Raw genomic sequence first — 72089 nt, 5'->3', positions numbered from 1 at the left:
CATGTGGGGTCTTGTTTGATTTGTCTCAATGAGTACTTTATTAATATTCAATTATTATAATTTTTACTAATATGTAATGAAAGATATAATGATTTTTAAATATAAGCATGATCTGAACTGATCTGAACTTATTTTTTCTGATCTGATCTGATCTGATTAGATCTGAAATAAGCAAAAATAAGGTGAACTGAACATAGCCTTATAATGTTAATTTATAATGTAGTACTTTATCTCCTCTTTCTTTAATGTGGGACAACTTACATGTACACAATATGAAATTCAACATCTTGATTGAATCATAACACTAATTAAGAAAAATTGAATTATCTATGCAAATATATTAAAAGGCGTGCATAGGCAAGAAACGGTGACACGTTGCACTCTCCCTAGGGAGTTTTAGTTCATCTGATCCATGTACAATAAAAAAAATTAGAAATTGTGTAGTATGGGGTTTGATCCCAAGACCTCAAGTACATGTACTAAATTCTTAATCACTAGACTAAATTGTATTTAGTATTGTTATCATAAAGTATTATATTAATAAATGAAATTTTTTCTTACCCGGGCCATAGCCCGGGCCTAATAACTAGTTTGATTATAAAATGGTGGGTAGCATTTAGTGGTTAAAATAGTGTTTCAGTAGTGGTGTTTAAAAGCTAAAATTCGTAAATTTTGGGATAGTAGTTATTGGTGTATAAATTTAATTCTAAAGTTTTGTTTGAGTTATTGATTAATTATTTATAAACAACTACTTTAACAGTTTCTTTCATCGAAAGTCAATATTTTATATTGTTATGTTGACTGCTAACAGCTACACATCAACCATCAATACAACTAACAATTACTCTCTCATGTAAAAGCTATAACCACAACTATCATTGTCTAACACACCCTTACTACCTTATGTATTTAATGTAAAGTGCTTAATTAATCATATCAAGTAGCGTAAGAAATCATTTTAGATTTTATCCTAAAATAGTTGACATTTGAAATATTATAATATATATAATGATTAAAAATTTATCGAGCAACTCACGGGCTTATCGAGTCGAGTGTAGGCTAACTCAATTCGACTCGTTAGTTAGTGTATCAATGTGAGTTTAAGATCTAGACGAGCAGCTTGAGTCGAGCATTGTGACCGAGTCGATGAGTTCGAGTTACTCACAAGTTGCTTAACTCAATTAGCACCCATCTACATCTCTGCTTCACAATAGATGTTTCTATTGCTCAACTCAATTAGCACTCGTAGAAGGCACTCATCAACAAAAGAAAAATTGGGGCTTACATGATCAACAAAATTGTTAAGGGTACAACAATAAAAAAAATAAGGGTTTGTTTACCAAAAGAAAAGGGATAGAAGAGGTTGCATCTTCTGTTGCTCTTAGTTATGCCCCTCTATTTTACAATGTTCTATGTGGTTTCTTTTTGCACCAATCTTCAACATACAATTTGATCATTAATATCTTAATTTATATAAGTGTAACTTATGAAAAAATTGATTTTTGAAATTAAAAAAATGCAAACAAATTTCGTAAAATCATATCTCATAAATGATAATATTTTTCCATACTAGCTACTTCCTCAATTTTTGTTATTGGATGACCCATTTCTTTAGGCACACATCGCGATGTAGTAATTTGAATCTTAATATTTCTAATTATAAACAAGAAAAAAGTACAAAAAGTTGATATTATGAAAATTACATTGACACAAATCTAGCAAGATCCCACATAACTAAATGTATATTTCCTTATATTATGTACAAATCACAAGAAATAGTCAAAATCATGTATGCGAATCGTGTCATAGTCAAAGTGAATAATCTAATATAAAAAAATGGAGGAAATATATATATTTGTGAGAATTTAATTCAAAATTTCTGCTCGACAAACAAAACATTCCGAATTGCATAAATAAAAAGAAACATAAGGCGTATTTAATGTTGCATTGATACTGTAAAATGCAAAATGTCCTATAATATGAAACAAAATTTTTGTTGGGATTATCTTATAATTTGAAAAAACTTTTTAAGTCTTGACTATTTGCTTTATAATTTTAAAACAGAGGAGTGTTGAGAAACAGTGGAATGAACAATTCCACTGTTTACATGTGTGAAGTCCACTGTTCACATATGTGCGAAGTCCATTTTTCCTGCGTGCATTTAATGCATGTCAGGTAATTTTCTCCCGTGTTGAAAATTTTGCAATTGTGCACAGTAGAAACTTTGCCTATATATACCAGTGTAAGAAATCAGTTTTACACATCAATGCAATACAATACTCTCTGATATATTTGCATAACTTTTCTCTCTATTTCTCACAACACGTTATCAGCACGAGTGTTCTACCGGAAATTTTTTTTGAGATATGAATTCATCAGAAGTTGGAACTAAAGAACAATGTCTCCTGGACAGTGGGACAACACACACCATATTGAAAAATAAAGAGTATTTTTCAAAACTTACAATATTCCAAGCAAATGTTAGTACAATTTCTGGGACAGCCAAGCTAATTGAAGGCTCTGGAAAAGCTTGCATTATATTTCCAAATGGGACAAAATTGATAATTAATGACGCATTATATTCGAGTAAATCTCGAAGGAACCTCATAAGTTTCAAAGATGTACGTCAGAATGGTTACCATTTGGAAACAATGACAGTGAACAAAGAGGAATTCATATGCCTAACGGCAGAGAAAAACGGCAAGAAATACATCTATGAAAAATTGCCAGCAATTTCCTCGGGACTATATCGCATAGATATACGTCCGATTGAAATTAATATGATATCTAACCAGAAGTTAGATAATAGAAAATCATTTACTCTATGGCATGACCGATTAGGCCATCCTGGCACAGGAATGATGCATAGAATCATTGAAAACTACAATGGACACTCTATAAAGAATGTCAAAATTCCTCGGTCAAATGAATTAACATGCTCTGCATGCTCACTTGGCAAATTGATAATCAGACCATCTATAAATAAGATTGCCACTGAATCTCCAATGTTTTTAGAAAGAATTCAAGGAGATATTTGTGGGCCTATTCATCCTGCATGTGGACCATTTCGTTATTTCATGGTATTAATTGATGCCTCTACTCGATGGTCACATGTGAGCCTTCTGTCAAGCAGAAATGTTGCATTTGCAAAACTTTTGGCTCAAATAATTCGATTAAGAACTCAATTCCCAGATCATACAATAAAGAAAATAAGATTAGACAATGCTGGGGAATTTACATCCCAAACATTTAATGACTATTGCATGTCTATTGGGATTATTGTTGAGCACCCTGTACCTCATGTACATACACAAAATGGTCTTGCTGAATCATTAATCAAAAGACTACAATTAATTGCAAGACCATTAATAATGAGGTCAAAATTGCCATCTACTACTTGGGGTCATGCTATATTACATGCGGCAACATTGATAAGATTAAGGCCGACAGCCTATCACAAATTCTCACCATTACAATTAGTATCTGGTCGAGAACCGAATATCTCACATTTGAGAATTTTTGGGTGCGCTGTACATGTACCTATTGCTCCTCCCCAACGTACTAAAATGGGTCCACAAAGAAGGATGGGAATATATGTTGGATTTGAATCTCCATCAATTATCAAATATTTAGAGCCAACAACTGGTGATCTATTTACGGCTCGATTTGCCGACTGTCATTTTAATGAGTCGGTATTCCCATCCTTAGGGGGAGAGAAAGTGGACCCACAAAATATAAAATCGGAAATTACATGGAACGCATCGCAAATGTCGTTTCTGGACCCGAGAACAAATTCATGTGAACAAGAAGTCAAGAAAATTGTTCATCTGCAAAGTATTGCAAACCAATTGCCAGATGCATTCACAGATTCTAAGAAAGTGACAAAGTCACATGTACCTGCTGCGAATGCTCCGGAACGGATTGAAATTCCTAATGACAATAAGGCAATTGAAAATGAGTCAATAGCACGTCGAAAACGTGGCAGACCACCCGGTTCTAAAGATTTAAAACCAGAAAAATGAAAAGGCAAGGGGAGACAACGAACGAAATTAATATAAATCTCCCAACAGAGCATGATGAAAACAAAAATGAAGAGAAACGTGTTCCAGAAGAAAAGGAACATGAAAGCGTAGACAACAATGAAACTTCAATTAATTATGTTTCTACAAAGAGACAATGGAATCGAAAAGATGTTGTCTTGAATGAAATTTTTGCTTACTCGATAGCGGTTGAAATGACATACGATGAAAATGATGTAGAGCCAAATACAGTTGATGAATGTCGCCGTAGAAAAGATTGGCCAAAATGGAAAGAGGCAATTCAAGCAGAATTGAGATCACTTGAAAAACGTGAAGTATTCGGTCAAATAACCCAAATACCAAAAGGTGTAAAACCAGTTGGGTACAAATGGGTATTCGTGAGAAAACGAAATGAGAAAAATGAGGTTACTAGATATAAGGCAAGATTAGTAGCCCAAGGCTTCTCGCAAATGCCAGGGATTGATTATGATGAGACATATTCTCCAGTAGTCGATGCAACTACACTAAGATTTCTGGTAAGTTTATCAGTTTCGAAAGGATTGCAAATGAGATTGATGGATGTAGTGACCGCATATTTGTATGGCTCACTTGACACAGATATTTATATGAAAGTTCCTGAAGGACTAAAACTACCAGAAAATTGCATGCCCAAAGAGATGTTCTCAATAAAATTGAGAAAATCACTCTATGGGTTAAAACAATCTGGAAGAATGTGGTATAATCGTCTTAGTGAATACCTATTGAAAGAAGGATTCAAAAATAATCAAATCAGTCCCTGTGTTTTCATTAAGCGATCTAAATCAGGATTCGCGATCATTGCTGTATATGTCGATGATTTGAACATTATCGGAACTCCTAGAGAACTTGAAGCACTGCAAAATACTTGATGAAAGAATTTGAGATGAAAGATCTCGGGAAGACAAAATTTTGCCTTGGCCTGCAAATGGAACATCTAAGAAATGGGATTTTTGTCCATCAATCAAACTATACAGAAAAAATCCTGAAACGTTTTTTCATGGACAAAGCCCACCCAATAAGTTCTCCAATGGTAGTGCGTTCCCTGAATGAGAAAGATGATCCATTCAGACCACGAGAAAGAACGAGGAGATTCTTGGTCCTGAAGTACCATATCTAAGTGCAATTGGGCTTTAATGTACTTGGCTAACAATACTCGACCTGACATAGCTTTTTCAGTAAACTTGTTAGCTAGATACAGCAATGCACCAACCAAGAGACATTGGAATGGAGTCAGACACTTATTACGTTATCTTCGAGGAACACAAGATCTCGGATTATTCTATCAGTCAAGACCCAATGCGTCACTCATTGGATATGCAGATGCTGGCTACCTCTCAGACCCACAAAAGGCTAAGTCTCAATCCGGATATGTTTCACTTATGGAGGTACTGCAATATCTTGGAAATCTACAAAGCAGACTTTGACGGCCACATCATCAAATCATGCGAATTAATTGCTCTTTATGAAGCTGGAAGGGAATGTGTATGGCTAAGGTCAATGATCAAGAATATCCAAGAAGAATGCGGGATGGAAACAATAACAACAAATCCAACTATCATCTACGAAGACAATATTGCATGCATCAGTAAGCATGCATCACCAAGTAACGAAGGGTACATCAAAGGAGACAGAACTAAACATTTATCACCAAAGCTCTTCTTCACTCATGACCTCCAAAAGGAAGGGACGATCAACATTCGACAAATCCAATCCATGTGAGAATCTTGCAGATTTATTCACCAAATCCCTTCCGGCGAAGAAATTTGAAGAATTAGTCCGAAAAATTGGAATGCGTCATCTTCATGATATATGCTAGATTCAGGGGGAGTACTATATGCGCTGCACTCTTTTTCCCTTCGATCAGGTTTTTATCCCACTGGGTTTTTCCTGACAAGGTTTTTAATGAGGCAGTTGATTTTAAGCATATAAGGATACATAATAGTTGTACTCTTTCCCTAGTTATGGATTTTTCCCCACGGGATTTTTCCTAACAAAGATTCTTAATGAGACAACGTCTATTATGACTTATAAGTGGACATTCAAGGGGGAGTGTTGAGAAACAGTGGAATGAACAATTCCACTGTTTACATGTGTGAAGTCCACTGTTCACATATGTGCGAAGTCCATTTTTCCTGCGTGCATTTAATGCATGTCAGGTAATTTTCTCCCGTGTTGAAAATTTTGCAATTGTGCACAGTAGAAACTTTGCCTATATATACCAGTGTAAGAAATCAGTTTTACACATCAATGCAATACAATACTCTCTGATATATTTGCATAACTTTTCTCTCTATTTCTCACAACAAGGAGAAATATATTACATAGAATACTATAAGCATTAAACTTAAAATTTAAATAGTAAGTTTAGAAAAAAAATTGTCCTACAAGAATTGGACACGTGCACAAGTGAAGCTGACGCAACTTAATTGATAGGTCTTATGGAAAAAGGTTGGAAGGGGAATATTTGTCCCAAGGTACCCCTAATATCATTGGATAAATTACTTTTTGGATAAGGATAGAAGTTAGCTCAAGTGGGTAGAGTGCTCCTCTTTGGCTCTCGAAGTCAGGGGTTCAATTTTTACCCCCAACATTATGCTAGCCTTGCAGGGTTAGCTCTTGGGTTGACTTAATTTTCTAATAAAAAAAAAATTATTTTTTTAGTGTCTCCTTTCGGGAACCCTGTGATAAGATAAACTGCTCTGCATAGGGTCACTCACTTATAGGTCCAACAAGCCTCAACTCCCCCTCACGTCGCACAACAATATTAAAATTTTTACTTCCACCAAGATTTAAATATTGGTCTTCTCATATGAAGTCATATATACCATTGGATCCGAAGTTCCTTGGTATACCATGGGATAGAATGTTTGTTAGGAATGTTACACTTATTGTCATCCTTTCTTTCAAATACGTGTACTTTAGTTCTATCATGATGTCCATGACTAGATGATGAGTAGGATTTTCCATTTCTTCAATGGATAAAAAAGATGAATTGTCAATGGAAAAGACTAGTTTGGTTTAATTAGTAGGAGTACTTAATAAATAAATACTCCACCGCCAAATTTTGAAAAGTTCCAAGGATTTTAGATGATGGAAAATCTGTTCTTATATGGGCTTATTCTCTAGGTTGAATCTCTTTATCCATTATCGTGGAGTGCTCTAATCAACATAACATGGAATGCTTGTTTTTTCCTCAAAATTAAATATATGAATTATGGGATGTTGAATTGATCCACGAGTTTAAATTTCCAAGTTTAATTTACATCAATTCTCAACTTTAATTTTGAAAGCTATAACCAAGTTATTACTATTTCTCTCTATCCTTTTTTTTAATCTTTGAAATTCACAAGCAAGAAACAAGAAAATATTTCAAGAATAAAAAAAAGTAGAATGTTTTGCTAATCAATCAAAAGAAATTTCAAGTTTAATTATGAGTTTCTCAACTGGAACTTAAGTTGTAATCATAAAATTTTGAGTTGAGCTAAGAGAATTCATACTCCACTTTTCACCAAATACAAAGGCTAACTATCTAATGCTATATATCCAAGTACACTAATAGAGAAGTGAATGGATCCCACTCAAAATGGAATTATATATGTACTCCAAGACTCAAATTCCAAAATTTTGATTTCTAATAATTATTTTAGTTAATTAGCCACTCCTTTTTGCAAAATTACATAAACAAAACCTGGAAAGTTTGAAAGAAAATATAGTTTTATATCTGTTTCATATTAATTGCGGTAGTTTGACATTTGCACTATTTATATTATGCCTTATACTTTTTTTTCTAAAGAGAAATTTCATTAATTGAAGGACAAACATCATCTACAGTAAATATTAGTGAAAGCAAGATACAGTTAAACAAGGTTAAATTAAATTCGTCTTCGAAGAAACTACAATGAACCAGATCGAGCAATACAACGTAACCCCCTTATATTTTCTAAATCAAACAGCTATTGATAGAAAGTCTATCATTATGACATAGTTTGGGGAGAGCATTCTTGATCTAGCCATGTTAACCGCATTCGAGATTCCAATATCTTCATGTTGAGTCTCGAACTTCAACTAATAAGAACAATTTCTCATACCCGAAAAAAAAAACACTCACAACTCTCATATGGGAGAAGCAGATCTCTACAACAGAGACTAAAAATCCCATAACAGGGTTTGAAAAAATCTCATAAAGAGATACTAATTTATTCAACAAAACAAGAGAATAAACTAAGGACTGAAAATAAAAAGAGAAAGGGGTTTACCATGGATGAAATCATCCATGACAACCCCTAACTGACGAAGAAGAGATAGGGGAGGTTAGGGTTTTAGAGAGAGAGGAACGACCATTCTCTTTTCCGAGTCTATTCATATGCCTTACTTTAACCATAAACTCTAACCAGTACTCTTTATTTTCCTATTTGTTTTTTCCTACGTTAACCATTAATTTTTAGAATATTATTTATCTTGGTCAGTACACAAAAGTAAAAAAGTAAGGGAGAAGCTCAAAAGAGTAAGAAATTTGTGCAAAAAGTGCATCTATCTTGGTTTCTTACCATATGTAATACTACCTCCGTCTCCCCAATAGAATTTCCGTTTCTAATTTTAGCACTATATATAAGGAAAAAAGAGATTTCAATTCTATTTATAATATATAAGAAAAATCATAGTCGTGCGGGGTTTTGTTTGATTCGCCTCGCTGTGTACATTACGAAAATCTTTTATATTTTATTTACTAATATATAATTAAATATATTAATGATAGAAAACGTATATTGACAAACATGCAAAGGAGATATGTGAAGTCTATCGAGGGACACAATCAAGGAGTATAAGAAGAACAAATACAAATCTATGGGGGTATATAAAGACTAATGTTCTTCTAAAATTTATCTCAAGGTCCGTTTGATTCAACTTATTTTGTCTTATGTTATGTTATCTGAACCTATCTTATCTTATCTTATCTTATCTTATCTTATCTTATCTTGTCTTATCTTATATTATCTTATCTGATCTTATCTTATTTGATCTTATCTTATCTGATCTTATCTGATATTATCTTATAAGATCTTAAACAAGTTAAAATTAATTGAACTGAACAAGGCCTTAGTAATATTATTAAGGTTGATTCTATGGCTGTATTTACGGAAACATTTTAGATATTATAATTGATAAGGAGCTAGAATATTTTAGGTGCTAAAATAATAAGTATTGTTTAGGAAGCAGGTAAAAAAACTTTAGTTAATTAAAATGACTAAAATTGATAAATTAAAACTTTTAACTTATCAAAATAGATGATTCAAATTTTGGAAAACCATTTTGCAAATTTTGATAACAACTCATTTTAACAAAATAGTTTATCAATCTAAGCAATTAATTTTGAAAAAAAAGTTAAGCTAATTAGATACTTCATCAATTTTAACACTTTATCAGTTTCAACCGTTACCGAACCAATCTTCATTAACTTATTACTTTTAACTCCTTTTCTATTAATATTGCCAAACCGACCCTATATACAAACAAGTATGCTAATCAAACTGTCGCAATTAATATCGGATGAAGCCTGGACGGTATATGTCTTTCCGAAAGGGACAAAAACGGGGTAAATTAGCAAATGGGCATAAAGCAGATACAGCTAAGAAAGGAAGGTGACATGAAAGAAACGTACTTGCATCTTCCGTTTGCCGCAGTTATAAATCAATTATTCTCCTCTCTCTCTGCTGACGCTTTTAATCTTTGTGCTATTGCTTGGTGGTTTGTGTGGTTTTTTCGTAACCAATTAGTTTTTAGGGACTCTGCTTCCTCAGCAATCTCTGCAGCGACTATCATTAGCAAGTTTGCCCTTAACTGGATGAAGGTTGATGCCTCCCTCCCGCTCTTCCTGCCTTCTTCTGCTCGGTCTGGCCCCAGACAGCAGCTGCGGCGCCGCCATGGTGCTGCTCTCTGTTGGGCTCCGCCTCCGGAGGGGTTTCATAAGATCAATTTCGATGGGTCTAAGTTGCAAGATGGTCATGCTTCCTGTGGGTTTGTGGTCCGTAATGCTAGTGGGGTTGCTGTTCTTACTGGTGCTTTAGCTCTTGGAAGGTCTACCTCTATTCTTCAAGCGGAAGCTCGGGGGCTTAGAGAAGGTGTGCGCGCTGCGCTTGCCTTTGGTGTGTCCAAGGTTGTCATTGAAGGTGATAATTTATCTGTCATTAATTCCATCAAGAAGGCTTGGAGCATTCCTTGGGAGATAGCGAATATTATTGGGGATGTTGTTCGAGACCTGGATCTCTTTTCTTCTTTCCAAATTGTGCATATTTTCAGAGAAGCTAATCGTGCGGCCGACTTCATGGCTAGTAAGGGGCACCAGTGCCCGTTTCTCTTCCTCTCCTCCCCCCCTTATGATTTGGATTTTTCCCTTATCATCCGCAAGGATGTTTTAGGCTGGCCCCCGGACTAATGGGGTTTGCCTAAGTTTTCTTTTCCTTATCAAAAAAAAAAAAAAAAATGAAAGAAACGTACTAGAGTTAGTAGATAAAGACACCAAAACTATCTCATTACATAAAGTTTTGTGATAAGTACCCCATCTTATTACCTCGTGTCTCTAATTCTCAAATCCAACATATGTAATTTATGTCTAATTTTGGAGATATTAACATTATTAATATTATTTCTTTATTCAACAGTCAATTTATTTTCATGGCCCATCAACGAATCAATCAACCACCTCCCAAATCTCCCAGCTAATACTTAAGGGGGGATTAACAGGGAGGAGGAGCAATGTTTTTCTGGGTTCAACTTTAAACTTCAAACATCTTCATTTCAATTTTAGATTTTTCTTTCTTTTTTTCTAGGCATTCTTTTTTGCCCTTTTTTGTGTGATCATTATTACTTCGTTATTAATTAACATATTGTAAGTTTTCTTCTCCTTCTTCTTTTGTTTTTTAATCTCATTTTATGGTTTTTTGTTGTTGTTGTTTTGTTTAAAGTAATCTGAGCTTTGCCATTTATCTAGCCTTTATGGTGTATAAATTGATCTTATATTAAACAATTATTGGTTAGATTGTGCTTGCATTTGTATGTATTAATGGTAATTTATATTGGATTATGTGATTATTGATATTCATCACCTGAATTCCAAAAGGGTTTTCTTTTGTTTTATTTTATTTTATTTATATAATTCTAATATTTCTTTTGGGGTAGAAGAAAATTATAGATTTGGTGGGTTAAATGTGAACATTGATCTTCATCACCTGAAACATAAAAGGGGGTTTTCATTTATTTGATTTCAATTTTTCTTTTGGGTAGAAGAAAGTTGTATAATTTGGTGGGTTAATGTAGTTAAATTGAGATTTATATGGGAAAAAAGTATTTTTATTGACTAATTTTTGGAGATTGTTCTAAGTTTTATGATTGGAGCCTTAAATGATGAATGTAAGATAGGAGTACAAAATAGAAGAACTTTGAATTTGATTTTAGGAATTGAGAAAGGATTACTAAAATTGTGGGATTTTGTTGTATTTCCCCCCTTATGAACAGGAGTTGAAATTAGAAATGTGTAAAATTGAAGATGTGGTAGACAGTTATGTCAAAGAGAAAATTCCTCCAAAAGCTCCACCAAAAGCTCCTCCATTGCCCCCCTGCCCTCCAACAACTGCAAACCCTAAGAAGGTTATGACAAAGTCTAAGGCTAATGAAATGTCATCTAACAAACACCAATGCTCTATGAACACTGCAACAAGGGATTTGTATGACCGTCTGTTCGATGAAGCTTATCGAGCTGATGTTGTCGTTCATACAGATATTGGTGGCCAGATTTATGCCCATGCTAGTATTCTGGTAAGCTCTTTTGAAAACCATTTGAGTTTATGCATTTTGTATGAAATTAGGTGATTCTCAAGGAGCATATATTTCAGTTAGCAAAATTTTGATGTAATTTGACTGATGAATCTGTCCACACTGAATTTTTTTTCATCTTTAATGTTTCTACAATGTCAAAACATGGTCTAATGTTAGGATGATTATATGTGGCCTTTCATGATATGAGCTATCTATTGGCAGGGAATGACATCTCCGGTGATCAGACACATGTTAAACCAATCAAAAGGGAAAACTCGACGACGATCCATCTCAATTCGTGGCGTTCCACATGATGCTGTCCGGGTGTTCATTAGGTTTTTATACTCTTCTTGGTAATACTATCAATTCTTTAATAATGATTTAGTAATAATGTAATTTTGTGATTTCTGGTTGTGAAAGTGTGAATGCACATTAGTTGATGGATGCTAAAGTTCTGCTTGTGATTTTGCAGCTATAACCCAGAAGAAATGAAGGAATATATTCTACATCTTCTGGTATTGTCCCATGTGTATGTGGTTCCTCACTTGAAAAGGGAGTGTGAAATACAGCTAGAGAATGGCTTGCTCAACATAGAGAATGTCATAGATGTTTTCCAGCTTGCTCTTCTATGTGATGCCCCAAGGCTCAGCCTCATTTGTCACCGGTTGATCTTGAGCAATTTCAAGGCCGTCTTAGCCAGTGAAGGCTGGACTGCGATGAAGGAGTCCCACCCAATCCTAGAAAGAGATATTCTAACAACCGTTGTCCAAGCTGATACAGTGAGTACATCTTTCTTTAAATGGCTGATCAGTTTCTACTAACAGTTTAAATTCATCTAATATGGTGCACCATGTCTGTCTAGACTCTAGGTTCATGTTCAGATAAAATTCATATTATATGGTGCACGAAGTCTGTCTAGACTCTAGATTCATGTTCAGATAAAATTCATATTATATGGTGCACCATGTCTGTCTAGACTCTAGATTCATGTTCAGATAAGGAAGTTAAATTATCTATTGTTCTTCATTTGGTCAAATTCTGGACTAGGCCCAAGTGTTTGAACTTTTACAGCTTTGTCTTGGATGAGGAAATTTTGTGAGATGGGAGGGGAGAGTAAGGGATCAATTCCTATTGTTTGGATACGTATTAAGTTGGTGAAGGGGAGGAAAAGCTATGGGGTACTATCTGTTTTCCTTCCGATTTTAATGAATTATATACATCTTAAGTTGGAACTTGTGAAAGAAAATGGAGCCTCATAAGCTTCCCCTGCCTTCACAAATTTTGTATCCAAACAACTTTGGCTGTTATCCTTTATTCGGATTGACTAAATTAACTAGGTTATGGAGCAAGCAACAATAAAAGAACAATATTAATTGCCAAAAAGAATCGGGCATGGATCTCAGCATTGAAAAAGGTCAAAGAAACAATTTTCTCTAAGACTGTTTGGTTTGGAGGCAAACATTTTGAATTATTTTCAAAGGATTTTCGAAAGTATTTGGTTCCTTGATAGAAAAGTTGGATAGGAGGGAAATTGGAGATGGAAGGGAGGGGATGGATTGGAGGAGAGAAAGTAAAGAATACGAACGAAAATGTGACATTCATTTCTAACAAAATAATTACTACTTTTAGGAAACTATTTTCTAGCCCGAGGAAAAACTATTTTCTTCCCTTAACAATCAAAGAGATGGAAGTAGGAAAACCAATTTTCTGGAAAATGATTTCCGCCCAACCAAACATTCCGCTAAGACCAAGCTCAGTAAAGTAAAAGCAAAAACTGTAAGTTTCTAGAAATATGCAATTATACAAATTAGGCTATGGATACCCAGCAGTAGCTGCTTAACTAGTTTCAAATGCAATTGCCAGCTTCATGTCCTCAATGTATTGATGGTCATTTTTGTTTTGTTTCTTCACCTTCAGAGGCGAAAGGCATCTGTCAGAAAGCGTAATGAGAAGAAGATGTATGCACAATTGTACGAAGCAATGGAGGCACTAGTCCATATATGCAGAGATGGATGCAAAACCATTGGTCCTCATGACAAAGAACCAAAGGAAGATGAACATCCTTGTGGGTACACTGCCTGCAAAGGGCTGGAACTTCTAGTCCGACACTTTGCTGCCTGCAGGCTCAAGGTTCCTGGCGGTTGCACTCATTGTAAGAGGATGTGGAAGCTCTTCGAATTGCATTCCCGCCTCTGCATTGACTCAGATGTATGCAGAGTTCCCTTGTGCAGGTACTTTGAGACGTTCCATTTCACATTCCTTTTTTACTAAGCTAGTAAAACTAGTAGGTTATTGTTAACTGTTAAGAAAGTACTCCCTCCGTCTTGCACCTTGTTTGTAATCTCGAAAAGAATACATCTGATGAGTTGATGACTGATATATGTCCATCATCCAACTCATATGAAGGAAAATACGAAATCCAAATTCTCTCTATAGCACAGAAACGACTTGAACTTTGGAAAAGCAAATGTTCAAGAAACGGAAAAAACTCAAGTTCTAGCCATTTTTAGGCTTGACTAACATATAAACAGTTGAGATTTCGTTTCAGAAGTGGGAAAACTTCAGGGTACAGAGGTTTGCGTGCTTCATAGCTTGTTCTGTCACAGTTGATGATTATTACAGAACATAAATGGCTAAACATGTACCGCTTCATTCTTATAGCCAAGTGTGGATTCGCCAAAATAGAAACTATGACAAACACAACAGGACAGAGAAGCATTATTCTTCTCCCATTGGTTTGTTAGTTCATATTAATGAATATCGTTAACTTTAACTTTACTATTTGTAAGTTTCCACTGCTTAACAATTAAGGATCAATTGATTCCAGGAACTTCAAGGACAGAAGTATGAAGCTGAACAAGAAGGAAGATATGAGGTGGAAAATACTGGCAAGAAAGATCGTGAGATCGAGGAGTATCTCTGGAGCACCCTTCTTTTCCTTGGCTAGCTCAACGTGACAATGGAGATGCATGCATAATGGCCCGTATATCACCTCAAAATTCTTTATTCTTTGTTCCTATTTTTGGCATGATTGAAGGGAAGGGAGCAGATTCTTGTTCTTTTAAGTGTAAACTTCAAAAGGATTAGGGGAATACTAGGACAAGAATGAAGATGATCTGTTCAACTTTTTTTGACTGAACAGAACTTCTTCCTCCTGTCACCTTAAATCTTGTAGTAGAGGAAGGGTATTCTTTGATTGGGAGGTGGATGATTAAGTGTATATTGATCATGAGGTTGTGGAACAGCTTTTTGTATCTTGATTGATGGGTGAATAAATCTCTATATTAGTTTGAGTTTTCCTAACTTCCATTATACACAATTATCTAGCTTTGTTCGAGGTTTTTTTTATTCTGCAATATGTTAGTAGCAGTTGCGTATTAAAAGAAACTCGTTTCGTCTCTAAATAATATGCCAATGAAGCGAATTAAAAAATTATAATCATCCTTTACTATTCATTTTCTTACATCTCCATAATATCGATGCGATACTTTGATTATCTCGATTAAGTATATTATTTTAGGACGATCTAAAAATAGCAAGCAACACAACATATTATCGGGAGATGTAAGAAGAAATACAAGGCAACCATGATTATAGGATGAAGGGTAGTAACTATCGTCATGAATAACATAAAAAATCCCAAATGAAGTGTAGGATAACTAGGACAAGGTAAAAAATCGTATCAAACTCCTAAATTATACAATGGTACACTTGAATGTACGACGATGACGAGTATACATCTGCCCATAGAGGCATAGACCTGGGTGCAATGAGTGTACATTTATGAAGCTCATTATCCGGCTAATTGGTGAAACCCTAGGCTTCAAATTTCGACTAAAAATTCTGGCATCCCGTATATGAATCAGACAATAAATAGCTTCGCAGTGTAATTGGAGAAAGCGAAAATCTCCAGTAAAAATAAGTCGCCATTTCGGTATGTTCTCCATTGATTAACTTCTTCAACATCAAATTTTCTTTCTATACAATCGTTTGTTTCACTGCTTCATTCAGTCATTTTCACAAGCATTTTGTGTGCACTATCACTATACTGTAAAAGACCAATAATTCATCTCATATGATTGCTCATAAATATACATCTCAATAATTCAATATCGTACAAAATGCAACAACTACTGCATCATTTATTAAGATTAGAAAAAATAATTATAAATATTAAACCAGAAAATTATCAAAAGATTTTACAGGGAAAACTATTTCCAAAATGTAGGTTTTTTTTTGTTTTTGTAATAGACTAAGTTGACTACAGTATAATTTTTCCCCTAAAGCTCAAAATTGCTGAATTTATTGAGCCATTGAATAATTGGGTCTTTTTGGAAGATGATGCTGGAGATGCTTTTTTTTTTCAATGCCCTTGAAGAATCTATGCCAGACAACATTGTTTGTTATACTATATATTTGCTTTGTTCCTTTTGCTTTTGCCTTGTGATTTTCTGAGTGATTTATATTTTACAACTTGAGGATGAGTGGAGGAATCTTTCTCTAATCTCATGAGGACATGCCTTCATCACTTGAACTGTCATCTCGCCGACCGTTGTATTTTGTAAGGACTGGTAATGATGCATATGCTGATATTCGAAACGATCTAGCCGTGCCCATTACACTTCTACTCTCCATTGTTCCGACTTCCTTACACACGTTGTCGAGTATGGCGAGGAAATCTCTTACTATTAAAAAGATCCTGAAAGGGTGTGCTTCTTCTTTCGCTGTGTCACCATGGAAGTATTGTGTCACTTCTCTAACATGAGCCAATGCTTTTCTTTCATGAGCCTTCACTCTTGCAATTTGTTCTTCGGATTCTTTTAGAAACTTCCTCATTGACTCAAAGAATCTTCCTTCCATATCCGGCTTCTCATGTTGCAGCACTAACTTGACCTTTTCGAGCCCCATTTCTAGCTTCGACACATAGCTACTTAGGACATCCGAGTCCATACCAGCTGCACCTTTAACACTACCTAGCTCCCTACTTAGTCCTGACACAATCTGCAACCCTTGCCTTTTAAACTCCTCTTCTTTCTTAGTAGAGCTTAATTGATTAAGGGATTGAGGATTGACATCAGAGCCTATGCCTTCAGACTTAATGATTTCTTGGACAACAAAATGGAGTAATGTGGTTTTTCCATCTGTTCCTTTGATGTCAACTAGTTTTAGGAGTGTCTCGAGTTTAAAGGCTTTCACATCTCCACGATTCGTTCCAGCATTCATTCTGTTCCCGGTTTGCAGAACAGCTTCGAGGAGTTTAAGGAATAGTCTGCTGTTTTTCAGTTCTTCACTTGCTACCTGTAAGATGCTTTTGACTTAGGTCGTTGCAATAAAGAATCAAACGAGAAATCTGTTAGACGTTGGAGTTGCTACTTTACCTCAAGGGTTTCAAATGATTTTGTTAGGTATTTCACTTCCGCGTCAAAGTTAGCTCTGTATAACATAGCTTCAACTCTTTTGAAGGCAAATGGTATATCAAGTATTCCTTTAAGAAACCTCTCAGCAGCACCTAATTTTGAGAGGTCCCCATTGTAGTCTTTCAGTTTAATTTCTTCTTCCTTGGTCGGTGCCATCTTCACCAATGTCTCAAAAAGCTCTGCACCCACGCCTTCTATATTGCCTGCTCCATGAAATGTAAACTCAATGTTACTTATATACTCCTAAAAGAACTTATTGCAAGACTCAAATTCTTCACATAACTTAGTACACTGACTTGATTGTCACAGAATCTGTTGGTTTAATGATATGTGATCCGGTGGGTGTGTATCTGGGTGTAGGGTTCTGTAATTCTGTTAGAGGTCCTTTGTGATAATCCCCATTATACTAATTCATAAGGATGTGATTTCATTTTTCAATGCATCTGACAAATTTGCGTGCATCATCTTATGGTGAGAGGTACATGGCTGCATATATCATGGATACATGTATAATTTGACAAAAATGAAAAAAAATGACAATCTAGACAAAAACAATAAAAACACATTCTTGTCTAATTATGTGGAAAAACCTGAATCAAGCACTTGTTCTCTACCAAGCAGACAGAAGGGATTGGTGTGGGAAAACCACACTAATCAGATTTACCAAAATCCCCCACTTCATGCTCGGTGGAGAATGGTTCTCCAAATAGTCTATCTTAAATAAACGCTGAGATGTTCTGCATTCTCCAAGAGAAATGATCCTATCAAACCATGTCCCTTGGTTTCAATAGCAAACGTAATCTGAGGGACTAAATGACTCTAATCTTGAGAGGTCACACCTATGATCTAAGTAATGCACTTATACTAATAACAGGAATAGTAATAATAAAAATGAAAAAAAAATCTGCCTGAGTTTTCATAGTAAAAAGAGAGATTCATACCATCAGTAAGTGCTTCAGCAACCTCGTCGCGAGTCACATTCAGTGCTCTTAATAATATGGCTATGTTTTGAGACTTCTTTGGGTCTAAAACCCGATTCTCTTTTTCAACTGGAGGAAGAACCGACTTCTTAGTTGTTTCTTTCTTAACCTTGGTGGTTGAATTGCAACCAAATAAACTTTCCATCATATCCTCATTTAACCTGCAATGTATAAGCAATATAGTGATAAGATATTTTAGAAATTGGAACCAAAATAATGCAAAAAAAACACCTGGGTGGTGGGCTTACTGAAAGGAGCTTGAATTCAGCTGGTCCCACACAGTTGCTCGATCTGAGGTTGCCCTTACTTTGTCCCAATGTAGAGGCTTCAATTTTGGTCTTCTTTCATCTAAATCGTCTCCATTAGGCCTTCCAGAAGAAGTGCATCCATTATGATCAACCTCTTCTTGTGATTTTACTTTTACAGTCTCTTTACTCTGGCAATCTCTTGGCTTGGGGGTTTCTAATTCTGGCTTTGGTGCCACTTGATAAGCTCCTGAAGACCCATTTTCCACAGTATTATGTACTTTCCTTGGTGTCGATAACGGTGCTCGTGATGGTGGTGGCGGAGGAGGTGGCGGAGGAGGAGGTGGTGGTTTAGATTTCTGATGAGATGGGCTATTGCTGCTTAGTGATCGAAGGAGAGCTAAATTTGGTGGAGGTGGAGGAGCTGCAGATTTGGCTCTCTTGGGCAAAGTTGACCTTGTTTTCCTGTTTTCTTGTGTTGGATTCTCCTTTAGATGATTTAATTCCATCTCTTTTCGTGGCGGGGGTGGTGGTGGAGGCGGAGGCGGAGGCGGTGGAGGAGTGGCCTTAATAGATGGAATGATAGCATGCTTGATAACATCAGGTGATGATGAAGCTAACCCTCTTGATTTAGGTGAAGTCCTCCTAGAATAAGGGAAATAATTCCCTCCATAAGTTTCACCCTTAGAACCCAAAGAATTAGTTCTACTACCTGGACGTAGACCTTGACTCCAAAACCCATCATCACCACTACCAACTGAACCATGAATCGAGCCGTGCGGAGTATAAAACAGAGTATCACTTCTTTCTTCATCATCAGAAGAAAAAGTAGCCGTTGGAGAAGTTATCCTCTTTGACACAGGCAAACTCCTTGGTGGAGCTCTATTCAATGGTGGCAATGGCTGCAAATCAGGACTCGGCCTATATCGATCTGACCTTTTCGATCCGATATCACTATTACTATTAATATTACTATTACTATTATTCAGCTTATGGTAAGGTGATCCATTTATGGCGGCAATGCTATCTTCATTAACCGCCATTGATCTCTGATTTGAAGGCTCAACTGTCCCAATATACAGAAAATTTGATGGTGGAACTCTTGATTCTTCTGTATATCTTCTAGCACCATTGGTACCATTACCACTGTTACCACCCACTAACTTTTGTGACTCAACTGGTTTTTTCACTCTGTGTTTATACAAGTAGAATGCCAATGCTGATAACATTCCTAGTGTTACTATTACTACTGAGATTGCAATTGCCACTTTCTTGGTGGGCTTTGCAGCTTGTGCTGCGGTTGGTATTGGACTAAGCCCAGTAGACTGAAGAGGTTGTGCTGGTGCTGGTGGTGATGGGTTCTGATATGGGCTTGACCCTGCTGGTACCTCAGGAAAGAAAGGCTGGTCCGGGGTATACCCCGAACCATCTGGTGGCGGTGGTGGTGGTGCTGCTAAATCATCGACTCCGGGTGGAGGCGATGAGCTTGCTGGAAACAGTGGCTGATGTAGGATTCTTCTGATGCTTTCAGAATTCCTCAATTTCTCACCATTGGATGATACAAGAGATAAGGTTAGTGATATGATGATGGTGATGATCAATAAGCAGTTGAAGAAATGGTTTTTCATTGTGAATTTTTGTGTGATTGTTTTATTTTGTGCTTTTTATCCCATCTATTCATGTCTAATTTCATTGGATGTGTTTTTAGCTTATCAGTTCTTTTCTTGTTTTGTGAATTGTGATTAAGGGAGAGAATCTTGGATGAGAGAGAAACAAAAAAGAGTATGTGTGTGGAGGGAACTTTCTTTTAGGCTGCAAGATCTGGATACCCAGAACTCTGTACTGAAGTGAAATGATGTCACCAAGTTAGCCGCATTCCTTGCTTTTCCTTTTCTAAAAATAAATTATTCTTTAATATGCATATCAAATGTGTTGTTTGTCTAAATATACGTTCAGTCTTGTAATACATGCAACATTCGACTCTTTAGGTCAAAAGGGTTGTTTGGTAATCGGTTGTTGGCTGGTTTAGTTGGCTTGTTTGACTGACTGAAAATATTGACGGTATGTATTGGCTTTTAAAGTTGGTTGTTCGCAAAAATGTTTGGCAAAATTAATTATGGCGGTTGGCGGTTTATTAAAGAGTTTGTGAGCCAATAAGCCAAAAGTCAATCCAAAAAGCTGCTTCAGGCAGCTTTTTCATTTTGGCTTAAAAGTCAGGTTTTCAGCTAATCAAAAGTCAATAACCAAACACTTTTTTGACTGTTTGACCAAATTGAAAAGCCAAAAGCCAGTGAAAAAGTCATTTATCAAACATGGCCTTTTAAGTTTGTAAATTTTGATCATATAACGTTACTAACATATAGATACAATTTTGATTTTATAGTCTTAAAATATCATACTCCCTCCGTTTCATATTAATCTACACACTTTGACATTTTACACTATTCACAAATTGCACTTTGACCCTCGTTTGTGATTTATACGTGAATAAAAACATAGTCATGTGGGATCTTGTTATATTCGTATTAGTATGTATTTTATTAATATGTACTGTTTATAATTTTTACAAATACAAAACTAAAGATATATGTCCTCAAAGTTTTACATTGGCATGCGTGAAAAGTGTAAGTGTGTAGATTAAAATGAAACGAAGGGAGTATATCATACAAAATTTCTAATATTAATGGGCAAAGACTATTTTCGCGAACTTAAGTCAAATGTTGCACGTATTAAAACTAGATGAAGCATTGTAGCTAGCATAAAAAATTATGTAATTTTTCTAGAATAATAATAACTAGCATAAGAAAATATGCCATTTTTCTGGAATAATAAATAAATGATTAAAGCAATTATATTCTGTTTCCTTTTTTCTCTCGAAAGTCATGTGTTAGTGATCTGCCGTAGGAAGGGGAGATTGGATTGCTGTTTAAAAGAGAGATCTGCTGCCAAGTGGTAAAAGGAAAGAGAATCTACTTTTTTCTATTTTCTGTTTTTTTTTTTTTAATTTCCTTTTTCTATTTTCTTTTCTTATTTTCTATCTTGAAAGTAAGGTAGTGACAAGATAGTGCTAAATGTGAACCATATTTGGTTGGTTGGTAAAAGAAAGATAAAGAAAGTTTGTTTAATGGGATTTTTTTAAAGGGAAAAAAAAACTAACTTGTCTTTTTCTTTTATTTAGAATTTCTTTTGTTAGACTATGTTGCCGTTAAATATTAAATACTTGAGGATTACAACTTCGTATTCCTTATGTTTGGAGTAGGGTAATCTCCTGTATTTAAGTCTAGAGCTTTGCAGAAACTTCTTTTTCCCTTTGATTAACATAGATTTCTCATCATCATTTCTGACAATCATCGAGTATGGTAGCTTTGCTAGCATGTTATACCTTAGCTGGTGGGGTGGATCAAATTATACTCCATCTAAACTCCAATTCAACTATTTAAGGGGTGTTTTGTGGTAATATTTGGTATAGTTGGTACAAGTTTATCTTGTGATTTTGAGGTTATAGGATAAATTTCTTTTAGCTGTGATCATGCTTCCTCTAATATGATTGAGCTCCTTCGAGTTTACAAGTAGGGGTATGGACCGGAATAATTCTAAAAGAATAAATAGTAGGTTTTTTAATTTCTAACTTTCTAATTTTTTTTTTTTACATATAAACTTTTTTTTACTAAAATAATAGATTTTCTGGTCCAACCGGTCCGCGTCGGAATTTTTCGGGTTTGGACCGGAATCCTGTTATTCGGCAGAACGGGGGCCGTCCCGGTCCAAATTCTAGTCTGTACCGGTTTGTGCACACCCCTATTTACAAGCGTTGTGAACAAATATGAACTTTTTGGAGAAAAGAGTAAAGGATATATATATATATATATATATATATATATATATATGGGTTGGGTTCTAGTGAGAACCCTCTTATGGTGAGAACCGTGAGAACCACTTAAAATAAGCAAAACTTCCTAAAATGAGCAAAAAAAGTAACAAATGAGCAAAAATATAAAATGAGTAGAAAACATTAAGTTATCAAAAACGTAAAATGTACAAAAATGTAAAAGAAGAAAAACGTAAAATGAGCATAAAAAAGTTCAATGAGAAAAAAAAGTAAAATGACCAAAACGTAAACTGAGCAAAAACGTTGATAAATGAGCACAAAGTTGTTAAATGAGCAAAATCATAAAATAAGTGAAACAAAAATTGAGCAAAAATGTTATGAAATGATCAAAATCTTCGTAAAATGAGGAAAAATGAGTGGTTCTCACCATAAGGGTGGTTCTCATATGAACTTGAACCATATATATATATATATATATATATTATTGGTAAAATGAATAATCTTTGGATTGTTCTTGTATAGACCCGACTCAAAAGTTCATACACCTGAAAAGAGGTGAATTTTGAAGAGAAGCTTCTTATTTGATAGGATTTGAACCCCTAATCTTGATCATGGTAGATAGATTGAAATTTATGGGACAAATGGCTTTGTTTTAAAGCTTTTATAACGGTAAGGATTTTAGAGTTCCTCCTGTCATATTGCACCCTTATAATGGAAGATCCTGAAAAAAGTAAAACAATCAAAGAAGCAAAGAAAGGAAATATAGCCACGTGGTAGAGCAAATGTCAATATTAATAACGAAAGTCGATCTCGTACTCCCGTCTTCCAACTGGGTGCTTAGGATATAAACTATTGGTACGATGCAAAGGATTATATACCATTGAATGTGGGATAGAGTACAACTACAAGTCTTGTAGAAATTCTAATAGTGAGGCCCATGAATTTTATGGCTCAAAAGAAGTTTGTGACACAAGTACACAACAGCATTCTATACACAACACATGATTCAATCAAATTGCACACCACCTAGTCGTCTTTAGAAAAAGTAGTTGCCAATTATTAATGAAAGGGTCGTATATTTATATGTAATCTTTCTTACCCCAATAACAATATCGAAAAATCTTAAATAAGTTACTCCCTCCGTCTTTTTTTATTTGTTACATTTTGCCATTTAGGTGTGTCTCTTATTATTTGCTACATTTGCCAACATTACTACAAATGGTAATAAAACAAACATCCAAAACTTCAGCCCAAAAAATTAGCCCACTTAATCAAATTCCCTAAACCTACCCAACCCACCTAACTCTATTTATTACCCCACTCCCTCCATTTAACCCTACACCCCCTATAACTACTCCCTCCAAAACCCTAATCTCATATCTTCTGTCATTTTCTTCTCTCTCCTTCTGACTTTCTCTCTCCTTCTGACTGTCACTTTCCTCTCTCTTCTTCTTCTTGAAACCCTCAGATCTAGGGTTTTTTACTCCAAAATTGTTGAAAAAAACAGTAGATTAATTATCTACTCTTTTCTGCGATCATTATAAACCTAGATTCTGTCATTTTTGAGTGATTTCAGAAAACGAGTCCCCTGTTTCTTGGTTATTTTGGGTATTTTGAGTGATTTTGGGTATTTCATGGATGAGTTAACTCTGAAATCAAAGAAACGGCTCTTTAATTTGATGGACGAGTTAGATGCGGAGGCTAAAAATTCTAGGGTTGCAAAAAAAACCTTGGATTTTGGTTCGTTTTGTTGGTCTTGTGGCGCGCCTTCAAGAAAACCACCAGATCTTCAATTTGGTGGTGTATTTGAGGGCAAAAAACCTGAAAAGTTGGAAGATCCACCTCCGGAAGGCTTTAAATCATGGCGAGCTTACCTCTCTTGGTATAAAAACCATCTCGAAATGGTTTCGGAGAGTCCCCTTTCAAATTTTGACTCAGATCGGTCCACTCCTTAACTTAAATCTTTGTTTTTAAAATTTTAGGAAGTTTTTTTAACATGCTTTGCCTGTGGGGTTGCGTTTGATTAGATTGCATGTTTAGGTTTTTGTGTTTTTTTCATGTTTTTGCCTCGATTTGTTTATACGCATGTTGTTTATGCCTCGATCTGTTTAAAAACTTGTTTATTTTGCCTTGATTTGTTTAATTTCTGTTTATTTTGCCTTGATTTGTTTAATTTCTGTTTATTTTGCCTTGAGTTGTTCTGTTTATACGATTTTTTCACTTGATCTGTTAAAACATGTTCATTTTAGCCTTCATTAATTCTGTTTATATGATATTTTGCCTTGATCTGTTAAAACTTGTTCATTTTAGCCTTGAGTTGTTCTGTTTATATGATATTTTCACTTGATCTGTTAAAACATGTTCAGTTAAGCCTTGAGTTGTTCTGTTTATATGATATTTTGCCTTGATCTGTTAAAACATGTTCATTTTAGCCTTGAGTTGTTCTGTTTATATGATATTTTCACTTGATCTGTTAAAACATGTTCATTTTAGCCTTCATTAGTTCTGTTTATATGATATTTTGCCTTGATCTGTATATATATGTTGATTTTAGCCTTCATTAGTTCTGTTTATATGATATTTTGCCTTGATTTGTTAAAACTTGTTCATTTTAGCCTTGAGTTGTTCTGTTTATATGATATTTTCACTTGATCTGTTAAAACATGTTCATTTTAGCCTTGAGTTGTTCTGTTTATATGATATTTTGCCTTGATTTGTTAAAACTTGTTCATTTTAGCCTTGAGTTGTTCTGTTTATATGATATTTTCACTTCATCTGTTAAAACATGTTCAGTTAAGCCTTGAGTTGTTCTGTTTATATGATATTTTCACTTGATCTGTTAAAACATTAGTTGCTCTTATAGTAGTCCTCTTTCTTAGAGGAATTGCCATTAACCTTTGAGGATCCAATTGAATTCGTTTTCTTCCTACCCTCCCTGTTTTTCTGTGATTCACATCTATTCTTGCATCTTCTTGAAGTTGTTGTCTTACATTCTTTCATATTCTTCCAATTGTCCACCTTGAAGTATTCAATTCAACTGCAATTTTTTTGATAGCCCCTTGAGGTATAGTGAATCTGCCATTAAATTTTGTGTAAGCTACTTGTTGTAGCCTGTTTGCAACATGACATCTTGAGTTGTTGTGCAAAAAATGTGTGCTGTTGACCACTATTTCTGGCTGTGTTTCTTCATTTCTTCCTTTGATTCACTATCTGTCCAATTATATTCTGAGACGTGTACATCTGAGTCATCATCTAACCATTCAGCCACAAACTCTTCTTCATCATTCCCATGTTTCATTGCTGTGAAGTAATTTTCTTCTTCTTCACTTGATGCTGCTGGTGCTCTGTTAAGATCAAAGGCCTCTTGTTGTGGTTGAACTTGTAATTCTGGTAATGGTTGTGGTACTGGTTCTGGTTCTGGCAGTGGGTCATTCAGATCAAAACTTGGGTAAGTTGGTGGTGAATTAAGAGCTGATGGGGATGGTGTTGAAGTGTTAACAGTAGAACTGTCTAGGGGGGCCATAGCTAAGCTATGAATGCCAGACATGTTCAAGCTGAGAAAGCTTCCACACTTTCCTCAAGTGAAGCTATGAAATTAGAAATGGCTTGTATAAAACTCTATGATGATTTTGCTCTGAGAGTTAATCTACCCAAACCCCCCCCCCCCAAGGAAATGGACTCGATTCAAGAGCGACTCCCAGACAGAGAAAAAGATTTCATCTTTCTTTTCTTGGCTACTGGTCGGTGCTTTTTATGGTGGTTTAGGCTGCTGGTTGGTGTCTTTGATGGTGGTGGTGGCTGGTTGCTGGTTGGTCTCTTTGGTTATGTTGATGGAAGTGGTGAAAATAATAAATGCAAGTGTAAAAGTGGTTGTGTATATATAGTCCACAGTTTCATAGGATTTTTTTTCATGTTTTTTGGGGGAAAATTTAATTCCCCCTTAAGTTCGAATTTTTGGGAAAAATTTCAATACCTGTTATGTAATCTACCTTTTAAATTTTGGAGGGAAAATTTTAGTTCCCTTTGGTTGTATAATTGTAACAGAATAATTTTAGTTCCACTGCTTGTATAAAAATTTTGGAGGAAAATGAAATCCCTCCTTCTATAAAAGTGGTGCCTACCTTTAAAATTTTGTGGGCCAACTCTTTTTTTTGCCTTCTAATATGCTTTTTCACAACTTAATTAACCACCATTAATTTTCTTCAAATCACCCACTGCACACCCACTGTACAGTGGTCTCCACCCTTTTCCTTGGTCTTTGTGAAAAAGTGCTTGTAGCAAATAAAAAAAGACAGAGGGAATATATATAGAGCTGAGAAAACTCGGGTGAAAAGGACTTATTATTCGTCTTTAATTTATACATGTATGTTAAAATATATGGACTTTTATAGATAGTTAAGTTTTTATATTCTATCATTAGGAGAGAAAATAAATTAGCTCCTAAATGTAGGTGAAGTTAAATCATCTATTCAAATGATTGAAGAAGAATATTTTTGTTCGTTTATTTTCTGTTTATAGTTTGTGTACGACTGTATTATGTTTTTAGTTTGAAATTCAAGTTTTACTTAATGCAAACTTGATTGATGTTAAAAAAGAATATCAAACTAAACTAAATATTGTTAGAAAATCATTATTGATACTTTTCATTATCTAGCTTTGTGAATTAAGTTGTTTTACCTCAACTAATTTTTTTTCGGAAAATGATATACATAGTCCTTAGGGCTATATATAAGGTGCTTAAAATAGAAATAAAATATTAAATCAAGCATTTATTACCTCAGTTGATGTAAAAATGTGTCTTGAATTCTTAAACTGTTTCCATTTAAAGAAATGTATTTAATACTTAAGGAGTATAGCCCTAAGGGCTACATATAACATTACCCTTTTTTTTTTTTAGGGGACCTCAACCAATATTCTAGCTAATTGATACAAATATCTCGATTTCGCAACTTTAGATTACTAGTCCCAAAACATATAACCGATCCTTATATAAGTAACACCATTATTTGTAATTTAATGTAAGGATGTATTTGTCAAATTCTATGAAGACAATAAAATGGGTGATGTCTGATGTCCTCTGCTAATCTTTGTTTTACCCCTGTTGATTTGATACCCTCCATGGTCCAGGGTTCCACCAAAGTCACCGACCTCATTTAGTCATTTCTCTCTCGTAAGACAGTATAACATGTACAGTGCACACGATCCGGAGCAAATATTCTCGCTTTATTCATTTCTTTTGCTGGTCTTTAGCCTTTGGGTCAGTGCTTTCCCTTTACTTCTTGAGTGACTGGTTCTTTTTAATTTTTTATTTTTAGATTGGTAAGATGAATTGATTGAATAAACAGAACCTCGCACAAGTCAACTCGGTTCTGGTTAGGGGGTTAGACACTTTGAGAAGTCGTAATACCAATCACTGGGTTAAGTTTAGCTTGTTTGTTTTTTTAATGAGTGTAAAGACAATGCTATCCTTTTTCAAACGGACATTGTTACATATACCCACCACCAGGTAGACAACCCACTACTAAGGGTTTGTTCTCTTTGGTATAAAACCGCTGAACTGAACTGACTTGAACTGAATAGTGATATGTGAGAGCAAAAGTATTGTCCAGAGCTGAACTGAACTAACCTGAACTGAACTGAACTAAACTGAACTGGAAATAAGTTGGGGAGAACAGACCCTAATAGAGGATTATAAAAATATTAATTATGTTGAGTTGGATTTCATTACCACAATACTCAAGATGTCTTTATTAATGGTGCTGGGTAGTTTACTCGGTGGATAGACGGAGTTTTTTCCTTTCCAAACCCCTTTAGGCTTAGGATCCTAAACCCAAGCTTTAACAATTTATACAAAAATTAATCATTTTATATAAAATAAAAGCAATCTTTAGGTTTAATATCTTGCGTGTAATGTATGACTTGACTTTAATTATTTGGAAGCTTTATTGAGTTTCATCATATTCCAAGGAATGACCGTTTTTGGCTCAGAGTTTTTCTTTTTGCTTATTTGGAAAGATGGTGTTGCTCATTATGGATGTCTGCTGTCAATTTTGTTAATTTTCAGCTAAACATAATTAACAATGGTGGTTAAAATGATCTACTAATATCTTTACGCGTTGCAACACTTTTTCCTCCAAAGAAATGTCATATTTAAGCTTTAGGATTAGACCTTTCTACATCTAGACTACTAGGTATATTTTGAAAAAGAAAAGTGTAATGTAAGAACTTTGACCTTTAATTTGTTTTATTAGTGATGATTTTGAGAAGTTAATTTACATAAATATATATTATGATAAATCCATCAATATCTCACATATTAAAATTGATTTTATACTCTATCAAAAAAATTGTTTCATATGATTGTCTAAAATTCGTGATCAATATAATAAATATAGTGCTAGAATCGAAGCGACGCAACTAACATAAAATGGATAGGGTTCAATGTCGGATATCAGATTCGATCCGAAAATGCGGATATTTGAAAATTTCGGATCGGAGGAATTGTGATCCGAATCCGATCCGAAATTTTAGGATATCCGAACTTTTCGGATCGGATCACTGGGTTTTCATATCGGATACCTTTTTTGGATCGGATCATCGGATTTTCAGATCGGGCTCGTTGCCATTTTTGAAAGATTCCGATCCGTATCCGATTCGAAAACCCGATTTTTTTCCGGATACCCGATCCGAAATCTTAAAATCAGATCGGATCGGCGAATTTTCGGATCGGATATTTTTGCACACCCCTAAAAATGGATGTAGTATAAATGAGGTGGCTAAACATCACATAAGAATGTTGGAGTTTTCTAATTCTTCTCTCTCACATTTGTTAGGGCCTTATCCTCCTCACTTTAAGCTAACTGAGCTCTATCTGTGGCTAATAAGTCTAAACAGTTAAGTTCAATATTAACATGTTTCGACTAGTTTAAAAAATCAAGTTGAGATCTTAAGGGAAAATGATTTAAACTTACAACAATAAGAATTAATAACTTTGTATAAGTTTGTGTTGAGAAATAACTAGAGTTAAGTTCAAATTAGGGTAATTAGTTGAATGTGTGACCATTAAATTCATATAGATCCTAATAAATAAGAAAAATTCAAACAAGTTATGGTAAGTTCATTTATGTAAAGAAGTTTGGACCTTAGAGTTCAAATTTAAATCATCAAAGGACACACCATTAGTTTGTACTTTGTTCGTCACCAATGCACATCTAAGGGCCTGTTCTCTTCGATATAAAATAGTTGAACTGAACTGAATTGAACTGAACTGAATTGAACTGAAATGAATAGTGATATGTGAGAGTAAAAGTATTATCAAGAGCTGAACTGAACTGAACTGAACTGGTCTGAACTGATCTGAACTGAACTGAATTGAACTGAACTGAACTGAAAATAAGCTGGGGAGAATAGGCCCTAAGATCAACAAGTGTCCTCACAAATTTACATGAGTAATTAACCACGCTTAACTTTGAAGAAAATAAGGAGAACTCTAATTGGAGCCTAAACCTATACCAAAGCCATATCCAAACTCGCCAAATTTGAACTTTTATATAGTTGATCAAAAAACAAAGTAATTATATAGAAGCAATCAGGCAAAGCTTATTGTAGTGCCTGAACTGGGACCAAATTAATTAGAAAAACATAAATATGGTTTCCATTTACCCTCTCTTTATAAACTTTTGTTCTTTAATTTCTAAACAATGAAGCTGGTGGAATTTTGCGATTATGGATAACATCTAAAATTAATGTGGTGATTCTCATCATTACTCATTAATTAGTACATTATTATTAGGGATTAGTGGCTTGTTAAGTTATTGTACGAGTAATTCTGAAGCCTTTATAAGAGCATAGATAAATTTCATGTCCATCACTAAGTTATGTTTGCCATTTCAAAACAATTAAAAAAACTGCTTTATGTGAATCATGATGGCATTTATGCAGGCTTTCAAGAACATATTCAAGTCCATTATGTAATTTGGGGATAAGCGTTATTGGCATTTTGCTGTACATGGCACAATTTCCTTTTATTATTATCTTTAATCTTTATAATTTAAAAAAATTACTAGTATGTTTTTAGGAAATGAAAGGTTGTAATTTTTTTTATTTTTTAAAATCTATATAAACTACGAAGGCCGTACAAAGAAGAAAAGAAACTCAATTTTAACCACTAGGCCAAAACATCCTAGATATCTGAAATAAGTTATTCGCCCTTTCTCATGATTTATATCAAGATTCACATTCTGAATGAAGATTAATGACCTTGGTCAATTCAAGTTGATTTAACTTAGCAGTCAAGCCTTATCGAAGTTAATTGATGAAAGTTGATCAGCTCGTAATGAGTCCATTGTGTTTTTGGAAAGTTTAGTCCAATTGTAACAAATTTTTCTACTCAATGTTTCAAAGATGGACTGCAAATGAATTGTTTGGATGTTACTTTTGAAAGATGTCCTTTTTCTTTTTTTTTAACTGTTAAAAAAGATGTCCTACATTTAAGATTTGTGATTATGTTAATATTGAGGGGGGTCTTTCTTTTTTCTTAGAGATAGTTGTGAAATGGTGAAAGCCGATAATATATATTTTTCATGAATTTTCATCTCTTTCATAGTTACTTTTTGGTGCTAACTACTACCTCCGTTTCTTTTTAATTGTTACCCTTACACTTTTCACGCATGCCGATGCACTACTTTGAGCCTTTATATCTCTAATTTTGTATTTGTAAAAAATATAAAAATTACATATTAATAAAATACATACTAATACGAATCTAACAAGATCCCACATGACTATGTTTTTATTCACGTATAAATCACAAACGAGGGTCAAAGTGCAATTTGTGAATAGTGTAAAATGTCAAAGTGTAACAACTAAAAAGAAACGGAGGTAGTAAACAACGAGAGAGAGGATTCTCCATCTCATTTTTCGTCTCATTTTATGTTTCAACTCCTCATTTTGGAACACAACAGATCACAAATTTTCGGCAATGTAGTAGAAGGAGAGAAGGTTGGAAAACCAAATAGGGTTATATAGATAATACATTTTTATTTTTAAAGGTAAGATGAAAATCATTATATTTGCAAGTGGGAGAGAATTTGAAACGAATCAAGAATCGGATTCTTGTTATAAGTAGTGGCGGATTATAAAAAGGGTGGATGGGGGCTTGTCCTTCTATAACTGTATAAGAAAATTAAGTAAATTGTAGTTCATGTCACAAAATAAATTGTAGCACAGTAGTCTTAAAGCAAGGTGTAAAAGAATACTAGTGACGGATTCAACCAACAAATAGGATACTGAAATCTCGCTATCGTAAATTGTTTTGTGTATTCTTATTCTATTGCTCAAAGTCGTGGTTCATATATTTTATACACCACCTACATATTATTTCTTTATCAAGAAGTCGTGAAACACCCTTACGTCCCTGTCTTCAGAAGGGAAAAAAAAAATGATACTCCCAAATCTTATAATAATATACCTGGTACTCTGGTAGTAGTAGTATAAGATTATGTCCTATGATTATGTCTTACGCATTATTATTGAGGGTTTAAAGGTTGATACACAAAAGGACAATATAAAAACAAAAACACCAATAAAAACACGTCAAGTATCAAAAACTTTGCTTTGTAGCCATGCAAGCAGCATTTTTCCTCATACGTCTCATCTGATCGTCAAAGAATTGTTAATTAGTAGTAAAAAGTAAAGTAGTCCAAAAAGAAAAAGCAAAATTTCTCCTACAGAAGATTAGCTGATCAGGCAAGCAGCTTCAGCCACTATCTTTGTTTGTCTACCAACACATCATATTATAGCCAAAATAGGTAGGTATATGTATATCATGATATGAAATATATTATATCACCCCACTACTATATATTCTCCTTCCACCGACACTTCTTAGCCATCATATAGAAAGTATATTTGAACACAAGGCTTAAAACGTTTATTTTAGTCTCACTTTGTGATAATGTAAACCATGAATTAATGTTCGGTTTTTTTTTATTCATATTAGTCAAGAATGGAGTACAAAGTACAAAGAAAAGGAAGGGGGGATTTAAACTTGTGATCAAGACATAAATCAAGACATACTTGGTTTCCTATATTAGTTTTTTTTTTTTTTTTGGTGTTTGCACCCGGTTCACCCTTCGGGCTACATCCGGATCGAGGCCAAGTTCGGGGTGGTTAGGTTTCATTCCTCTCCCAAGGGTGTTGCGGGGATTCGAACACGAGTCCGTCCTACCAAAGCCAGTCCCCATCACCACTGGGCCAACACTTACTTGGTACCTATATTAGTTTATGATAGTAATGTTTTGACTTTTACATTATATATCTATTCACTTAATCACTTTAGCTATTTATTTAACATAAAATAAATCTTATTACGAAATATGTTATTGGATTAGTTGCAACAACTAGTGTGACTTATCACTTTGCTTGATATTGAGTTAGCACTAAGTAACCTACTCGTGCTATATGAATCTGCATTACATAAGAATCTCATATACAATTTTACACATTTTGAAAGAAAAATTATAATCAGGAGGCTTTTAGACAACATTGAATACAAAAAAAATTACTACAAAGATGCATATGACATTTTTATATGGTGCAAAGAAAGAATAAAAGACACACATATATAATCTAATGGGTAAGTAAAAATCAGCTAGCAACTTAGGTTTTGGAAAAAAAAAAGGTGGGTGATATTGTCCTACCCCGACTTAAGGTTTCATGAAGAGAGAGGGGTGATATTTCAGTGGAATTACCACTTCGACTTTTAGGGTAATGTTATGGGTTCAAATTTTCATCCTAACATTATGTTGGGGATTTTTAGTCTTGTACCCAGTCTATGAGACTTGGCCACTCTTAGCTTAAAATTTGTGCACTCATAGAGTAATAGTCCTAATACTCCTTAGGATTCGTTTGGTAGTTGGTTATTGTTAATTATTAGATTATATGAAAGTGGGCCTGTGTAACCCAATAAGGAAGAGGAGAGTTTAATTAGCCCACTTACAAGTTAGGAAGTTCCATAGTTAGACCAATTGGTGGTAGGAGGAGTAACTTCTCATCTTATAAAGCGGTTTATGCTCTCCTCTTTCTCCAATGTGGGACACTCACAAGTGGACTTTTAATGCATTTCAACAGTTATAAATGATGGTAATAGGAATGCATTTGTATATAAATTTGTGAAGAAAATTATTGTTTATTCCCATGGTAATACTACTTTATCCTAAAGTATTTATTTTTCTTATTAGTTTTTCATTCCTCGAAGTGTATATGAGGTGAGGGAGCATTATTTTTTATGTAAAAAGTAGCAAAGATGTCCTTAATTGCTAGAAAAGGTACAAAACAAAATAAAGTTAGATTACTTTTGATGGGTTAAGTATTTCAAGTAAAAAAATATTGACTAATATAACAAATAAATAAACAGCTATTTAAGAAAAACATAGCAAGTAAGAAAAAGCAGGAGAGTAATTGGAGAGCTCTTCAAAAAAACCCTATTATACATAGCTCTTAACACAACAAGAAGGTTTTTATTAAAAAAAAAAGAGAGAGAGAAACATAACAAGTAGAATATGTCCAAGCTCTGGAAACAGACAAAAGTGCAGAAGACGGCAGGAGAAAACGTGGGCCATGTTTGCATATACTCAACCACAAAGCATCGTCAATAACTCATAGTGTAATCAAAGACTTGAGCCCAAATAATATAATCAGGCCATGTTTCTATACGGGCTTTATTTCAGCTTTGACTTTGCCCTTTTCTTCTATTTATGGCAAGTGTTCATTGCTAAATTTTGCTTATTTCTTTTTTGCAAATTTTTAATAAGGGAAAAGTATTTAAGAGTTGGATTTGGATTTTGGCTTCTAGAAATTTGATGTAGTTGGGGTGGAGTCCGGATCTTCTAGAGTTTTAGGGCCTGTTCTCTTCGGCATAAAACAACTGAACTGAACTGAACTGAACTGAATTGAACTGAACTGAACTGAATTGAACTGAATTGAACTGAACTGAACTGATCTGAACTGATCTGAACTGAACTGAACTGAATTGAACTGAACTGAACTGAAATGAATAGTGATATGTGAGAGTAAAAGTATTGTCAAGAGCTGAACTGAACTGAACTGGTCTGAACTGAACTGAACTGATCTGAACTGAACTTAACTGATCTGAACTGAACTGAATTGAACTGAACTGAACTGAATTGAACTGAACTGAACTGAACTGAACTGAAAATAAGCTGGGGAGAACAGGCCCTTAGTGAACTCTACAATGTAAAGTTGTATATGAGGGTCTGTTCTCCCCAGCTTATTTTCAGTTCAGTTCAGTTCAGTTCAATTCAGTTCAGTTCAGTTCAGTTCAATTCAATTCAGTTCAGATCAGTTCAGTTCAGTTCAATTCAATTCAGTTCAGTTCAGTTCAGTTCAGACCAGTTCAGTTCAGTTCAGTTCAGCTCTTGACAATACTTTTACTCTCACATATCACTATTCATTTCAGTTCAGTTCAGTTCAATTCAGTTCAGTTCAATTCAGTTCAGTGTTCAGCTGTTTTATGCCGAAGAGAACAGGCCCTGAGTCATACATTTTAGAGTTTTTTGTCAGAAAGGACCTAATAAAATACAAGTTTTGTGGGGAAGGACCTAATAAAATTTTTTTTGTCAAAAAGGACCTAATAAAATACTTCCGATTGTGAACAGGAACCACTTTATGAATTTCCGGCCAAATTTACCATTTACCGGCGTTGACCCTTTTGTTTACCCCTAGTTGACTCTTTAATGTTCAATTCCTATTTTAACTGACCCAAACATATTGAATTCTCACACTTTTCTCCCAACAGCGCAATCTCCATTGAAGTGAAGTATCAACTTATTCGATCTTATCCTGCAACCTTCATAAATCCAAGCTATGTTTTGCTCTTCAGATTTTACTCTCTCAATGTTTAAGGGTTTTTGAAATTTAGGGCTCCTATTATACGTTTTTCCCAAAAACGCAAATTAGGGTTCTTAATTTTACTGTAATTTCTCTTCTCCTCCTAATTTTACGGTAATAGAAACAGAACATTAAAGACTTAACTAAGGGTAAAAAAAAGGGTCAACGCCGGTAAATGGTAAATTTGGCCAGAAATTCATAAAGTGGTTCCTGTTCACAATCGAAAGTATTTTATTAGGTCCTTTTTGACAAAAAAAATTTTATTAGGTCCTTCCCCACAAAACATGTATTTTATTAGGTCCTTTCTGACAAAAAACCCTACATTTTAAAATCAAGGGCTTATTGGTGGAAATGAAAGATTTAGGAGTGGATTTTGATGAGATAAAATAGGGAGGATTTTGAAAAGATAATATATGAGCCATTGATTCTTTTTATTTAATGGTTGATATTGTTCAAATTCTACCTTGTAAAGTTATTTTACAACTCTAGAGGATCCAAACACAGCTGGGTGGTAGAATCGTATCAACAAATTGAAACTTCTTGCACAACTTTTTGAATCGTTTGAGAATAATTAACATGTCAAAATCTTCCATGGTGTCATTTTGAAACTTACATAAGTCATGTCAGAAAGTTTAGGTGATGATGACCCGCATTCTTTGCACGTTTAAATAATATTGATATTGATTATAAAAAATAATACACATATTAGTACGTATAAAAAGGTGACCCACTTCTTATACTTTAATTTGAAGGTTGTTGTGGCTTGTGTGTATACCACCCCCTTTTGAAGAAGAGTTTAGCGCTTAACACTTATTGAAATTTCTATGATGGTTATAAATAAATATGACCATAAAATCTAATAAATCATAAAAAACTTTAGGTTAGAAATTAGAAGGTTGGATGGTAGCTCAGTGGAGTACTATCCCAAATTCAATGACATTGCCCACCAAAGTTCGAATCCTCATCCCAACAATATATTGGTGAATATTCTTGTGGTAGCAGTGGACTTTCAAGCTTGTTGTCATCCGTGATGTTTAGCCTTGTACTCAAAGACTGGTAGCCTAAAAGAGATTGTATTCGGGTCAATTATCTTTCGTAATGGAAAAAAAACTAAGTTTTTAAATATGGACCTAAAATTATTCTAAATCATCAATTTTTTTGGTGAGTAAGAGGTGGTGGTAGTAAAGGATCGTTAGTCTTTTAAGTTGTTAAGTTTTGTACTCGTCTTCTAAATTGACGCGGATGACGCCTTATATACTAGTAATCCAACAAGAAATAAGTCTTTTAGACAGTTATCTTTCCCAATAAAAAAATAAAACTTGTAGTTAATTTTGACTACTAACCATCATAAAAATGACTTAACCACACCCTACAAAATGGGAGTGGGTGAGTCCAAGATATCAATCCCTGCGAGCATATTCAGGTATTGCAGCGTTGTTGGGAAAGCTGTTGGTTTTTTGGACTATCACTGGAGTTGTGGCACTGTCAAAACCTGAAAAGATGAAGAGGCTATCACCAAATCTCTATTCTATATGGGAAGAGGGGTAGGACACCAAAATATTAGAAACACCATTTTACCCTCATTACCTCTCCATTCTAACTACTTATATTAATTAAAAAATAAATAAAGAAACTACCTAATTAATTTTAAAAATAAAAAAGACATTACAAAAAGAAAACCATCAACAATTCAAGCATCCCTAATTTATTCGATATAATTAACAATTAATTTAATTTTCTACATCATATTTTTGCACGCATCGCGTGCATATAAAAACTAGTCCGTACTACAAAAATTAAGGCCCGTGATCCAACTTAATAATTTCCCACCTTTGAATAGCTTGCTAGGCCTACAGCATAAAATGGGTTACTTGGGCCATCACTTGTCCTGTTTAGCCAAAAGCCCATCGAGAAACGACAAGTCGACAACTATGGCCCATTCACGAGATAGGAAAATCCTATTAGCATTATTGGTCATATGTGAGTGTTAGGGCTTAGGGGTGTTCATAAGTGATTAATAACTGTCTCATAAGTAGGTAAACTGATAAAATCGAAAGGATAACTTTAAAAAACCACATTTTAAGGAATGGTAAAATCAATTCTAAACACTCAACCAGGGAGGTAATAGTTGTGAAAAGAAAATTTCAAAATAAATGCAATGGTACCGTACCATAATAAAATTAAATAGGTGTACTATACCTATCTAACTTTTATCAGCATAAATTAAACCAATAATTTTTTTAAAAAGGGAGTACATGAAGGAGTGGTGGTAGCTCAGTCAAATACTACTTCAAATATTAGGGAATTGTTCAGGGTTCCAATCCTTATTTTAATAATATGTTGAGCATTTTTTTATGGACGGTTTAGACCTATATTTAACTTCTAAGCTGATATATATACATACTACAGACTAGTAGTCTAATAAGGCTATGTTTAGTTCACTTGAAATTTTCTGATATAAACTTATCTGATCTGATCTGAATTTTTTTTTTTGATCTGATCTGATTTACAAGATCTTATCTTTTAGATTTTTCTCAATATAGAAGAAAAAATATAGTCATGTAGGTCTTGTTCGATTCGTCTCAATGAGTACTATATTAAATATTCAATTATTATAAATTTTATTAATATGTAATGAAAGATATTTAATAGTAATAATGATTTTTAAATATAAGCATGATCTGATTTGATCTGATCTGAACTTATTAATGGAGACTAGCCTTATTGTAAATACTAGTTTGTTACAAGTTAGTTACAGCTAATTACAATTAGTATTTTCTTCTGTTAGTTTGTTAGCTACAGCTAACAACTTACACCTATGTATAAATACAACTTATCTTTACTTCTTACAAGATAATGAGAAATATAGTGTATTATTTTCTCTCTCTAAAACTCTCTAAACCTTTCTCTTTCTCTCTTACATTTCTCTGAACTCTATTGAATCCAAGTGCTAGATTTCAGAATCTGACATGGTATCGGAGCAAACAATCAGATTTTAGCTCAAATTTCACTGAAAATTTTCCGCATTTTTTTCCGACGAGGTTGATTCGAAGATTCTGAAATCTGGAATTCATTTTCATCGCAAGGTTCTTCCTAAATCTTGTTTGATTGTAGCTAGATGAATTCATTTCTTTCGTATAGTTTCATAATTTGGATCCGATCGAAATTTTGATTGTTTCTTTTCGTCGTTCTTCCTAATTTTAGTCATCTTCATTTTTTTTCTCTCTAATTCTAGCTATATTCTTCTTGAAATTTCTGAAATTCAATTCATCCAATTCTTGTTCATTTTATTGTTCATCTGAATCTCTAAGCTGTCAAGTCAACTTTCTCAAATTCTCTTGTTGATTTCTTAGATCTCTTACTGATTTCTCAAATATATAGTTTCTTTTTTTTTTTTCTCAATTTCCACATTTCTTCAATCATGTCTGAAACTGAAAATTCCAGTCCTGCTGTACCTTTGAACCAAAATCAGAACAGTATATACTATATTCACCCCTCGGATGCTAACTCCGCTCAATTAGTATCTTTCAAATTCAATGGTGAAGGTTTTACTAGTTGGAAGAGATCAATGTTATTGACTCTATCTGCAAAGAACAAGATAGGTTTTGTTAATGGAGTATATAAGCAACCTATTGATAAACATCTGATGAATTCAAGGCTTGGAGTAGGTGTAATGATTTGGTTTGTTCATGGTTGTTGTTCAATTTGGATGAAAATATTGCTGGAAGTGTCATGTTTCAACATTCTGCTAGGGATATTTGGATGGATCTTGAAGAGAGATATGGCTATACTTCTTTAGCTCAGATTTATGCCTTAGAACAAAAAATAGCAGATGTTAACCAAGGCACTCAATCTGTGTCTGAGTTTTTTACACAACTCAAGTCTTTATGGGATGCTATAGATGAAGCTCATCCTCTACCATATTGCACTTGCAACAAATGTTCATGTAACCTCACCAAAAGACTCTATGAAAGGCACCAAGAGAAGATGGTTATTCAGTTTATGATGAAACTGTCTGAACAATTTACCACAATCAGAGGGAACTTATTGATGATGAAAAGTCTTCCTAAGGTAACTGAAGCATATAGGCTGTTTGCTCAAGAAGAGAAACATAAAGAAATCTCCCAATCCTCCACTCAAACTGAATCTTTAGCTTTTATGGCTGATAAGAAAAGGTACAGTGACTATGCCAAGCCTAAATTCAACTCCACCAACTACAAAAAGCCTGGTAGTTCTAGATTCTCAGGAGGAAGTACAAAGCCAATCAAACCTGGCTCTAAATACTACTGCACTCACTGTGAAACTCCTGGTCATAGTATTGATCGTTGCTTTAAAGTACATGGCTATCCAGCCAATTTTAAAGGCTTCAAGGATAAGAGAGTGGCTGCTCTATCTTCTTCTGAAAATATTGATATGGAGACTGATGAGCCAACAGGACCCACCTTATCTATGGATCAGTTTAATCAACTCATCAATCTCCTACAATCTCAGCAAAAAGAAGACTCTCACACTGGGTATGCATTGATGGCAGGTAATTATTGCTTGCTTTCTTGCTCTGAAATTTCATGGCTGATTGATAGTGGTGCTACTGACCACATTTGCTCTGATTTATCTTGTTTCTCTGATTATAAAATTTTATCTGGTCATACAAATTACATTACAATTCCTGATGGGAGTAAAGTGTGGGTTAAACATATTGGCACAGTCAAGATCAATGATGACATTACTCTCTACAATGTCTTACATGTTCCACAATTCAAGTTTAACCTCATTTCAGTTCACAGACTATGTATTGACTTAAATTGTGACATACACTTTGCTCATGATAAGTGTTTTGTCTCGTGTCAGAAAGGGAAGCAAATTCAACTTGGTAAAGTCAAGGCTGGGTTGTACAATGTAGAAGATCAAAGGTTTGGTTCTGTGTCTGCTGCTACTTCTGGTTCTGTGACTCGCTACTTCTCATACATGTAACAAATTGTGTCTTACTGCTGTTGAAGATGCAAAATTATGGCATCTTAGATTAGGACACTTACCCTTCACACAGATGAAGTTAATAAATCCCTCTTATGATACTAAGTCTTGTATACATGACATCATTTGTCAAGTTTGTCCTAAGGCCAAACAAACTAGACTTCCCTTCCCTATTAGCTCAATAAAATCTACAAGTCCTTTTGAACTCATTCACATAGATATCTGGGGTCCTCATGCTGTGAGTACACCTTCAGGATGTAAACACTTTTTGACTATAGTAGATGATTTCAGCAGATTTACTTGGGTACACTTCTTGAAACACAAAAATGATGCTGTAACTGTGATGAATAACTTCTTCAAAATGGTTCACACTCAGTTTAATACTGTCATCAAGTGTGTTAGGTCTGATAATGCTGGTGAGTTATGTGAAGGAGAAATGAAACTATTGTACAGAAAACATGGAGTTATGAACCAAACTAGCTGTAGTGATACGCCACAGCAGAATGGCGTTGTTGAAAGAAAACACAAGCACATTCTAGAGACTGCTAGGGCTCTTTATATTCAGTCCAAAGTTCCAGATAGGCTTTGGGGTTATTGTGTTCTGTGTGCTGTCTATCTTATTAACAGAATGCCCCTTAAACCCCTAAATCATGCCACTCCTCATTTTAGACTGTTTGGTCAAGAAGCTTCATTAGATCACTTGAAAGCTTTTGGATGCTTGTGCTCTGTTTACACTTCTAAAGTGAAACGATCTAAGTTTGATGCTAGAGCTCAACCATGTGTTTTTCTTGGATATTCTAACAGCCAAAAAGGGTACAAAGTTCTTGACATTGCTAGCCAAAAACTCACTGTCACCAGGAATGTTCACTTTTATGAACACCACTTCCCTTATCATTTCTCCTCCTCGCCCTCTACTTACAAAAATGCCATTTATCTTCCCAATTCATCTACCTCTTTCTTTCATGATAGTTGTGCTGATTCTTCCTTACATTTTCCCCCTTCCAATCATGATAATTCATCTTCCTCTTTATCATTAACTGATACATCTTCTCACTCTTCTTCCTCACCTTCTGCCACCTTTCCCCCTTTATCTCCTTCTTCATCTGATTCTATTTTAGATATCAGTCCCATAACTGATCCATCACTACATGTTCTTAGAAAGTCGTCCAGATCTCACAAACTTCCCTCTTATCTTAAAGACTACCAGTGCAACACTGCCACTCTTTCTTCTGACCTCACTCAACACTGGTGCAACCTAGTTTCTTTTCACTCATTTCCTTCAGAATATAAAGCCCTTCTTTCTACCACATGTGATATCAAAGAACCTGCTACTTACAGTGAAGCAGCCACTCAACCAATATGGGTTGAAGCTATGCAACTTGAAATCAAAGCTCTTGATGATAACCATACCTGGGAACTCGTTGACTTACCTAGTGGTAAGAAACCCATTGGTTCCAAATGGGTGTTCAAAGTGAAACTGAAAGCTACAGGTGAACTTGAAAGATGCAAGGCTCGCTTAGTAGCCAAAGGATTTAATCAGAAACATGGCATTGACTACGAAGAGACTTTCAGTCCTGTTGTCAAAATGAATACTGTGAGAAGCCTGATTGCTGTAGCTGCAAGTAAGCACTGGCCATTGTTCCAATTGGATGTGAACAATGCATTCCTCCATGGCGACTTAAAGGAGGAAGTTTACATGAAAGTTCCAGAAGGTATGTCTAATCCTCACCACAAGGTTTGTAAACTGAGAAAATCTCTTTATGGTCTGAAGCAAGCTTCTAGACAATGGCATGAGAAGCTTGCTCAGTCCTTACAAAGCTTAGGTTTTAAAAAATCACCTTATGATCACAGTCTATTCATCAAGAAAACTGGGCATGAGATTTGCATTGCAGCTGTGTATGTCGATGACATTATTGTCACTGGTACTAGCTCTATTGATATTGACAATTTGAAGGCTCACTTACATCAACAATTCAGCATTAAAGACCTAGGAAAATTGAATTATTTCCTAGGCATTGAAGTAGGTTATACTTCAGCAGGCATTCTTCTCAGCCAGAATAAGTTCACAAAGGAGCTTTTATCTTCCTGTCATTTTGATCTCGCTAAAAAGGCTTCTACTCCCTTGCCATTGAACCTCAAGCTTCAAGCTGAAGCTGGTGATTTGTTACATGCAGCTGAGACTTATAGATCTCTTGTGGGCAAGCTGAATTTTTTAACCACAACAAGACCGGATTTGGCCTATGCAGTACAATCCCTCAGTCAATATATGCATGCACCTAGGACTTCTCATCAATTTGCCCTGGAACATACTTTGAGATATGTCTCTCACACGGCAGGTCAAGGAATTCTCCTAAAAGCTTCTGATGAATTATGTTTACAAGCTTTTTCAGATTCTGACTGGGCTTCTTGCCCTGATTCAAGGAAATCTATAACAGGATATGTCTTGCTTCTTGGAGGTTCTCCTATTGCTTGGAAATCAAAAAAACAAAGTACTGTTTCTAAGTCTTCCTCTGAAGCAGAATACAGAGCTATGGCTGCTGCAGCTTCAGAGGTAACATGGACTGTTAGGCTACTAGAAGAATTGGGAGTGCAAAATCTCAAGCCTGTGGTATTACACTGTGACAATCAATCTGCATTGCATATTGCAAAAAATCCGGTTTTTCATGAAAGAACGAAACATATAGAAATTGATTGTCACTTCACTCGAGAAAAGGTTCTTGAAGGTCTTATCCAATTGACTTATCTTCCTACCAAGCAGCAACTGGCAGATGTGTTTACTAAAATCTTGCCTACACAACAGTTTAATTCTTTGCTTTCCAAGTTGGGAATGTTACTTCATCCCTCTCCCAACTTGAGGGGGGGTAATGGAGACTAGCCTTATTGTAAATACTAGTTTGTTACAAGTTAGTTACAGCTAATTACAATTAGTATTTTCTTCTGTTAGTTTGTTAGCTACAGCTAACAACTTACACCTATGTATAAATACAACTTATCTTTACTTCTTACAAGATAATGAGAAATATAGTGTATTATTTTCTCTCTCTAAAACTCTCTAAACCTTTCTCTTTCTCTCTTACATTTCTCTGAACTCTATTGAATCCAAGTGCTAGATTTCAGAATCTGTCACTTATTTTTTCTGATTTGATTAGATCTGAAAAAAGCAAAAATAAGATGAACTGAACATAACCTAAGAGTTGGTGTTCGGATCAATTATTTTTCCTTAACAACAAAAAGGAAGTACATTTTTTAGCCGTTGGTAAAATAGTAATTTCTCCTACTCTGGTAAAATAGCCTTAACAGGCTATGAAATGACAGCAAGAAAACGACATGTTGTGAAAAAAAGCAGTTTTTTCCCATATTCATAGGTCCCTCCACATATTTCAAAGTTCATCTTCACACTTCCACAGAGCCTTGACCAAGACGAAAAACACACACACAGAAAAACAGAGAGAGAGAGAGAGAGAGAGAGAGTTAGTGAGTTACAGAGAGAAGCTCAACAATGGCGGTAAAAATTGCATGGCACTTCCACATTTTCTCCCTCTTTCTGCTCCATCTTACTGGTATATTTTTGTTCTTATTTGTTTCGAATTTTCTTTGTTTTTTTTTGTTGCATGTTTAACATTCTAGTTTGTTTTTTCAGTTGCAAGCCTAAATTCAGCTGAAATTTTGACTGTTTACTCAAACTCAAACCTTGAAGCTCCTTCCATGGCGGTTTCAGTAGAAAATCAAGACCTCAACGAGGTTGCTAACAGTGTTTTAATGGCGGAAACATGGCTCAGAAAAAATGTTTTACCTTTTTACCCTGCTTACAAAATTACCCACATTGTTGTTGGACATAATCTCCTTTGTTCTTCCAAAAATTACCATCAAATGCATCATCTTTTTTTACCTGCACTCAAAAATATTCACCATTCTCTCACTAGATGGAATTTACACTCTGAAATCAAGGTTTCTCCTTCTATTTCTTCTCATTGTTTGGAATTATCCTCTGATTTGTCTTCCTCTCTACTTAAAAATCTCCTAAACTTCATTAATTCCACTAATTCTTCTTATATGGTAAACCCATCTCTTAAAACACCCATTTCTGACACAAAGTTTGAAACCTTAATTTCTACCCATCTCAAAACCCTAAAAAAGATTGGATTTTTATCCTTGGAAAATCTCAAATTTATGGTGATTTCAGATTACTCAACAAAAAAAGAAACAAAACCCACAATGAGAAAACTATCATATGTTCTCCCAACTCCATCACCTGAGGAACTCCCAATTGGCAAAGGCCCATATTCACTTCCTCCTTTGATTGGAGTTGGGCCAACCAATTCCCCACCTAGCCCAATCTTTAGTGGTGCACCACATTTGGGCCTAAGCCCATCATACTCCCCTGATCCTCACCCTCAACCTCACCTCCACCCCCATCACCACCACTATTGGGCACCCTGCAATCCGGCTCCGCCAAAGGCCGCACCGGGGCCTCGGGCCGAGCCGAGTGGAGACAAAATGTGGTGTGTGGCAAAGCCAAGTGTGCCTGCAGAGACATTGCAAGAGGCAATGGATTATGCTTGTGGTGTAGGAGGAGCTGAGTGTGATGAAATTCAGCCTAATGGCAATTGTTATAACCCTGATACTATTGTTGCTCATGCTTCTTTTGCTTTTAATAGTTATTGGCAGAAAACTAAGGTTAATGGTGGTTCTTGCAGCTTTGGTGGCACTGCTATGCTCATCAATTCTGACCCAAGTATGTTGTTGTACTTCCTCCGTCTTTTATTAGTTTCGACGTTTGTTTGTGTGTTTTTCAATAGTCGCGTAGTTTGACAACCCTTAGGGTCACTCAATCACTCCCTTTTTAACAGTTGCAACAATTGTGTTTTTACAATCTCCAATGCACATCATGATCATCCACATATATGTTTGGAACAAATTGGAAGTACACAATTTGATAACTCCCTATTTTCATACATGTTAGTGATAAACATGGTCAAATATTCATTTAGTTTGATCTCAGAAGAGCAAGGAAATGTTGCAACTAGTAATAATGAAGAAAGCAAGCATTATTGTTTCTCAAATTTCTTGTTCAATACTTGTTGTCAATGAAAGACTAACAACTTTTATTTTTTTGGCAGGTTTTCTTCAATGTAGATTCATTGTGAGTTGATCTCAACGAGTCAATGACAAAGATGAAAAGCTCTTCTATGGTTAATGACATCAATTATAGATTAGTTAAATAGGAAAATTAGGATTAAGGAGTTGTTTTTGTTTAATTTTGGAGTTCTAAAGCTTTCAACTTTAGTATGGTAAAGACTAAAGAGCTTTTGTGCTTTTTGATTTGTATGGAACAATAAGTTATGGGGATCAAATCTATATAATTTGCTATTTCTGCTTGTTCCTCTTTTTGATTTTTAAAACTTGGAAGTATTCACCTGAAAGGTTCTGTGAATCTTTAGTTAGGCTTTAGCATCCAAGGAAAAAAAAAAAAAAAAAAACGGTAAAGTTGGATGGCAAAAAATGGGGTCGGAAGCTTTCTCTTCTATCAGAGCCAGGTTTCGATCCTGGGACCTGTGGGTTATGGGCCCACCACGCTTCCGCTGCGCCACTCTGATTTGTTAGGAGTTATTTGTAGATTTTTGCACAAGGCTTATCAAGTTTTGAATACCTAAACTTCGAATATGAGTTTTTGGGACCACTCATTTGTTGCGAGTTTCTTGAAGATTTGTTGACGAGTTTCATCTCTTTGGGTGACTAAATGCTACTAGTAATCAAGTTAATGAATGAGAATGGCTAAATAACTATTTTTATTTACAGCGGCTAAGTAACTCGTATAATAGTTTTTTTGTTTTTTTTTGTTTTTGAGGGGATAAATAACTAATTGTTGAATAATGGGCTTTTTTTTTTATGCATTATAGAATCTATTAATTTTTTTTTCTATTTTGCATCTAGACATTTATCTAACAAATCAATTTCTAGTCTTTTGCATAATTGATTGTAACAAGTTTTGAATTATAACTAGTTTTAGGTCCGGGTTATTATAATATTTATTTATTAACATTTTACTTTATAAATATAAAACCAAATATTACTTGGTTTGGTTGTTAAAACTTTAGTGTATAAGTTTGAGGTCATGTGATCAAATTTTATAAAATGCATTTTCTAATTCTTTTTTTCATTGTATGCGTGTTTACATACTGTAAACATTCTAAGGAATGGCGCCACGCGGGCAGTAGTTCCTTGCTTAGTAACGCCTTTTAATATATTAGTATAGATGACAGAGCTCCTTATTACTTAATTCAATTTTGATATATTGAGCTCTAATGTGAACAATAAGCATTATATATATTGAAATCGTTGTGTCTTGCAACTGTAACAAAATTGCCTCAAATACCCATTTTAGAACATTTTTGTAGTCCATGCAACAAATACTAATACTAGTACTAGTAATAGTGTTAAAAATACAAATGGGTTCTTATTTCATCTTCTAGTATTTTCGTTTTTTAGCTAATTTGATGTACTTATGCACTCAAGTGCTACGTATAACTTCTAAGTACTTGCAATTCATGGTTCATGCTACTCTATTTTATATGAAAAGTGAATTTTGGCAAATTCAAATAGATGAAAAGGATAGATACAAAACCGCCTTTAATGTTCCTTTTGGACATTATGAGTGGAATGTAATGTATATATTGTAAATCTATTTGAAATTCTTTTTCAATAACATCAATAGAGGATTCATGGCTGAAGAAGTAGGTTAATTTGAATTAGTAGAAGATTTTCCTAGTGGTTTATATATTGGGTTTTTATAGCAGAATTTTGAAGATTCTTCAAAATGATTTCTTCTAAAAGTAGATGTTTGAGGATTATCAGATGAGTTTTCTTCATATGAAGGTCAAGCACTTTCATTAGAAGTTGATGGTCTATCTTTTTCAAGCAAAATAACAACGAAGAAAAATACCCATTTTAAAACATTTCTGTAGTCCACGCAACAATTAATCCTCGAGCCAAAGGAGACGATTTATAATCACATTCATGCTTAAGAAAGGTATTTGATGGCCGTTAAAACTTAAAACCATTTAATAATTGAAGTGAAGATGAAAACAAGTTAGTAGAAACATTTTGAAGCAATATAGAGTTTTTAGTTCCTACTACCCCATCGAGAAGGTCTCAAATAGAAAAACAACATAGGGACCAAAAATGTAAAATGTCCAAAAATCACCTAAAACTAATTCAAGGTTATACTTTAAAAAAAAAATAAAAAATCAAAGGTTATAATATATGCTTTCGGACACTACCAGAGCCAAGCAACAAATCCCAATATAGGATACATCTTTGGGCTATGGCCCATAAGATATTATTTTATAAACATCTCCATGCCTAAAAATGGAGATATGGTAAGCTTCATTGATATATCAAGGCTAAACTAAAAATATACAAAACAAACTATAGAAGAGTTTTTAAGACAATGTGGAAGATCCCAACCACTCGAGAGTCATCCCAAAGCATTACAAGGCCTTCGAGAATATCTTGAATAAATCATCGGGCCCGAAAATGCGAGTTTCGAAACTGTAACACACGTCGAATATTCCCCATGCTAGGGCATCTAACAGCTAAAAGCATCTCTTGCAATTTCCGGCACCAATTCCCCAAAATCCAATTGTATATGAAAGACAAGTACTGTAGTCATCCAGTATAATAGCAGTTAACTTCCCTTAAAAGAATTGTTAGTACTGCCCGTATATATCTACGACTCTTGAGTTTAATAAAAGTACTAATATCAATACACAAACTTAATAAGCAATTAGAGACTGAATAAATAATTCTACTTCACCAGTCCAAAAAGTTTCAATTCTTTTGGATTTAGAACATAATGACTACCAAATTTAGTCTCAAATTATCAAAATCTATCATTATAACAGCATTACAAGTTATATAACTCAAATCCTATAGACAATGAATCTCTAGACCTATACAAATACAACAACCAAATGGATACAGTTAGGGGCTAAAACAACCAGTTGACAGTAATGTTGCCAAGCCACAAGAAGAGTGGAAACTGAGCCAAAGCAATCAAAAGCAAGAGGACATGATGCTTGCCTGAGTCGTAACTCCTGACCTCTGCATATAAAACTCTCTTCATCGTCTTCACCAAAAAGATTCCCATGCAAAGGCAGCTCAATAGTAACAAGATATAATATGAGTGGATCCACAATAGTTTTCCAAAAAGAGCCAAAGCGATTCCAGTAAATGCATAACCAGCGTATGCCACGATGTCCAACAATGGTGTTTCTCCACTGCTAAGTGACATCAATGACCCTTTCAGTACTACAACTTGGAGTAACCAGCCTACTAACCCTTTCATGACCAGCCAATTAATGGTCTCTGGATGAAACCTGGAAATTTTGGGGAAATAAGTAAAGCTTCATAAATCTAGAGAAACAAAGAAACAGAACCCAACATGAGCTCAAGAAATACAAGGTTTTTTTTCCCTTTAACAGGAAGCGTAACAGTGCCATTAACATCAGGTATTCAAGCATCTCCAAACTCAAAACAATTAATATCTTAAAATTAAGCTGGACAGGACCTGATCAAGGCAAACAAACAAAGGCATCCTTGTTCCCTAGCAAGAGACTACGGGTGCTAATTGAGTCCAGCAACTCGCAAACAACTCGAGCTCAACAAGGTCAACGCTCGGTCAAAACTCGACTCCAGCTCAGCTTGACTTTGTCATCCTTTCCCATGGAAATCCTCAGCCTCCACTCACTCACCTACCACAACCCCCCCCCCCCCAAAAAAAAACCTCTCTCACTCACCTGCCATAGAAACCCGAACTCTCTCTCCTCATTTCATCAACCTCTTCCTTGGAAAACCCCCCTTCATTCGCTTGCAAACACCCCCGGTTCCCCCCCCCCAATTCTCTCTCCTTCAATACCTCTCCCCTCTCTCTTCACATTCTGTTCTTCCATCTTTAGAGATGAAGGTTCAGCAAATATTCTTCATAAGTTCTCAGATCTTCCTCTTGGTTCTGGATGAAACATTTTGCAAACTTAAATTTCTTGTTTTCTGGCAGAGGTGATGGTGCTCCTCCGTGGTGATGGAAAAAAAGTGAAAAGTGCATAACTGCATACCCCCTTCCTTGTTTGCAGTGGGACTAGCAATAGTAGTGTGACCATCTTTATTTTTTTATTTTTACATTCTCCCTGCACGTGAGCACTTTGGCCTAATTATACGCTCTCTTTTCTTTTCCTTGGTTTGTGTGCATTTCACTTGGTTGGAGTATTGCACAATGGAGGAAGTATTAAGCGATTACAGATTCCAAACAATTATTCTACTCAGGGGAGAAACATGAAATAGTAGATGATGTTTGATCCAAACATGATCGACTAAGCAAAATACTTACTTTCCATTGAGCCCCAAGAAAAATCCAGCCAGCACCACATAGGAAAGAAATGACATCATAGGAATGTAAAGATCTGGTGCATTAATGTCATAAATTGGGGGTTTGTAGGAGATTTTGCCTGCCATAGGTTCAGTTATCCTCGTCCAGTGCCCCTGTAACACAAAGACACAAGAGAAACATGGTATTGACTGTTTTGCTGAAACATAAACAAAAGAAAAATTGGATTCCATAAGACAATAAAAAATAAGTGGTATGGAAGCTTACCCGATGCAGAAAAGGAAACAAAACAACCTTTAACTTGTTTCTCACATAATCATCGTTCACTTGGAAATAATATTGCGGGTCAGCAAAGTACCTACTTATCTGTCAGATTTATAACCACAATACTTTTAATTGAAAAAATTTGAATCTTGCATGCACAAAATAGCTGATAAAAAAACCAATAGCTACAACTTAACAAGGAACTTAACAAGGTGCCATGGACAGGCCACAAGTCACCAAAATAATATTAATTCCCACTAATTGTACCTTGCACATGTTTGATATAAAACAAATTCTAACGATATGATAGCTGATAGTCAGGAAGGCATGGTGCCACATCAGCAAGAAATCATTAACCGATAGCCATCCTAATAACATTTTAAGACAAAACCTAATAAGTAGAGAGCAACTTAATCAAAGCCCTCACAAATTCCAAAAGCATTTTGTGTCTGCTCTGGCTTTGTTTTACTCACCTTATTATCATTTCTTCTTTCAGGAGAAATAGGTTCTTGTTAATTTTAGTTCAGGGCTAATAAGTTCTAGATTAATAAGTTCATAGCCAATAAGTTCAAACAAGTTAACTTTAGGGCCAATAAGGGGCTACCCAAATTCAATTCACAACTATAATAAATTCTAATAGGTTTTGGAAAGCTAAGTTCAAAGCCAATAAGTTCATATAAGTAATATTTTGAGCTAACAATCCAATTAGGAGAAAACTAAGTCAAGGGAACAAATCCTCACTCATATCAATTCTCATATATAAATTCCAAGTTTCAGCTCTTCTTTCATTAACCACTCTCATTTTGCACTGCTCTAAATTTGCAAATAGTTCATTCTGTGTAGAAAATAGAAGTGCATATTTTGCAGTTTATTTAGGGGTCAAAATGTCAAATATAGAGTTTGAGATGTCACAGAAGCTCATACTGCTATTAAATAGTATCAAGCAACCAACTTCAGAATAAACACAAGCACTCTCACTTCTCCAATCTCCAGTGATAAAACCTTTCATCTTCATTTCTCCATAACCAACAAAGTTATTCCCAAACAAACTATTTCCTGTCGCAGTTAATCAGTTCGTTCAGCAGCAATATCAAGAACTAGTAAGATTGCCTAAACAAACACTTATAAATCAGCGATTCTGTATAAAAGGATTTAAGCCAAGCTAAACAATGCCTACTTAAGAAACTTAAAGCATCGTAACATTGTAAACATCAGAATTCTGAAAAGATTAGGTATAACCATTACAACCACGACGGATCTCTAAGGTACCGACTAATAGTACTTACATTGCTTTGCACATACTCCGAGCTTGAACCGAAAATTTTCTCTCCATATGCACTCAATCCGCTACGAAGCAACCCAGAACTGGTTCCAGAGAATGCAGTCCCAAACGGGCTAGCTTGGGGAGGAAAGGTCGGTTGCTGGCCTCCAGGTTGAACTCCCACATTATTATACATGTTGACTATCTGGAAAGATTTGGCAAAAAACATAGGGAATAACAGGTAAGATATGCAAGCAACATAATACTAATTCCTACTTCTACTGTCCTACAACTAAATGATCAGGGGATTATAAACAATGAAATATTAAGACTCTAATTGCCAAAAAAAAAAAAAGCCTATGCACTGAGTCCAGTCCTTATTATGTGATTCCTTAACTGACTTTTTCACTCCAATTACTCACTCCCTAGTTCCAATACCCAAACTTATTATCTCACTATACCAATATAAGGAGTATCGCGCGTTACTTTTGAATACCAACTAAAATCTGCATCAATAACTTATCAATAACTTTCAAGGCACTTGATAAGGAATGTAGATAGTAAGAACTTTAATTGACCAATTGCTACACGCAAACAACATTGGGTTCAATTTAACTAATTCAAGAGACAATCACTTAAATTGACCAAATTACTCACACCTTTTCACATCCTACAATAGGTTAGATAGATTACTCGCAATTTTAACTAACACAGAAATAACTTTTAACCATACTTCAATTAACAATTTGAATGACAATCAATAGGGTATCTTATTCATTATAGCATTTCACATCCTACAACATATTATATAGATTACCATTTATAATCACATTCTCTTGCTTTCCAATGATACTAAAAGCCATTACAATCAAATTAAGCGAAAGCTCATTGAACCAATTCTCATAACTTATCACACCTTTTCTTTAAAGCTCACTGCAAACAAAGAGGTAAACCCCACTATACATAAACTCACTCAAGTCAATAACACCCAAATCGAATCTCAATAAACTTCAACCTAATCAACTACAGGGGGGGGACCCTTCGGCCGAGGGATAACAAGTCATTAATTCCAGATTTCCAGTCAAAAAACTTCAAAAATTGATTTAATGAAACAAAAAAGAACAAATTAACCATAGAATGAAAAATGCGCATCTACAAAGTATAACATAAATATGATTATCATTTGATTCCATTAAATAAACAGAAATTAAGAAAGTCATACCAAAAATTCGAATCATAAGTTTATAACATATAAAGTATCCATCATACCATGAGATAAACAAAAAGATAAGCTGAATTCGTGAAACAAACAACAACAATCGCATAAAATGAATCGCATTAATAATCACATGAAGTAGATCTTAGAAATCGCAAGAAATAAAATTTTCACATGAAAAATCGCAAGAAATGAAATTTCACATGAAAAATCGCAACAAAAGAACGTCTAGACAAGTAGATTCATCTAAAGGGAATAAAAAAAAACCTGTAATGAGCTTTGACGATCAATTGGAGCTTCAGAATTCTGTATGAGTGAGGGTATGAATGAAGCTGAGAGGTTTCTAAAGTTTAGGAATTCTGATGCAAATGGGCCGAAAATGTTGCGTCAGGGTTTTGGTTTTATTACTCAAAAGAAGAGTTAAGGGTACAAAGAGGATCCAAACTATCAGATTTTTCACCGTTTGGGACCTGATCTTTTTTTGAACACCGTTTGGGACCTAAAATGAGATTCTGAGCATAAATGTTAACCTTGGTTAAACTTGTGGCCCAGTTGACAATTAAAACCCAAAAGCTATCATTTGTTGTTTTTCCCAAAAAAATTAAGAACTCAAGAACCCTAACCCAATTTTTTTTTCTCTCTCCTCCGTTATTCTTTTTTCCCAGATCTTCCTCATTTGTTCACCAATTTCTACCAAAATTTACCACAAATTCACTTATTTATGTTATTTTTCGAGTTAATGGGATCGATTTATATGTGGGTTTGAACCATTTTTGGTTTACGATTTCATTTTTTTTTGGGAAAAAACATCTGAAATCATTCAAATTGGAAGAAGAAGATGTTCAAACCCAAAAATCGAATTTTTCAGTTTGAATCTAGATGTTTCAAACCCAAAAATTCGTTTTTTTGGGTTTTTAGCACAAGATATGTTTAATGTGGATGAATCTCGAAGTTGGTTTGTCGGTATGGTCTCTCTTTCTCACTCTTGAACCTCTTTTTCTTGTGGATTTTTTTTTGGATTTGTTGTATTGTTCGAATTTTTATGGGTATATTTGATTTTTGTGGTATGATTTTTGTTGTGATTTTTTGTTCGGGTTGTTCTTATTTTCCAGTTGGAATTGTTCAGATTTTTTTGGGTTTTCTTTCGAATTGTTTTGATTTTTTGTTTGAATTGTTTTTATTTTTGGGTCGTATTGTTTTGTATTGTTGTTCGAATTCTTTAGATCTTCAAGAATGGAGCAATAAATTTGAATTTTTCTAATGGGCTTGTGATAATGTGAATTTGGCAAATGGGGTTTTTCATTTTCATTCAGAAAACTAAAAAAAAAGGATCTAATTAGTCTTGTTCATTTGGGGTTTTAATTATCATTTTTTTTGAAGCTTTGGAGAAGATGAGAATGGAGATTGAACTTTTAATGGAGTTTATTTTTTGTGGTGTTCTTGTACTTTTTGGATATTAAGTATTATTTATTTTATCTTAACTGTTTTTTTTTTGTGTTTGTTTGTTTTTATAGCTGTAAAATTGCAACGGTTACTTTTTCAATTTAATTTTGCTTTTTTTTTTGGCTCTAGTTAACCTCAGGTGAGTTAAAGTTGAGTTAACTTGCCGGATTCTTGTCATCAGGTCCCAAAGGGTGAAAAAAATAGTTGTAGGTCCTGAATGGTGAAAAACCTGATAGTTTGGGTCCTCTTTGTACCCTTAACTCTTCAAAAGAATTATGAGCTAGTACCGTTTGGGATCTATTGTCCTAAATTACCTTTAATTTTCAAGTTTTTGCGGGGAATCTTATCAAAAATTTTGTTGTCCCAAATTATTTTACGTTTACCATTTTGTTGTTGACAACTACCTTATTCCAGTTATTGGCATTGACTCTTTTTTTCAGTTTTTTTTTAATGTCACGTAATATCACTTTACCTTTTTAAATCCTTTTTCATTTTCCCCACCCTATTTTCCTTATTTTCCTGTGCGGTCTTCATGTCTCTCATATCTATGTCAATACTTTGTACCACCAATCCACTACTAAATTCCTCTTCTACTACTTAAACTAAATTTGAAACAATCACTCTCTTAGTCTACTCGAGTCTCAAGCAATTTCCGAAAGGCTAATTTTGTTATCCCCCATAATTTTGAACTGAAAGGAAGAGTAAACACCAAGAGTTGGCATTAGGTTGCTGTCAACTAAAAAATGGTAAAGTAAGGTAGTTTGGAACAACAAACTTTTTATAAGTTAATTTCTCGCAAAAAATTATAATCTTTATACTACTACGGAAGAGGGGAGCAATGGTGTCCCCATTTGAAATCACATTTTTAACCCTATTAAATGAATTATTTTTTAATAAAAAACTTCAAACAACACTCTTAAACAATTCAAAGTTCAGCACAATCAACGCAAATCAACAAAAAAATTGACAAAATTATTTTAAAAAAGGAAATTTCTATCACAATCAACATAAAATTGTCAAAATAATTTATATGGGGATTTATGTCAACTATTTCTTATGTATTTTATGAGTTTAATTACCCACTTATTGGGACATAGAATTTTAAGGTGACTAGTATGTGGCTCCTAAAGAGGAAGTATTAATTTGTTTTGGTGCTAATGGAAAGAAGGACGACGACAAATAGAAAATGATACTTTATATAAAAGATCATATTATGGGTAAATTAATAAAGGACAAATCAAAAAGGAAAGTGAGTGAAGTAATAAGAGATAATGGAGAGACTAGTACCTTAAAATTGGTAAGTATGTTAATTTCAGTAAATTTTCCGGCAAAAATGGTTATTATCGGGCATTGATTCTATTTATCCCTCCAAATGTTGCGCGTGAGTTTTAAATCTGAATTAACGCAATTACAATGGTCTTGTTTGGGGCAAAATTAGAGGTTTAAACTCATATTATAGGATTTGACTAGTCAATCCTCTAATTTGAGCGTTTGGTAAAAAGAGGTTTCAAATAGCTTATTGAGCCCGAAAAGCTCTTTTTTAAAAAAGTTAGGGGGAAAAGATTTTTGACATTAGAGGTTTAGGAATGATTAGAGCAATTACATATATGTTCTAAGGTTGTTAAAAATTAAATTAATAAATAGTAAAAGGTACAATAATAGATTATGAACGTGTCATTGTTGGTCATTTTACACAATAATGTAGCAATCACTTATCAACTACTTACCAAACACCTTTATACAAATCATCTAATACAATCAGCTAACAGCTATCAACTAATAAATCAGCTAACAACTAACAACTATTGCCAAACAGGGCCAATACCACTTGCTCTTCAAAATCCCTAACTAAAGCCCTACTTCATCATCTTTCCATATACCAATTTCTTGCTTCATCTTCTTCAAAATTCTCTTCTTTAGACAATTCAAATATGAAAAATTGGATTGTGAGGTAATTTATCTCTAATTTCAACACTTTATTGTCTCCATTTATATTGGTTTGTTCTTAAACTTAGGGTCGACTTTATTTTGGCCTCTTATACTAACAATTTGTTTGGTATTTTTTTAGTAAAGAAAGGGAAAAGAAAGGAAGAAAAAGGAAAAGAAAGGAAAAGAAGAGAAAAGAAGGTAGTTGTAATTTTCAATGTTTGGTATAATTGGTGGATTTAAGAGGAATCACATGTTTATTGTTTGGTTGTCATTATATAAGACCGATTTTGTACGCTAATTACTTTAATGTTTCTTGTCAACTAGTACCTTAGGGTATGTTATCCCCCACCTTATTTTCAGTCCAGTTAAGCTCAGTTCAGTTCAGCTCAGTTCTTTTATAACCACTTTGTCTAATAAACACGGCAAATAGTGTCTAATAAACACGTTAATGTCGCGATCGACATTGTGTCTTACTTTAGTATGATACTATAGTAAATATTCTTCGTATACATTACTTTAATATGAAGTTGAAAAATATTATAAATGGATCTCGTTTTACAATCTTTTCTAAATACTTTCAAAATTATAATTTTTCGAAACACATATTGAAGGTTATAATTTATTTACTCTACTAAAGTTTTTCATTACAAGTCAAAATCTATTTCGTCTTATCCTAAACTCTATATGTGTATGGGTGTTAATTTGAACTCTATTTATTTTTCAAAATGATGACATGCTACTTGATAAGCACGATAAATGACATCTAATGCGATGACCTCGTGAGCTTGTTTTTGGCCTCTGCTTCATATATTAGTCATAGTATATTATTAATAATTGTACGATAATAAAAATAAATACAGGACGTTTATGAAATTTTAAGTGGACATCAAGCTCCTCAAGCATAATTCCTACACTATAAAATTACTTCTTACACTATAATTAAAATTATTATAACACTTCTTGTTTTTAGTACTTTTTAATTTATACAACACTTAGATACATGGAAAAAAATATATCCACACATGGAACCACTTACACTATACTATATTTCTCTCCCGTTAATCTCTATTATATAAGCCAAGGGATGAGGTGTGGTGTCCTTTTTTGAAGTGACTAAAATACCCTCTGATTATTTAAAATAGTATTTTTCTTTTTATAAAAAATTGGAAAATGAGAATCAATGAAACTTGCCGTATGAGTAGGTCAAAAATGAAATATGCAATAACATTAATAACTTGACAAATTAAACTATATTGACACAATCAACTAGAATCTTCAACCAACAAAAGTTAGCAATATATCGTGATAACATAATATTTCATATTTACAAAGTTCAAAAAATATGGTTTATTAACATTTATAATTGTTAAAGAACTTTACTAAAGTCGTTGAAAAGGAAATTATTAAATCATCAACCAAATTTTACAGTGACGGTATTGAACAGTTAAAAATCATTCACCTTTAGTTTAAAAGAACCTCAATAATTTACATCATTATAAAAATAATTTTAAATAAATAAAATATGTCAATTTGTATATAATAACTACATAAGATTGTCGACGCACGCATCGCGTGCATACGCAACTAGTTTAACATATATGTTAACATATAACACCCCATTTTCAGCACCCTCTTAAATCTCTGTGCCAAAAGCAAATGTTGCAATAATTAAGAAAATTTATCATACACTACAGTCGAGTGTACTGTGAGCATGGTACAACGAAGACTAATTTATTTATTTTTGTTCATTGCCCATTTAAAATCATCCAAATGAGCAAAATATAGTAAAAAAATAAGTGTTCTAAATGAGAAAATTTTAGTCTTTAGTATGTCATGCACATGATACACATGAGTGTATAACGAATGAACTCGGAGTAATTTTGGATAGAGGAAGTTGGGTTGAGATAATTATTCCTATTTGTATTAGGAATGGGAATGTATATTGTTTCCTAGACGGAAATATATCCTAGTTAGGATCATAAACTATAACCTCATTAGTGAAGACTTTCTAATTAAAATATTGGGATATTCCATTTGGTACCATTAAATTTTTGGCTTTTCCATTTGGTACCACTGTTATTTTAAAATTTTACATGATACCACTCTAATTTAATATTAATCTTGATTATACCATTTTTTAAGTAAAATGTTAGTTAATGGTTGAATAAGAATATGATTTTGTTTGGGTTTGCATGTTTCTATTTGCGGTTGCAAAAATTTAATAAATTAGGATTTTAGGGTGTAATTTTAACCCTTAAAGCTCTATTTTTTAGTCAAAATTTTCATAAAAATGATCATAATATTCTATGTCTTTTTATTGTCAAATATGACCTCAACTTTGACCTTAACGACTAAAACGGTTACTAAAACCTTAACGCAAATTAAAACGTGTAAATCGAAGTAAAACTCTAGCCTATTCTAACTTAAATTAACACTTTACTTAGTTGAATGCTACCATAGAGAATAAAATCAAATTATAGTGGTATCGTGTAGAATATATAAAAAATAGTGTTACCAGATGGAAAAGCCAAAAGTACAATGGTACCAAATGGAATATCCTTAATTAATTAATTACATTCTCTCTTTTCATTTATGTTAAACATAATAAATTAGAAATTCACAACTGCTTTTCGGATAATTCTATCAAAATAATTCAAAAATCAGAAATTCCATGTTTCCATACATAATTCCATATACAAGTAGGATTTGGAGAGTTTAAGCAAAATCTTATATAAACTCTCTTTCTGCCTATATATATATATATATGTGAAACACCATCATAATACATCGTCCCACTTAGTTTTATCTGAAAGACACTTAGTTTTTAGAACCATGGGCGTAATAAAGTACGATCATCCTTCTGCAACCTACACCTTAGCCATGCAAGAGATTTCACCTACAAACAGTTATCCTTCAAACATAGTCGTTACGCTCTATTTTACAAACTGGTATGTGTTGCACCATTGTTGCGAAAACAAAACTGAGTGTCCTTGTGAAGGTAAATGTATTACCCTAAGAAAGACGTACGATTTCGAGTCTGAAGTTGTTCGAACTGACATAGTTATTCCACTTGAATACGAGACACTTCAATTTAACGTTTTAACAGCTGCGAGTATACAAGATTTTCCTGGTTACGTAACTCCGGGAATTTGGAATAGTATCAAGCACATTCTGTTGTCACTTATACTCGACCATGTCAATTTTAATGCTGATTATAGCTTATCAGGATATGCTATGGTTGGTATTGTTGATGTTTCTACTATTTCTTATGTTGATCATCTTCCCAATAATCACCTGTTCAAGAAGATTGTACCAAGATTATCACCTGTTCATCCTATTCTTGATGATGATGATGATATTGATCGCAGCAGTGATGAGTGCTTAAAAAAGGTTTTGGAGAGTTTGCCTCAATGATGATCTTCTAAGTAGTCATTCTGATGTCTCGGGTTGAACTTTGGTTCTTGAAGACATGCTCATATTAGTAGATATATCAAAGATACATTAAGAAATAATAGTACAAGTATATGTTTTTTTGTTGGATAGGAAATAGTATCTAAGTACATGTTAGGAGATCGATATTAGTCTTATCTTGGAAATAATTATTATGTATGAGATATCTACTATGTTTAGGAAATCAATTGTATGTGTTAGATATCTGGCTAGTATATTAATAATACAAGAAATTTAAGTAGATCTTACAAGATATTGCAACTAATAAATAGGGTTTTTTATAAGATAATATTTTCATCCAATAATTATTCTGTTAATGTACGTGAATTTAACATTAATTTTTTTCATATGTAATATTTTATTATTTCTTTGGATGTACTGTCGGACATTGAGTTTGATCTTCACTTTTTTTTTTTGAAATTAACATTAGTTCATTGATTGAAAGTCATACGACATCTACAATAGAAGTAGAAACTAAACAAATACATATTGAAATGAAATGAAATAAATACAACTCTAATATGACAAAACCACGACCGTTGAGTAGATCTAACAATTCTGAAAACCCTTGTCTTTCATATCGCTGTCTAATGCAGCCTTCTGCAAGGGGTCTGTCGATCTTTTGTAGTTTTGAAGTAGAGCTAGATTTAATTAAAGTGATTGTAGATGAAGTCTTGACATTTGTTGCAACTCCCCACAAATTTCGATCAACAAATCAACATCTTGAATTACACAAAAACCCAAAAACAAAGTCTCCAAACTCTCACATGGATAAAGATAAAACCCAATATATGGTAGATATAACCCAACATATGGGTAGAAAAACTCTCCATTAGAGAGAGTCTGAAATTTATTAGAAACATAAACTTAAAAAAACTAGTAACAAAAGGAGAAAAAGGGGCTTACCACCGCCCAAAAGGGTGGTGGTAGCCCCTAAATTGAAAATTAGGGTTTCATGGGAGAGGAGAGAGGAGAGAGAAGAGAGAAAAAGAAAGGAGAGAGGAGGCAGAATGAAATTTTTACTTGAGTTTGATCTTCACTTAAGTACATACTTCATTACATTAGAAATTTGGAAAAATTGACGATAGAGGTCTCAACTTCAGGTGATAATTTTTAAAAGGTCTGAATTATTCATTAACCTATGTAGGTCCCAACTTTAGGGGGTATTAAGTTTTAGCGAGCCTCGGTGACTTGAAACTGGCTTAATAGGTCATAACTTCTAAAACTTGGGTCACACCAGAAGGGTTATTTGAGGGAGGGAAGTAGGAACTAGGTGAGATTTTTTAAAAAATTGTCAGTTTTAAGTCACCGAGGTCCGCTAAAAGTTAAGACTCCCTAAAGTTGGGACCAACACAGGTTAATCAATAGTTCAAATCTTTTAAAAATTATCGCCCAAAGTTCAGACCTCTATTATCAATTTTTCCTTAAAAATATAGTTATGTGGGGTCTTGTTTGATTCGTTTTAATGAGTACTTTATTAATATTCAGTCGTTATAATTTTTACTAATATGTAATAGAATATATTTAAGGTCAAAAAAGTGAATTGACAAAAGTGGACAGTTAAACTATGAAGAACAAAAAGAAAACAGAGGAAGTATTAAATGCAACGGTTAAACAATTTTTTTTTTTTTTTTTTAAACAAAACCTTTCATTCCTTAATTAATAGAGTTGAAAATAATACGGTTCGAATCTAAAAGTTCCACACAATTACTAGGAGGATGGGAAACAACTAAACCAGTTTAATATACAATCAATTGCACATAAAAGGGCATGAAGGTAGAGTAAACAAATTACCGTTGCACAACTATTGAGTTTTCACTTTAAAGAAAAGGACAACAATATGTTAAATCGCTGATTGTGGTCAAGTATCGTGGTGATTCAGAGTACCATTACTCATGAGTGAAAATAAAGATCAAGTTGATTTTTGAGAAAAAAGTGCTCTTAAACACAATTGGAAAAAAAATCATGAGGTGAATGGGAGTGATTGGGGGAAAAAAAATGGGTTGGGTGAGTGAAATTCTGATAGGTGAAAATTAATGGGACCCACTGCCTGATCTGACGAAAATTAATTTTTTTGGCTTTCCCCCAGCCAATCAGCAAATTGACTTTAGTCAGATTTCTGACGTGCGCGTCAGAATTTGACAAGTGTCAAATTCTGATAGGTGAGAGAAATAATACAATTATAAATATTAAAAATGCAATATCTTAAAAAATACAAAGCGAAAAAAAAAAAAAAAAATACCAATGGCTCTATTTTTCAGATATCTACAATTAGAGACCCATTTTGTAATATTTTGGATAAATTTTTTTCTAGCTATTTACTAATTTTCTATAATTTTGCTTATTTTATATGAAATATGTTCCACTTTTACACTTTTTTAAAAAATAAACAATACTCCCTCCATTTTTTTTTAGATGTAACATATTGACTTTGGGCACTATTCATCCCATACACTTTGACCACTAATTGTTATTTATACATAAGAAAAAATATAGTCATGTGGGATCTTGTTTGATTCGTCACGGTATACACTTTCCAAATATATATTTTTTATAATATTTACTTTTATACAATTGGAGATATTATCGGTCAAAGTTGTGCCTCGACAAATGTGAAAAGTCCAATGTTACATCTAAAAAAAACGGAGGGAGTATATTTCTACATTTAATTTAGTTAACGCTAAAAACGCTAATTATGTATTTATAAATTATTTTTTTATCAAATAGTAATGAATATTTAATATTATTAAAAAGTAAATAATAAAAAATATTATATAATGGTGATGGGGTGATGAGAGAGAAAAAATAGTTGGATGGGGTAAAAAAGTAGTTGAGTAGGTAAAAATAGTTGGGATGATTGAAAAATGGTTCATGTTTAAGGAGATGAGTGGGAAAAGATTGTGGGATGTTATTTTTAGAGAGAGAAAGTTAGAAAGAGAGTGGGATGATTGAGTTTTTCAATTGTGAGTAATGGTGCGCTCAGTGCAACGAGAGTATCAGTGAAGAAGATGAGGGAGTGCCGGAGTGTGAGTGAGACAAGTAATTTGTTGTTGATACTTGTGACTAAGGTTGTTGTATAGGATAAATAAGGTGAAGACGTAAAAGGAGAAGCAAAAGAAATTAGAAAAGAGAATGAGCTCAGGCAACAATTGAAGACAGAAAAAATGCGACATTTGGAGGAAAACTAGGGTTAATGCTAGAAATTGACCATTTTGGCCGAAAATGATGTAAGACAGTTAAATTAAAACATTTGCCAACTTTAAGGGTACGGTCTGTTCTTTTCGACATAAAACAGCTGAACTGAATTGAACTGAACTGAGCTGAATTAAATTGAATTGAATTAAACTGAATTGAATTAAATTGAATGTAATAAATATTTAAACAATAATAATATGAATATTAAATAATAATTATAATGATAAGTAATAATAATGAATAATAATAATAGTATTTTGGATATTTTTAAATGATAGTTATGAATAAATAATATTAATAAATTAATAATAATAATAATTAATAATAATTATTTTATATTATTTGGCTTAATATATTAATACTTGAGGATGATTATATAATAACAATAATATATAAGAAGTAAATTAATATTACTATTTCAATAATTAGATTTAATAATATAATAATATTTAGTAATAAAAATAATGATTGGGTCGGACTGTGCAAAATTGTATCATAAACCGTTTTGACGCGATTTGATTGGTTTATGGACTACAAAACATGGGTTTATTTGTGCTTTTGACCTAAATCATGTTCCTTCTAATAATAATAGTAATAATAATAAGTAAAGTTATGGTAAACAAAATAATATATAGAAATAATAATGATAATGATAATAATAATAATAATAATAATAATAATAATATTACTTAACAATAATACTTAACAATAATAATAAGAGTAATTAGTAAAATAAATTAGACCAACATAATAATATGACAAAATGGTTATAAAAGAATGAAGCTGAACCGAACTGAAAATAAGATGGGGAGAACAGACCCTAACACCCCTAGTTATAATAACGTAAGATATCATTGGTGAAATGTGCACCCAATAGAATATACAAGTTAAATAAAATAAAAACGTGCTTTGAAATTGGTAAGATGCATAGATTAATATAAATAAATTAATAAAATAAAAGTTGTCTATTAATCCTAATTATATTGCATCGTAAACAAATGTGGTATCATCTCAAAACGCCCTAATTTTATAAAAATCTTAATAATAATTGCATCCATAAAGTAATAATAAACCCTTTTCATATCAAAGTCTTTCTTTTAATCAAACCACTTATTATGAATTTATGATAATCATTAGTCTACTACTAATACAAAATTAAATGAATAAGTGATATATCTATACTAATGTATTAAAAGATTTTCTAAGAAAGTTTGTGTATGTGCCACGTGGCACTCTCTTATGAAGCTCTAATGCAAATTCTTTATTTTCAAGTCAAACCCTTAACTAAAATAATAATTTATATCGTGTAATTACATGGTGTCGAACACGTGATCTTTGAAACGAAAAGTGAAAGTTTAATCATTAGTCCTAATACACACCATTGTTTAGTATTACAAAATAAAATATCATAAGGTCTTATAATTATATCTCAATAAAATTTTTGAATAAGTAATTAGATATCTAACTCTTTTATGATAATAACAAGACTATTATAAACATAAACTCTTACTCCAATTCCTTATAGAAAGTTAAGCTTGCATTCATCCCCACACGGTTTATTTTTCAAAAATTATGAAATTACTTGTAATGTCATTACGTTAATTTTTCATCACTTGACAAAAAATTACGAAAAGTAACAAACCGGGATATCCTCCAGGACATCCCTGCGACGCTCACTAATTTATAAGTATACCTCATTTTGAAGTATTTGCATGCTAGTGCAAGCAAAAGGGGAACAAAATTTAATTATTTATAGAATAAAAGCAAAGTTATCAACATAATTTAATTATTTATAGAATACAAGCAAAATTATCTCCAAGAAAAGACTAATATCTCATAACATGTACTATTTCCTATCCAACAAAAAAACATATACTACTAGTACTATTATTTCTTAATGTATCTTTGATATATCTACTAATTAATATGAGCATGTCTTCAAGAACCAAAGTTCATACGAGCGAATGACTTAGAAGATCATCATTGAGGCAAACTCATCTCCAAAACCTTTTTACACCACTCACTGCCGATCAATATCATCATCATCAAGAATAGGAACAGTAGGTGATAATCTTGGTACAATCTTCTTGAACAGGTGATTATTGGGAAGATGATCAACATAAGAAATAGTAGAAACATCAACAATACCAACCATAGCATATCCTGATAAGCTATAATCAGCATTAAATTGACATGGTCGAGTATAAGTGACAACAGAATGTGCTTGATACTATTCCAAATTCCCGGAGTTACGTAACCAGGAAAATCTTGTATACTCGCAGCTGTTAAAACGTTAAATTGAAGTGTCTCGTATTCAAGTGGAATAACTATGTCAGTTCGAACAACTTCAGACTCGAAATCGTACGTCTTTCTTAGGGTAATACATTTACCTTCACAAGGACACTCAGTTTTGTTTTCGCAACAATGGTGCAACACAAACCAGTTTGTAAAATAGAGCGTAACTACTATGTTTGAAGGATAACTGTTTGTAGGTGAAATCTCTTGCATGGCTAAGGTGTAGGTTGCAGAAGGATGATCGTACTTTATTACGCCCATGGTTCTAAAAACTAAGTGTCTTTCAGATAAAACTAAGTGGGACGATGTATTATGATGGTGTTTAACATATATATATAGGCAGAAACTAGAAAGAGAAAATCCTACTCGTATATGGAATTATGGAAACATGGAATTTCTGATTTTTGAATTATTTTGATAGAATTATCCAAAAAGCAGTTAGTTGTGAATTTCTAATTTAATATGTTTAAAATAAATGAAAAGAAATATCTTTTTTTAATAATAATTGGAATAGGACTATAATTTTTCATAATATTTTTTTTTTTGAAAAAAAAAAATCAATCTTTGCATGAAATAGTAATTCGGAAAAAAAATATCTTCATGGCATAATTAGAGATCGAGTTTTTTTTTTCTAAAAAAACAATCTTTTTAGTGAATGAAAATTCCAAAAAATGACTGAAAATCTCCAATAAAATGATTTAGAGGGAGGGGGCGGGGCGAAGAATAGGTGGAGAGAGAGACATAACACATAATGAAACTTGGGAATATTTTGTATGGTGGATACATTCATGATCTTTACCACCAAGTACTATATTGAAGTTTTTTTTGACAGTAATATTGAAGTATTATTTAGAGTATCTTATAAACTATCATTTTGTATTGGTCGTGGCTTCTTTGTTAAATGATACTCCCTCCCTCCCAAAATATAGTTTCCATTTCTATTTGGAAAATTGGAATTTAATAATCCAACCTTTAACTGGTCTTCTTAAAACAATCCTACTTATGAGTTATTTTTGAATAACCCAACCTTTTGATGGTATCTTCTCAAAATGGTCCTAGTGACTTGCAACCTAAACTTCAGGTTATTTTTTCCCTCCTACTCATTTCTCTCTCCTCCCTTCTTCACCTCTCTATCTCTACTTTGACCCCCCATCCCTTCCACCGGCCTCCGGCCCCATCCCCGCCCCAGCCACCAGGCCACCCCCAACCACCAGGCCACCCCCAACCACCAGGCCACCCCCAACCACCAGGCCACCCCCAACCACTAGGCCTCACCCAACCTCTTCCCCCCACCACACCCAGCACCCTCCGCATCACCACTCTCCCCCTTTTCCCACCCCCGCAGCCCCCTCTCCTTCCTCTGCAACCGCCGCACAACCCCCCCCTTCCCCTGCAAATGTCGTCCAACTCCTTTGAAATGAAAAAAAATCAACTGCAGGGGAATCAAAGGTGCGAGAAGGGACGGGGAGGGGAGGGGATTGCACGACGGTTGTGAGGGAAGGGGAGGGGAGGGGGATTGCGCAACGGTTGCGAGGGAAGGGGAGGGGCGACATGATTGCAGGGAAGGGGAGGGCGACTGCGGGGAAGGGGAGGGGAGGGGGCTACGCAACTGCAGGGGAAGGGAGGGTAGGGGCTGCGCGACTGCGGGGAAGGGGAGGGGAGGGGGCTACGCGACTGCAGGGGAAGGGAGGGGGCGGCGCGACTAGCGGGAAGGGGAGGGGGAGGGGTGGGTGGTGGGGCTTGTAGCTGGTTGGGTGGGTTGTTGCGGGCTGGGGTGGGGCGGCATGGGCTTGGGGTGAGGGTGAGGGTGGGTGGGGTTAGGGAAGGGTGGGGTGGGCTTGGGGTGGGGTAAGGGCCTAGCGTAGGATGGTGGCTAAGTGGTGGTGGTTATGGAGGAAAAAAGGTAGAGGAGGGAGAAATGACTTGTTATACCGGTCACAAAATGTTGTGGACCATTGTGAGAAGATAACACTAAAAGGTTGGATTATTCAAAAATAACTTATAAGTGGGACTGTTTTAAGAAGATTGGTTAAAGGTTGGATTATTAAATTCCAATTTTCCTTTCTATTTTAGGTGTCCCAAAATATAGTTCCCATTTTCATAATTAGTTTCACATTTTTCCATAATTTATTTAGAAAAAAACGTGTCCCATCATTTATTTGCTTCTTGAATTTTGTTTCTACATTTGTTTATTCAACCAAAATGTTACAATTAATATTCTTTCACCAATTATTTTCCATTCTCTCTTCTAAAATCATCTTTTCCCATGCAACATTTTTAATAAATAAAAAATCTTTACTATATCTTTTAGATTCTACTTGCATAAATTACCGTGAAAAAAGGAAATGAGAACTATATTTTGGGACGGAGGGAGTACTATTTTATACATTTATTTTTAAAAATGAAAAAAATCTCTGATTTATTAAATGTACTCCCTCCGTTTCCTAAAGATCTTCCCTCTTTCCGTTTAAGGGTGTTTCCAAAAGATCTTCCCTCTTTTGCTTTATTCCTTATTTGGCAAAACAAATTTCCCTATTTATTCTCTCATGTCACTATCATATGGTCCACCATTACATTATTAATTCAATTTGCTCCCTTTCATTCTCCTACTTTAACCCCTTTTTATTTGTTTATTTATCTTAACCCCTTTCTCTCTCCTACTTTACTCACACCATGCCCCACACAACTTGATTTTCCTTGGTATCTGTAGGAATAGTAAGTGGGAAGATCTTTAGGAAACGGAGGAAGTAAATGGTAATTAATATAATTTTCTACATGTTTTCGCACGCATCGCGTGCATATAAGACTAGTACGAGTAATTATCTCTACCCAACTTCCTCCGTCCAAAATTACTCTGAGTTCATTCGTTATACAATCAGGTGTATCATGTGCATGACATACCAAAGACTAAAATTTTCTCATTTAGAACACAACTTTTTTACTATATTTTGCTATTTGGATGATTTTAAATGGGCAATGAGCAAAAAAAAAATAAAAATTAGCCTTCGTTGTACCATGATCACGGTACACTCGAGTTTAGTGTATGATAAATTTTCTTAATTATTGCAACATTTGCTTTTGGCACGGAGATTTCAGGGGGAGCTGAAAATGGGGTGTTATATGTTAACATATATGTTAAATTAACGGGAGAGAAATATAGTATAGTGTAAGTGGTTCCATGTGTGGATATTTTTTTTTTTCCAAGTATATATAAGTGTTGTATAAATTAAGAAGTACTAAAAACGGGAAGTGTTATAATAATTTTATAGTGTAAGAAATAATTTTAATTATAGTGTAGGAATTATGCTTGAGGAGCTTGATGTCCACTTAGAATTTCATAAACGTCCCATCTTTATTTTTATTATCTTATAATTAATAATAATATACTATGACTAATATATGAAGCAGAGGCCAAAAATTAGCTCACGAGATCATCGCATTAGATGTCATTTGTCGTACTTATCAAGTAACATGTCATCATTTTGAAAAATAAATAAAGTTCAAATTAACACACATACATATATAGAGTTTAGGATAAGACGAAATAGATTTTGACTTGCAATGAAAAACTTTAGTAAAGTAAATAAATTATAACCTTCAATATGTGTTTCGAAATATTATATTTTTGAAAATATTTAAAAAAGACTGTAAAACAAGATCCATTTATAATATTTTTCAACTTTATATTAAAGTAATGTATATGAAGAATATTTACTATAGTATCATACTAAAGTACGACACAATGTCGATCACGACATTAACGTGTTTATTAGACGCTATTTGTCGTGTTTATTAGACAAAATGGTTATAAAAGAATGGAGCTGAACTGAACTGAAAATAAGGTGGGGAGAACAGGCCCTAAGGTACTAGTTGACAAGAAACATTAAAGTAATTAGCGTACAAAATCGGTGTTATATAAGGTCTTAAGAAAAATAAGAAAAGAAGTAAAAAATTAAATTATTACATTATTCTTTAACCAACTGAACTATGTTGATCACAAAACTTAATCAACAAAACATCTTCTAATATTACATACAATACATTGTTCAAATAATTTCGTAATGGTGAAGAACAAGAAATCTAGCTTAAAGCAAATCAAGTAAATCACTTTAGAAATTAGTTTGTTTAATTATTGGTTAATCGAAGTTAGTTTGTTTAATTGTTGGATAACTAAATTTGTACTAAATTTTGATCAAAAAATTAACAACATTATTTTTATAACACTTTAGATAAAATAGCAATCATAAATATAAATAAAAAGTGGGTGGTGAGGGAGTGTAGGTTGTTGTTGGAAAAATAAAAGTGGTTCTTAGACCATAGTAAACTAATAATATATATTTTTTGCCAATATAGTTGTAAAGTAAAAAGTGAGTATAACTTCACATAACTGATTGAATTAAAATTTGAGTAAGACTTTAATAAATGGATAGAGTAATATATTATCTCAAACTACACATGTCTTGTTTGGTAAAGAGAGGTTTGAGAAAAAATTAGAGCGAGGTTTCAGCTCATATTAAAGGATTTGACTAGTCAATCCTCTAATTTAAGTATTTCGTAAAAAGAGGTTTCAATTAGCTTATGTTAAGTTTGTGCCTTGAAAAACTCGTCAGTTGTTGTTTTCGTATGCCCGCCCTTGGGCGTTCGTCGCGAACTACGACCGGACGGACGTCGCGCGATCGGGCACGAGACGTGAACAATTTGGGAAAAATCGACCGCCTGATCAGGCGGCCTGGTGGCCATACAATTTTCAATTTTTCTTTTTTTGAGTTATCTTTTGGGGTTTGTACGGGCTTCCTTATGTTATAAAAGGACTTCTTGGTGTTCATTATTATACACACAACTTTAGAATTACTTTTAGCCTCTGGTAAATTTAGGACTCCTTGTATTATTCTCTGTGATTTTCTCCATTATAGTGAAGAAGCTCTAATCCTCCATATGTGGATGTAGGTCAAATTTGACTGAACCACGTAAATCCTTGTGTTCTTTGTTTGTTCATCTGTATTGTTTTCTCACCTTTATTATTCCATTGATTTTGTTTCGTACTAAATCAAACTACAACATCTTGTTTCCTAACAGCTTATTTAGTTCACAAGCTCTTTTTGAAAAAATTAGGGGAAGGAGGTTTTTTTACATTAGAGGTATGGTAATAAGTGGAACAATTACATTAATGTCCTAAAGTTGTTAAAAATTTGCATTAATAAATAGCTAGTAAAAGGTACAACAATAATAATAGATCATGTCATCCTTAATGGTGAATTTACACAATAATGTAGCAATAAGCTATCAGCTACTTACCAAATTAAATACCTTAATACAAATAGCTAATTAATACAATCAACTAATACAATAACCTAACAGCTATCGGCTGATACAATCAGCTAATAGGTAACAACTATTCGACGCTAATTGCCAAATAGGGTCATAGACTAAATTTATGTTTCACTTGATTTAATTCTATATTACATAAAATGACTCGGGGAGTCATGCGGATCGACAAACTAGTTCTCGCCTTCCAAGCAGCGCCACAATTCAGTTTTTCCAGATTTTACACATTCATTTACTTCAAATATATTATAAAGAAATGCTTTCTCATTTTAGAAATAGTTGCACCATCTCATGTTTTTACGTTTGTCGATGCAAGATTTCAAACATTATTATCTTTTTCTATAAATAGGTAAAAATTATAAAAAGTTGATATTAAAAACTTTTACATTGAGATGAATCTAACAAGAGCTCATATGACTAATTTTTTTCTAAACTATAAATCAACAAAGACAATCAAAATGTAAGATGTCAATAATAAACACTAAAAATTATGCAAATGGTGTAACTATTTATAAACGAAGTACGTATTAGATCTCAATCTAGTTTCAAATTTTATTTATCACGGGTTGGTTAATACGTTCTCATTCAATCTTCTTAAGTCTCGACACACCTAAAACGATCGTAAGTAATCCTTTATCAAATATTCAAATAGTACAAGTTATCTATAATTAAAATTATTGAAAAGCTACTTAAAGTCGTTAATGTTGCAAGTAGGGAATTCACTGGCCCAGGACCGAACCCGAATCGGTTGGACCGGCATACAGAAATCTAAAATCTTTTTGGACTACCGAAACTGGGCGAGAAAAATCACGTCCCAGATCGAAATTATTGAAAAGATAATGGTATTTAAAACATATATAAGAGCATAAATTTTTTTGGTTGCCCAGTCGGTTCACCCGAGCTTTGCTCCGACTACATCTCAGTCCGACCCGAGTTGCACACATGGCTTGGTTGGGTGAGTCTCCCAACAAAAGTTTCTGCATACGGTGATGCTCGAACTCGAGACTTTCCTTAATCGACATCAAGCTGCTTACATCTTGAGCCAACTCTTATTGATATAAGAGCATATATTGATGTAGTCCTATTATTAATTAGTAACTTTATTTGCACCTAGATATGCCCATAGAAATCGTTTTGTATGAGGATTTGATAATAAATAAAAGATCTGATGTTATATGTATGACATTTGATGTTTTTGTTAGATTATCCATTATTACACAAATTTTTGGGTGTTGTAATAATTCATAAAACACCGCTTCTTTTGTAAAAGAATTCAATAATGATATTAGATTTATGTCATCATTTGTATAGTTCTATTTATTCTTATTAGAATTTATATAATTATAAATCATACATGCTACAAAATAAATGATCATGGTGTAATATATTACACCCAAAAAGCCAAGATGCACTCTATTTGTTAACGTAATTTGCTTCTTTCTCAGTCAAAGAGATCACGGACCATTGAAAATCGAGAAAGAAAGTTTATTGGATGCAAATTTTACAATTATGAGACTGATTCAAAGGAGTTATGAACAATTTGGTTGGGTAGACCAAGGTAATACTCCCTCTTTTTTTTGTTGTTCCTACTTGGAATCTTGACATTAGTTACACTTAGAGAGAATATTCTAAATTCTTTTTAATAAATATTTAAAAATATAATTATGTGGGATCTTGTTTGATTCGTTTTAATGAAAACTTTATTTATATTCAATCGTTATATTTTTTTTACTAATATTTAATGGAATATATTTAGGGCTTGTTCTCCCCTGTTCAGTTCAGCTCAGTTCAGTTCAGTTCAGCTCCGATCAGTTCAATTCAGCTCCATTCTTTTATAACCATTTTGTTAAATATTATTATTATGTTGGTAAATTTATTTTACTAATTACTCTTATTATTATTATTATTATTACTATTATTATTATTATTATCATCATCATCATTATTATTATTATTATTATTATTTAAAAATATATCATTACTATTAAGTATTATTATTATTGTTGTTTCTATATGTTATTTTGTTTATTATAGCTTTACTCATTATTATTACTATTATTATTAGGAGGAACATGGTTTAGGTCAAATCACAAATAAACCCACTTTTT

General features: G+C 33.8%; 4 protein-coding genes and 1 non-coding gene across 5 annotated transcripts; 2 read left to right on the top strand and 3 right to left on the bottom strand.

The window, feature by feature from the left end:
- Positions 1 to 10593: 10593 nt before the first annotated feature.
- Positions 10594 to 15163, top strand: LOC104894945 (BTB/POZ and TAZ domain-containing protein 4). The gene is made up of 6 exons (XM_010681324.4): positions 10594 to 10944; positions 11571 to 11870; positions 12093 to 12223; positions 12343 to 12649; positions 13788 to 14101; positions 14698 to 15163. The coding sequence occupies exons 2-6, from the start codon at positions 11586 to 11588 to the stop codon at positions 14825 to 14827; spliced, it is 1167 nt and encodes a 388-aa protein (XP_010679626.2). The 5' UTR covers positions 10594 to 10944; positions 11571 to 11585; the 3' UTR covers positions 14828 to 15163.
- A 753-nt stretch (positions 15164 to 15916) lies between these two features.
- LOC104894944 (formin-like protein 6) lies at positions 15917 to 20140 on the bottom strand. The gene is made up of 4 exons (XM_010681323.4): positions 18516 to 20140; positions 18229 to 18428; positions 17249 to 17490; positions 15917 to 17168 (listed from the first exon to the last, which is right to left on the bottom strand). The coding sequence occupies exons 1-4, from the start codon at positions 20138 to 20140 to the stop codon at positions 16377 to 16379; spliced, it is 2859 nt and encodes a 952-aa protein (XP_010679625.2). The 3' UTR covers positions 15917 to 16376.
- Positions 20141 to 43572: 23432 nt separating this feature from the next.
- LOC104894943 (glucan endo-1,3-beta-glucosidase 13) lies at positions 43573 to 45599 on the top strand. Its single transcript, XM_010681322.4, has 3 exons — positions 43573 to 43781; positions 43862 to 44956; positions 45342 to 45599. The coding sequence occupies exons 1-3, from the start codon at positions 43721 to 43723 to the stop codon at positions 45371 to 45373; spliced, it is 1188 nt and encodes a 395-aa protein (XP_010679624.1). The 5' UTR covers positions 43573 to 43720; the 3' UTR covers positions 45374 to 45599.
- Positions 45600 to 45746: 147 nt separating this feature from the next.
- Positions 45747 to 45818, bottom strand: TRNAM-CAU (transfer RNA methionine (anticodon CAU)). Its single transcript has one exon. It is a non-coding gene; the product is annotated as a tRNA-Met (tRNA).
- Positions 45819 to 48032: 2214 nt separating this feature from the next.
- On the bottom strand, positions 48033 to 52766 carry LOC104894941 (uncharacterized). The gene is made up of 5 exons (XM_010681321.3): positions 52612 to 52766; positions 51154 to 51333; positions 49871 to 49969; positions 49607 to 49758; positions 48033 to 48599 (listed from the first exon to the last, which is right to left on the bottom strand). The coding sequence occupies exons 2-5, from the start codon at positions 51322 to 51324 to the stop codon at positions 48212 to 48214; spliced, it is 810 nt and encodes a 269-aa protein (XP_010679623.1). The 5' UTR covers positions 51325 to 51333; positions 52612 to 52766; the 3' UTR covers positions 48033 to 48211.
- Between the last annotated feature and the right edge of the window lie 19323 nt (positions 52767 to 72089).

This window comes from Beta vulgaris, chromosome 6, assembly GCF_026745355.1.
Source record: "Beta vulgaris subsp. vulgaris cultivar EL10 chromosome 6, EL10.2, whole genome shotgun sequence".
Classification (NCBI taxonomy): Eukaryota; Viridiplantae; Streptophyta; class Magnoliopsida; order Caryophyllales; family Amaranthaceae; genus Beta; species Beta vulgaris.
The sequence above is the reverse complement of the archived record's forward strand: the minus strand, read 5'-3'. Positions and strand labels throughout refer to the sequence as shown.

Bases quoted from the DNA above. Each gene is read 5' to 3' on its own strand.
- LOC104894945 (XM_010681324.4), top strand. From the start codon at position 11,586: ATGTGTAAAATTGAAGATGTGGTAGACAGTTATGTCAAAGAGAAAATT. The intron at 11,871-12,092 runs GTAAGCTCTTTT...ATCTATTGGCAG, and splicing joins ATGCCCATGCTAGTATTCTG to GGAATGACATCTCCGGTGAT. The intron at 12,650-13,787 runs GTGAGTACATCT...CTTCACCTTCAG, and splicing joins CCGTTGTCCAAGCTGATACA to AGGCGAAAGGCATCTGTCAG.
- LOC104894943 (XM_010681322.4), top strand. From the start codon at position 43,721: ATGGCGGTAAAAATTGCATGGCACTTCCACATTTTCTCCCTCTTTCTG. The intron at 43,782-43,861 runs GTATATTTTTGT...TTGTTTTTTCAG, and splicing joins CTTTCTGCTCCATCTTACTG to TTGCAAGCCTAAATTCAGCT. The intron at 44,957-45,341 runs GTATGTTGTTGT...TTTTTTTGGCAG, and splicing joins GCTCATCAATTCTGACCCAA to GTTTTCTTCAATGTAGATTC.
- LOC104894944 (XM_010681323.4), bottom strand. From the start codon at position 20,140: ATGAAAAACCATTTCTTCAACTGCTTATTGATCATCACCATCATCATA. The intron at 18,429-18,515 runs GTAAGCCCACCA...TATACATTGCAG, and splicing joins CTGAATTCAAGCTCCTTTCA to GTTAAATGAGGATATGATGG. The intron at 17,169-17,248 runs GTAAAGTAGCAA...AGCATCTTACAG, and splicing joins AATCATTTGAAACCCTTGAG to GTAGCAAGTGAAGAACTGAA.
- LOC104894941 (XM_010681321.3), bottom strand. From the start codon at position 51,324: ATGTATAATAATGTGGGAGTTCAACCTGGAGGCCAGCAACCGACCTTT. The intron at 49,970-51,153 runs GTAAGTACTATT...TAAATCTGACAG, and splicing joins CGGAGTATGTGCAAAGCAAT to ATAAGTAGGTACTTTGCTGA. The intron at 49,759-49,870 runs GTAAGCTTCCAT...TTTGTGTTACAG, and splicing joins TGTTTCCTTTTCTGCATCGG to GGGCACTGGACGAGGATAAC.